General features: G+C 38.5%; 1 protein-coding gene across 1 annotated transcript; it reads left to right on the top strand.

Moving 5' to 3' along the window:
- The first annotated feature begins 22,875 nt into the window (after positions 1-22,875).
- On the top strand, positions 22,876-56,110 carry LOC137260366 (uncharacterized). Its single transcript, XM_067798040.1, has 4 exons — positions 22,876-22,883; positions 23,642-23,709; positions 24,645-24,731; positions 55,692-56,110. Exons 1-4 carry the CDS (start codon positions 22,876-22,878, stop codon positions 56,108-56,110), a joined length of 582 nt encoding a protein of 193 aa, XP_067654141.1.
- Positions 56,111-72,089: the final 15,979 nt, after the last annotated feature.

Genomic DNA, 72,089 nt, shown 5'->3' with positions numbered 1-72,089 from the left:
TCGCCGTACGCTATAGCATTTGGCATTTGTCGACCAACATTTAGAAATCTTTTACAAGCTGTGATATGTACATCTTCAGTTTTCACGAATCTATTCAGTCCCCACACCTCAAAGCCGTATAATAAAATAGGTTCAACCTGTGAGTCAAAATTTAAAAAAAATACAGTGTGGTCAACAGTATTCAGTTTATTCAAGTTGTGGAGGATTTGCATCAGTGCACGTTTACCTCGCACACCTAAGTCAGATGCACATACAGTCATTTCAGAAGTAGAAGAAAAAATAATACCAAGATACCTGTATGTATTAACAGTTGAGGTCATTTCATTTTTATAGAACATTTTTTCACATTTTGCTAAACGACCACCCTTTCTAAATACAACAATCTTAGTTTTATTTACTTAGTCTCCAAGTAGCAGCAAAATTTTCTAAAACATTGAGTTGTTTCTGTAATCTAGAGATGGTATTTCATACTAGAATGACATCACCATCAAATACCAGTAGTAATATTTCAAGCATATCAGGAAATAGTTGAACACCATATTTTCCATTCGAGATAATATCATCTGACAGTTCGTTGATGAAAAAGAAAAAAGGGATTGGACTTAATACACAACCTTGTTTCAGACCAACTGGACAGTCGAAGTAGTTTGTATAACTTTTCTTGCTAAATCGTGCACAAGTTTTAACTGATTTATATATTCCTCGAAGGGCTGCCAGCATTTTACCATAGACGCCTGCACGTCTGAGACATTACCATAATTTAACACGATTGACAGAGTCAAATGCTTTTCTTTAAAATCAACGACTGCAACGTATAATTTCTTTCGTTTTTTTATAGACACTTCTGTATAATTGCATTAAGTGTAAATATATGATCGACAGTGGAATAGCCCTGTGTAAAACCAGCTTGAGTTTCAGCTATCTTGTCCTTTAGATTGGCCCAAATCGTCAGTCTGGTATTTAGCACACTGGTATATATTTTACTAACTACAGACAATAAGGAGATACCTCTGTACTTATCAGGATTGTTTATATTTCCTTGTTTATGGAGAGGGATGATAGTGGCTATTGTCCAGTCTTCAGGAAACGACCCTGTAAGAAGGGCATTATATGTTTTTCACAACATTTCAACATTTCACATATAACAGCATCATTGCCGGGCGATTTACCATTCTTCAAATGATTAAGGCTGTGAGTGTTTCTTTATCCGTGATGGGTGATTCCTTCACGACATTATCAATGTCATCTGCAACCATGTCATGATCATCTTCATTAACCACAATATCATTATCATTAGTTGTACCACTCGCAGTTTTACAGTGAAACATATCACGAAAATGATCAAACCAAGTTTCCTCACTTATATTGTTCGTTACTTCTCGTCTGAGCGAAATGTTTCTGAGAGTTCTCCAGAACATAGCTGAATTTGACAAATTTGCTTTCAGCTTGTTTTTGGTCTGGTTTTGATAATACACTTTGCTGAATTTGCAAATGGACTTATACTGATTTCTTAGTTTACAGTATGCACTTTTGTTCTGATGAGTTCTGCTTTTGCGATAAACTCTTAGACTCTTGCGTGCTGCTTTTTTAGAGTGGATTTCTGTATTAGCCTTCATACGTCTATTTTCAGCTCACACGTGTACACAGTTCTGCATACTGTGTAATACTATATGTTTATCCCAGTCAAAATCTGTTTTGGTTTTATGCAATTTGGTCGGTCTTAATTTTATGACCAGTCTGTTTCAGGTGATTTATCTTCACCTCACTGATCTTCAACCCAATGTCGCCATGTCATGTTGCTACCGGGCAATGGAGTGGACTAGGGGTTAAAGCGGTCACTCGTCTCGCTGAGGACCTGGGTCCGATTGTCCACATGGGTTTAATGTGTGAAGTCCATTTCTGGTGTCCTCCGTCGTGACATCGCTGGCATATTGCTAAAAGCGGCGTAAAACCCAAGTCACTCACTGAGTCATGTTGCTACTGCCTGGTAGATGGAGTTTATATTGCTAAAAGCAGTGTAAAACCCAAGTCACTCACTGAGTCATGTTGCTACTGCCTGGTAGATGGAGTTTATATTGCTAAAAGCAGTGTAAAACCCAAGTCACTCACTGAGTCATGTTGCTACTGCCTGGTAGATGGAGTTTATATTGCTAAAAGCAGTGTAAAACCCAAGTCACTCACTGAGTCATGTTGCTACTGCCTGGTAGATGGAGTTTATATTGCTAAAAGCAGTGTAAAACCCAAGTCACTCACTGAGTCATGTTGCTACTGCCTGGTAGATGGAGTTTATATTGCTAAAAGCGGCGTAAAACCCAAGTCACTCACTGAGTCATGTTGCTACTGCCTGGTAGATGGAGTTTATATTGCTAAAAGCAGTGTAAAACCCAAGTCACTCACTGAGTCATGTTGCTACTGCCTGGTAGATGGAGTTTATATTGCTAAAAGCAGTGTAAAACCCAAGTCACTCACTGAGTCATGTTGCTACTGCCTGGTAGATGGAGTTTATATTGCTAAAAGCAGTGTAAAACCCAAGTCACTCACTGAGTCATGTTGCTACTGCCTGGTAGATGGAGTTTATATTGCTAAAAGCAGTGTAAAACCCAAGTCACTCACTGAGTCATGTTGCTACTGCCTGGTAGATGGAGTTTATATTGCTAAAAGCAGTGTAAAACCCAAGTCACTCACTGAGTCATGTTGCTACTGCCTGGTAGATGGAGTTTATATTGCTAAAAGCAGTGTAAAACCCAAGTCACTCACTGAGTCATGTTGCTACTGCCTGGTAGATGGAGTTTATATTGCTAAAAGCAGTGTAAAACCCAAGTCACTCACTGAGTCATGTTGCTACTGCCTGGTAGATGGAGTTTATATTGCTAAAAGCGACGTAAAACCCAAGTCACTCACTGAGTCATGTTGCTACTGCCTGGTAGATGGAGTTTATATTGCTAAAAGCAGTGTAAAACCCAAGTCACTCACTGAGTCATGTTGCTACTGCCTGGTAGATGGAGTTTATATTGCTAAAAGCAGTGTAAAACCCAAGTCACTCACTGAGTCATGTTGCTACTGCCTGGTAGATGGAGTTTATATTGCTAAAAGCAGTGTAAAACCCAAGTCACTCACTGAGTCATGTTGCTACTGCCTGGTAGATGGAGTTTATATTGCTAAAAGCAGTGTAAAACCCAAGTCACTCACTGAGTCATGTTGCTACTGCCTGGTAGATGGAGTTTATATTGCTAAAAGCAGTGTAAAACCCAAGTCACTCACTGAGTCATGTTGCTACTGCCTGGTAGATGGAGTTTATATTGCTAAAAGCAGTGTAAAACCCAAGTCACTCACTGAGTCATGTTGCTACTGCCTGGTAGAGGAGTTTATATTGCTAAAAGCAGTGTAAAACCCAAGTCACTCACTGAGTCATGTTGCTACTGCCTGGTAGATGGAGTTTATCTAGCATCAATCTGAGTTCCCAGGCCAAGGACCTGCTGTTGCTGTATCATTACTTTGTTCAACTTGGATTTTGTATTTTTCATGTTCTAAGTTAAGATATTTTCACATCAAATTGTATTCAATACATCAATGTCATTTTAGCAGAGATTATCAGTTTTGATCCGTAAATTACATGGACAAATCCACAATGTAAGTAGTGACCTTCCTGAACAGGACATCGTTATATTCTGATATATGTGTACTGCCATTTGCTGCAGTTTTACATCAGAGCATCCCCTGTATCCAGACAGCCCTTATAACATGTGGCACAGCTTCGCTAATAGTGTCGTTATATAGCAAAGGCAGAATCGTGGGTGGACAGATATATCCGTATTTGACTTCTGTCCATGGTGATATGTGCTATATATCCATATTTGACGTCTGTCTAGCTAGAGGAACATTATGAACACACATATTGTCAAGATAGCAAAGTGTGTGTGGTCCATAGTACCACTGATTTCTACAGGCCTGCCTGTCATACGTTTTGTTTTGACAAGATAAAAAATGGTGTCTGACCCATAGTACTACTGTGTTCTACAAGCCTGCCTGTCTGACACACGTTTTGTTTTGACAAGGTAACAAAGTGTGTCTGGTCCAAAGTACTACTGTGTTCTACAAGCCTGTCTGCCTGCCACACGTTTTTTATTGACAAGATAACAAAGTGTGTCTGGCCCAAAGAACTACTGTGTTCTACAAGCCTGCCTGCCACACGTTTTGTTTTGACAAGATAACAAAGTGTGTCTGGCCCAAAGTACTACTGTGTTCTACAAGCCTGTCTGCCACACGTTTTGTTTTGACAAGATAACAAAGTGTGTCTGGCCGAAAGTACTACTGTGTTCTACAAGCATGCCTGCCTGCCACACGTTTTGTTTTGACAAGATAACAAAATGTGTCTGACCCATAGTGCTACTGTGTTCTACAGGCATCCCTGGCACATGTTTTGTATTGACAAGATAAAAAAGTTTGTCTGGCCCATAGCACGACTGTGTTCTACAGGCCTGCCTGAAACGGAAAGGTATGATTTATTTATTTTTTTAAAAAATAAATAATTAAGTCTTAGATAAGTTAGTTTTCTGTATAATTCCACAAATATCAAGACATAGATATTGGCTACCACACTGATTTGCACCCAGCGTCTATTCTTATGTAGAGAGATCAGATGCAAATGAGACCTTTCTTCTCCCACACTGCTAGGGTTAAGTTGATATTCTAGTGGATGCATACAGTAGTTAGGGTTGAATTAGTTCCAACAATGTGCTATTTTGATTTAGAACTTGAACTAAAGCAGCATTGGTAGACTGGTTCACTGGACATTCTGAGCAAGGATGAAAGCAACGGTTCGTTCTTATTGGGTGGAAATGTGTAGTCCCTGATGTGGACGATGTTATTATACGTATGCCTGATCACTCGTGGGAGGTTGAGAAGGTTCTTTTTTCTTTTAAACATATTTATTCCAGAGAATGGATTGGGTACAAGTTATTCCAACTTAGTGAAACCCTCTCCTACATACAATGCTTACATGCATGAAGTGAAACAAACTATGTACAGGAATAGAAAGATATATACAAAAGGAGAATAAGCCATATAAAACAAATAATTATAGTGAATACATCATTTCCTTACATGGGTAACATTATATCCAATCAATGAACCTTTTAGATTTTAATATATATTTTTGAACTTCTTTAAAAATCTGGATATTATCATGGTACGGAAGATCTGCACTGCCATTTAATAATAACTGTAGGTTTGCTGGTACTCTATTGCTACAAATTCTGTTAATGTTGTGAAACAGTTGTTGTCTGATATTAGAATATAAAGTACATTTCATAAAATAATGATGAGGGTTTTCACAGGTAAATTTACACTTACATTCAGAGCACTCTGTAAGACCATTTCTGCAAAGATCATCATTTAATCTACTTTTTGAGTATCTTAGCTGGGTCTGAATTACGTTGAGTTTCCTCTTACCAAATGAGAAATATCCTAGTGCTTTTGACATATGTGAGCTTATATGCGATTTAAAACTTTTAAGTGAGTCTGATTCTTTAACATATAAGGGGAGATTATTCCAAATTTCTGAAGATGATGGAAAAAAACGATTGACTGTAGAGACTTGTGCGGGAATAAGACAGGGAAAGATCACGAATGTTTATAAGATTATAATTTGTCTTAGATTCAACAGTTTGAGGCAAAAGATCATCAAGGTAGACTGGAGCCTTCTTGTTGTAGATGTTATAGAATAAAGACAGTTTTCGAAATGTTCTTCTCTCTTTGAACAATTGCCAACCTGTTTCACGTAACAGAGATTCTCTAGTGGCATACTTTGGTAAACCAGTAACTATCCTCGCGGCCTCAAACTGAACTTTTCCAATTTTATCAGTTAAGTCTACCGAACAACCATCCCACAATTCACAAGCATATTCAAGATGTGGTCTTATAAATCCAACATAAATTTTATTTAGAGTGTCTCTGTTTAACGTGAACTTTAATTTTCTCATTGATGAAACCATCAAAGACGTTTATTTCCTCACAATATTTTCAATATGAGCATTCCATTTACAATCAGAAGAAAGTATTACTCCGAGATGTTTGTGAGAGTTTTCGAATCGAACACATTGATTTTGAAATTCTAAATTCAGAACTGCTTTGTTATTCTTAAGACTGAAAAGTAAAGCTTCTGTTTTGTTGGGATTGTATGTCACAAGCCAACCTTTCGCCCAACACGATACAATTTGTAGATTCCTAGTGAGCGTATCTTGCATAAGTCTGTGATTGATAGATGAAAATCCCATTGATGTATCATCGGCGAACAAGCGTGCAGCACAGTCTAGTTCATCGGCAACATCATTAACGTACACTATAAACAGAAAGGGGCCGAGGACTGATCCCTGGGGTACCCCCGCTGCAAGAGATTCGGGGTTTGATAATGAACCATTTAAAAATACCTTTTGAGTTCTACCACTGATGTAACACTGAATCCACTTAAGTAATTCTTCACATATGCCGTAGCTAATTAATTTATGCAGTAATCCTCTGTGCCATACTCTGTCAAAGGCCTTTGAAACATCACAAAAAACCATGCAATAGTCTTCACGTCTATCTAGAGCTGAACAAATATTGTTGTATAGTTCTATTCACTGATGAGTCGTAGAATGGCCTACTTGGAATCCTGATTGATATTTATATAACAATCTGTTGTCCTGAAAATAATTAGACATATGCTTCATGACAATTCTTTCTAAGATTTTTCCTAAACAACTGATTAATGAAATGGGTCTGTAATTACTACAACTAGATTTATCTCCCTTTTTATAAAGCGGCATGACATGGGCTTCCTTCCATCTACTAGGATAGGTACCAGAACATAACGACTTATTAAATAAAAGGCACAATGGTTTACTAATAGAGTCTGCAATACATTTCAATAGTTTATGACTTATACGATCAAGTCCGCTCGCTTTGTTAACACGTAAGCATTTAATGATATCAGCAATTTCACGTTCATCTACTACAATATAACCCAATTTACTAGTTGTACGCAATTCAAGTAAGGGAAGTGGTTTGTCTTTTTCATCTATTTGCAAATATACATATGGAAATTAATTAAGCAACACCAAATTCAAAGACACATAAAAACTTAACAAAGTTTAACGAAGTAATTTTGATGATTGATTATTCAATTTTGATGTATTGACATACAGCATGAGCTTTTCATGGGTTGATATGACGCGCGTGAAGCTTGCACAGCGCACGTGCATTGCTTTAACCTCAACTTTCGAAAAATGCACTTTTTCCCTGGGGTGTTTACAAGCGCAGGTTGTCGATTGCATTCGGTTTTTCATTCATTTTATTGTCATGGCACGTAGGAAATTATCAGAGGCCACTCGTTGGCAAATAATCGGCATGAGGAATGCTGGTATGTCTCTAAGACAAATCGGGACTCAAATCGGACGACATCATTCCATAATTTCAAAACTTTTGAAAAAATACCGGGCCACTAATGAAGTTAAAGACCTGCCTAGACCAGGAAGACCCAGGAAGACCACAGTCCGGGAGGACAGAGCTTTACTGAGACTTGTACGGCGCAGGTCCTTCGACTCGAGCTCTCGGTTGAGACAGGAGTGGCTTCCAGGGAGACCCATCTCGAACAGGACTGTTCGGAATCGTCTGAAAGCTGCAGGATACCGGGCAAGGAGGCCAATCAAGCGACCCAGACTGTCTCCAGCCCATAAGGCAGCCCGACTGGCCTGGTGTAATGACCGTTTGCACTGGAACATTGCCTCTTGGAGGAAGGTCCATTTCTCAGATGAGAGCCGGTTCTTGCTGCACATGGTGGACGGTCGTACTCGGGTCTGGAGGCAGAGGAACACAGCAATGGCTCCACAGAACATCCAGGAGACTGTGGCCTTTGGGGGAGGTTCCGTTATGGTATGGGGGTGCATTTCCATGAACTGCAAGTTGGATATCATTACCATCCGTGGCAACCTTAACGGTGTTCGTTACCAACAGGAGGTTCTTGACAGGGCTGTGGTACCTCATTTTGAGAACCATCCTCTGGCAACGAGACCCATATTTATGGACGACAATGCTAGACCTCACAGGGCGCATGCTGTAAATGATTTTTTGCGGCAAAATGCAATTGACAGAATTCCATGGCCTGCCATGAGCCCTGACCTCAACCCCATTGAACATTTGTGGGACTTTATTGGCCGTCGTGTGAGGCAGAGAGACCCACCAGTCCATAATCTCAACGAATTGACGGCTGCCCTGCATGAGGAGTGGAACAGGATCCCCCAGAATCAGATCCGGAGACTCATCCAAGGAATGAGGAGGCGTCTGGAATCGGTGGTGCGTGCGCAGGGAGGACACACTAGATATTGATGAAAGTCGGTGTGCAGACTCTCAGATGACTGTTCTTTCTTTCCATGTGACATTTGTGTTAATACACCTGACAACAACGTCTGTGGATGAATAGTAAATTGTGTCCATTTTTTCATGAATTTAAGACAGTTTTAAGAATTTGGATTTCGTTGCAATAAAGCAAAGTCTTGATACTTTTTCCCTTTAAGTTGTTTGTCAGAGATCGTCTGTTGAATAAAAAAGTGTCAAACTATATCAACCCGGCATATTTTGATTGTCAGAACACTTCAAAGTTGCTCCAATAGAAAAAATTGGGGTGTTGCTTGATTAATTTCCAGGTGTATAGATGCAAAGTATGAGTTTAGTGCTTCCGCTTTATCAAAGTCTGAAAATATATCTGGACTCTCGTCGGTATCATTACATCGTAATGGCGGAATAAGGCTTATAGATCCTGATTCTTTAATTAACCTTCTTAATACTTTCCAATATGAAGGATTGTTTTCTCTACTCATTTCAGATATGAATTCATCAAGGTTCGAAAAATACTGTGTCTTTGCATAACACTTCATGTTGTTAACTTTATTTCGTTGTTTACGGTATGCCAATTTATCCTCGCATCTATCAGTTCTTCTTGCGTTTTTCCTCAACCTATTACGTTTTCTTGACTCACGTCGTATTTCCGAATTGTACCAGGGTCTGTCATTTGGTCTAATCGTCACTTTTTTAGATGGAACACATTCCTTAATAAACTTTCCTAGATGATCATAAAATGCATATGTTGCTTCATCTATATCAATATTGTTTGTTATCACACAATTCCAGTCGGTATTAGTTATGCGTCTATTCAATAAGTCATAGTCACCTTTGTTATAACACCATACCTCTCTGGTATAACATAACAACATAGAGGTAGCAGTGTTGATGGCAACCGATGTGCCCCTATGATCACTTACGTCACTACTGAAATCTATCACACCACTGTCAAACACGTCAACATCGTTACTGATTAATACGGGATCTAATAAAGTTCTGCTTGTTCTTGTCACGAGAGTAGGGTCCTCAATAACATTATACAGTGCCTTTCTGTTCAAAATATCTCTCAAATATGAAAATTGTTAGACAAAAGGTCTTCATTTAGCTCACCAACAACTACAAGTTTTGAAGTAAAGTCAAATGAACGTTCTATTGAGTTTCCTAACCTCTCCCAAAAGGTCGCGTTCGTGCCTGGGGGTCTATAGACTGCACAGAGCATGATTGATTTCTGTGGTAAATATATTTCTAACCGAATTGTTTCATCAATGCTGTTTTCCAAATCAAAACGTCTCTTAAAACTCAGGTGAGTTTTCACATAGATCATGACGCCTCCACCAAAAGCATTTCGGTCTTTACGTAATGGTTCGTGAAAATTGTCCCATGCTAAATTTGTGTTAATGATCGAGGTATCTAAGTGCGTCTCAGTGAAACAAACAATTTGGTTTTCAGATAGGCATTCGTTCAAGTGACCTAGCTTGTGACGCACGCTTCTCATATTGAGGTGAACTATTTGTAAAGTCTTGTCTAATGATTGAGTTACATCATGCACAGGGCCAGGATTCAACTCAGTGTCACCAGAAAGCATAAGCAACAATAGAAATACAACCAGCACGTTGATGTTACCTAACGATGCTGTGACAAAACATAGAGCACATAATAGAACCCACGCCTTACACTCTAGGCTAAAGATACACAATGATGACCTGAAAAGGCTTGTAAAATAAGACAATAGCTTAATACGTGATTTTTTAACTTTTGGGCTGGCTCGTTGTATGAGTCCATGAAAAATTCCGATAACAATACTATGTTGGGTTATATCATTACCCATTCTAATGAAACATTGTACGATACTAGTATCTATTCACTGACGTTGCAATAGCTTAACTAACCTTGATGTATAGGTTAGTTTGGGGGTGGGGCTGAAGGTGATGGGATTAGGCAATGCAGAACTTCGTAGTACAAATATTGAAAGAATAGTAAGTTTGGTATAACAGGCTATGTAACTGTCAGATATAGGACAATTAGTATATTAATTCTTAATAGCAAACAATGCAGAAGATGGATATACACAGCTGGTAAAGCAACGAAAAGAGAGGAACTATGACAAGGTATGATACAATGTAGTTAATCTACAACATATATACAACACAACAAGAATATTTACAATACAAGTGGGATACTCTAATTCACAATGGTTATGCAGCAGGGAGGTGGTTATACAGAACGATAGTTCCTTATCATCAAAACCGACTGGTGGTAAATACAGCTTAGTCTACTAAATACTGATACTCTTTAGCTTCAATGAACATAGTGGAGGTTATATAAAATGTCAGGATTGTCCAAAATATATACTTATTTAGTCAGTGCATGAAATCCCAAATAATCCGAATGATAAGTCAACGAATATCACAAACTTATCTGCGATACCTATCCAAGTCACAGTTACTTTTGATCTCACGGATCGTACCCTCTGGCTGTTCTTCCACAAAAATTCTACCGTCTTTTGTCCAAGTGCCAGAGAAACACTTGTTCTTCCACATATCTCTCGACTTCTTGAACAGTACACTTCTAGCCTTGCTTAGGTCCTCATTTATATACACGTTCTTGTATTTCTGTGATAGGCGTCGACGGTGTTTGATCATGTAGTACTTGTTGTAGTGACTCATGAATTTCACTATGATCTGTCGTGTTCTCCCTGGTTTTCTTTTCACCAACTCTGTGGCATCTGTCTATAGCTGAGATAGGTAAACTATCATCAGTGGTATTTAATGGTATTGAGAAGGTTGTCCCATCTTATGTGTTAAATCCTTTCATAAGAGTCGTTGTCACTAGTATTCCGTATGAGAAGGTTGTCCCAACTGATATTTATCGCTTTATCATATTTATTTTGTTACATTATTTCAGCAAACGTTCATGTATCCCATCATCTGATTGATTCATTTGCGGTTAGAGATTTTTACCACATTTGCGAACCACTTAGTACTGTAGTGGTAGTGATTGTAGATTGCCATTGTTAGTGCTTTGATTGTGTTTGTTAACAATAATAAGTCGAGGCATTGTTTTATCCATTCTGTTTATTTCTAGTAGTGGCATCGGTTGTTCACCTTATTAGTCCTGGATGCGAATGAAGTTATCTGATGAAAACCCTAACGACAGAAAACAAACAATATATGGTAGTCTGATTTCACATGAGTTATCTGTTTTGTTGGTTATGTTGATGAAGAGAATTATACACAGAGACTGACACCAACTCATCTCTCTGAAAGTTTTTTTTTTCATCTCTTGTGGTGTCTTGTTGTCTGTCTGCTGCCATTCATGCATCTAATAGCCAGACGCTTAAAGATCTGGGTAGCATTGATATTCTGTAACCCATGCTTGTCATTGGAGACGACTAACAGGACCAGGATCACTGACTTGGTTTACACGTCATTTGCTCAGATCGATGCTCATCCTGTTGATCACTGGACCGTATTTGCTAGACTCGAATATTTACAAACCGCTTGTCACCTTTTATGTCAAGCTTGGGTTACCGAAGTCCAGTTCTAACCCGGGTCATCACGGGTGTAGACATACATGGATTGTTGAAGATCCCAGGTCAACACGGGTTACTTTCGTTTATAATATACCTTTCCATGGAGGGAGTCAACATGATCCCCCTCCAGGATTTCAAAGGTTGTGGATTTATGGGAATTTCTATTCACAAAGGGAAACATGACAGTTCGACTGATCAGTGGAAATATGTCTGTGTTACTGACTGACAAATCTGTGGTGGACCTCATGACAATATGCGTTCCATTTTCAGTGTAAAAGAAGATATCGAGAAAAGGCCATTTTCACGGGTACCGACGGATCTTTTGACTATGACGTGGAAATAATTTCCACCATATGTTTCCTAGGTAACAACTATATTCTGTCTCCAGAGATTTAAAGATCGTTAACATTGAAGACTTGTCCTTTGCTCTAACAAGTATATCCACATCATCGTCCCAAGGAATCATTTCGTGATGTCGGTAGGAGCCCAGTAAAGAGCCACCATGAAGAAAGTACGTTACATTTAGCGATGAATCAGAGAAATGTTTGAGCAATTTTCTGAATATAGTTCTGTCTGAAGTTGATATCCTCTTTGAACACATGGCCTTCTTGTAATCACTTAGACTGTTACTATGGTAACGACCTGTAGACTGAAGCTCATCAAGTTCCTTATTTGGAAATAACTTTCGTAATATTAGCAACATTTCACCATCGACTTCTGACAGCTGTTTCCAGGAGGTGGTCGCCACTGGTGAAAGTTTCGTCAGCGGACAAATGTACAACTTTGAGAAGAAACGACATTCACTGCACGAAGAAGGATAAGTAGACCCCTCATGTCTGATGTATGTATCCCTCGCGCCACACAGGTACGGAAATTTGAGTATGATTGTTTGCGGAGACATTGGAATGTGTTCATATATCGCTGGGTGATCAGTATCGATTCTCAGGTTTCTAAGTTATCGATGTACGTGTATTGATCTTTGCGTGAAAAGACTGATTTTAGTAAGTACAGTATCGTGTGACTAAAGACAATACAACACTATCGTCTGCCTAACACACGTTACAACACTGTCGTGTGGCTAAAGACATTACAGTTCTATCATACAACACAGGCCACACTTTATACAAGTTAAGCGCATGAAGCATGTAATATTTCTGTTTCATTTTGACTCTTTTTGCAATCACAATGCAAGATATTTGTAAAACTGTACATCAGTCCAGGTTGATATCCTCTCAGAAAGCATGGCCCCTAAAATCACAGTCAAAAGTTGTCATAGTTACCACTTTATTCCACTATGTTCATTATGTAAACAATTTTAGAACTGTTCCAAGTGTTTCTGTCCCCGCTTCTGACTCACGTGTGTAGAATGTAGTCTGTTTCCACGACGGCTCCGACATTTCCCGAGGAATACCTCCCAGCTTTGAGTAGATGCCAGAACGTACACTGGAAACCATCCCAGACTATATACAACTAGGTTAACTATATCTGTGATAATGCAAGTAAAATTCCTTGGTTTCGTTTTGTGAGACACAATTGAGATGGTTGGGTATTCCACGATAAGACCGACAATGTCCGCTTTGTGTATCAAACGCTGTTGGAGATGAGTTTCACTATTTGTTCAGATGTGAAACGTTTCTCCTTTGCTCTAACTGCGACAACAGTCTCTGGACACGAAATACCTAGAATTCCAGAATTTGTCAATCTTTATAAAGCTCTTGTCTACGACCAGCATAAGCGACCTTAAAGGCCTTTCTAAATTACTGAATGACATATTTAACGCACTCTTGCTTGACAACAGTATAAGGATCCATACCGAAACGTCGCATCATATGTAATAAAGAAGTTGTTATCCATAAAGAATCGTAATCCCTTATTACTCACCAGCTTCTAATAATGCCAAGCAAACAAAGCATTTAAAAATGAAATATTATCGCTATCTTACATCTTACAACTATGTAAGCTGCTGTCATGTATGTTATGTAAATGTATGTACGTTTATCTCATGTGCCGGGGTTGGCGGTTTCTGGAGAATAAGGAATTCTGAGTTCTGAGAACACACGATAACTAGAACATTCCCTGCCATAAGGAGATCACGCAGATCCCTCGTGCTGTGAGCATCTACCACTCATTCCATGTGCGTGAAATGACAGGTGAGTGAAATGTTACATCACATCGGCAATATTGCAGCAAGTGAACCATGGGAACAAGTGCAATAGATTAAAAGACTGTCCACAAAGAACAGTAGAAACTGAACAAACTAACTTTTTATTGAAAATATTACTTTCTCAGATTATTACTTAGTATAGATAAAAAACTAGCTTATGGACCGCTAGCGAACATAGTTGATCCACCTTTCTGGCAAGCAAGGGGACCTACTTTACTTCTGCAGTATACACGATACCCAGGATTTACATCATCACAATGTATGTTCATCATGATATACCAACGTCACAATACACCATCACCACTATTTGTCACCATCACAGCATACCATCGTCACGACACACCATCATCACTATTTGTCACCATCACAGCATACCATCGTCACGACACACCATCACCACTATTTGTCACCATCACAGCATACCATCGTCACGACACACCATCACCACTATTTGTCACCATCACAGCATACCATCGTCACGACACACCATCATCACTATTTGTCATCAGCACAGCATACCATCGTCACGACACACCATCATCACTATTTGTCATCAGCACAGCATACCATCGTCACAATGTGTGATCATCATGATATACCAACGTCACAACACACAATCATCACTATTTATCATCATCACAGCATACCATCGGCACGATGTATGATCATCACAACATACCATCGTCATAATACACCATCATCACTATTTGTCATCATCACAACATACCATCGTCACAATGTATGATCATCATGATATACCAACGTCACAACACACCATCATCACTATTTGTCACCATCTCAGCATACCATCGTCACGACACACCATCATCACTATTTGTCATCATTACAGCATACCATCGGCACGATGTATGATCATCATGATATACCAACGTCACAATACACAATCATCACAATTTGTCACCATCACAGCATACCATCGTCACGACACACCATCATCACTATTTGTCATCATTACAGCATACCATCGGCACGATGTATGATCATCATGATATACCAACGTCACAATACACAATCATCACAATTTGTCACCATCACAGCATACCATCGTCACGACACACCATCATCACTATTTGTTATCATCGCAACATACCATCGTCACAATGTATGATCATCATGATATACCAACGTCACAATACACAATCATCACTATTTGTCACCATCACAGCATACCATCGTCACGACACACCATCATCACTATTTGTCATCATTACTGCATACCATCGCAACAATGTATGATCATCATGATATACCATCGTCACGACACACCATCAACACTATTTGTCATCATTACTGCATAACATCATCACTATGTATGATCATCACAGCATACCATCGTAACAATGTATGATCATCATGATATACCATCGTCACGACACACCATCATCACTATTTGTCATCATTACTGCATACCATCTTAACAATGTATGATCATCATCATATACCAACGTCACAATACACCATCATCACTATTTGTCATCATTACAGCATACCATCGTCACAATGTATGATCATCATGATATACCAACGTCACAATACACCATCATCACTATTTGTCATCATCACAGCATACCATCGTAACAATGTATGATCATCATGATATACCATCGTCACGAGACACCATCATCACTATTTGTCATCATTACTGCATACCATCGTAACAATGTATGATCATCATGATATACCAACGTCACAATACACCATCATCACTATTTGTCATCATCACAGCATACCATCGTAACAATGTATGATCATCATGATATACCAACGTCACGACACACCATCATCACTATTTGTCATCATTACTGCATGCCATCGTAACAATGTATGATCATCATGATATACCAACGTCACGACACACCATCATCACTATTTGTCATCATTACTGCAAACCATCGTAACAATGTATGATCATCATGATATACCATCGTCACGACACACCATCATCACTATTTGTCATCATTACTGCATACCATCGTAACAATGTATGATCATCATGATATACCAACGTCACAATACACCATCATCACTATTTGTCATCGTCACAGCATACCATCGCAACAATGTATGATCATCATGATATACCATCGTCACGACACACCATCATCACTATTTGTCATCATTACTGCATACCATCGTAACAATGTATGATCATCATGATATACCAACGTCACGACACACCATCATCACTATTTGTCATCATTACTGCATACCATCGTAACAATGTATGATCATCATGATATACCAACGTCACAATACACCATCATCACTATTTGTCACCATCACAGCATACCATCGTCACGACACACCATCATCACTATTTGTCATCATTACTGCATACCATCGTAACAATGTATGATCATCATGATATACCAACGTCACAATACACCATCATCACTATTTGTCATCGTCACAGCATACCATCGTCACAATGTATGATCATCACAGCATACCATCGTAACAATGTATGATCATCATGATATACCATCGTCACGACACACCATCATCACTATTTCTCATCATTACTGCATACCATCGTAACAATGTATGATCATCATGATATACCAACGTCACAATACACCATCATCACTATTTGTCATCGTCACAGCATACCATCGCAACAATGTATGATCATCATGATATACCATCGTCACGAGACACCATCATCACTATTTGTCATCATCACAGCACACCATCGTAACAATGTATGATCATCATGATATACCAACGTCACAATACACCATCATCACTATTTGTCATCATCACAGCATACCATCGTTGCGATATGATGTATGATCATCATGATATACCAACGTCACAATACACCATCATCACTATTTGTCATCATCACAGCACACCATCGTCACGACACACCATCATCACTATTTGTCGTCATTACAGCATACCATCGGCACGATGTATGATCATCATGATATACCAACGTCACAATACACAATCATCACAATTTGTCACCATCACAGCATACCATCGTCACGACACACCATCATCACTATTTGTCATCATTACAGCATACCATCGGCACGATGTATGATCATCATGATATACCAACGTCACAATACACAATCATCACTATTTGTCACCATCACAGCATACCATCGTCACGACACACCATCATCACTATTTGTCATCATCACAACATACCATCGTCACAATGCATGATCATCATGATATACCAACGTCACAATACACAATCATCACTATTTGTCACCATCACAGCAAACCAACGTCACAACACACCATCATCACTATTTGTCACCATCACAGCATACCATCGTCACGACACACCATTATCACTATTTGTCATCATTGCTGCATACCATCGTCACAATGTATGATCATCATGATATACCAACGTCACAATACACCATCATCACTATTTGTCATCATTACAGCATACCATCGTCACTATACACCATCACCACTATTTGTCATCATTACTGCATACCATCGTCACAATGTATGATCATCATGATATACCAACGTCACGACACACCATCATCACTATTTGTCATCATCACAGCATACCATCGGCACGATGTATGATCATCACAACATACCATCGTCACAATACACCATCATCACTATTTGTCATCATTACTGCATACCATCGGCACGATGTATGATCATCACAACATACCATCGTCACAATACACCATCATCACTATTTGTCATCATCACAGCATACCATCATCACGATGTATGATCATCACAACATACCATCGTCACAATACACCATCATCACTATTTGTCATCATTACAGCATACCATCGTCACAATGTATGATCATCATGATATACCAACGTCACAACACACCATCATCACTATTTGTCATCATCACAGCATACCATCATCACGATGTATGATCATCACAACATACCATCGTCACAATACACCATCATCACTATTTGTCATCATTACAGCATACCATCGTCACAATGTATGATCACCATGATATACCATCGTCACAATACACCATCATCACTATTTGTCATCATCACAGCATACCATCGGCACGATGTATGATCATCACAACATACCAACGTCACAATACACCATTATCACTATTTGTCATCATCACAACATACCATCGTCACAATGTATGATCATTAATATGTCTCATCATCACAACATACCAACGTCACAATAAACCATTATCACTATTTGTCATCATCACAACATACCATCGTCACAATGTATGATCATCATGATATACCAACGTCACAATACACCATCATCACTTTTTGTCATCATCACAGCATACCATTGTCACGACACACCATCATCACTCTTTGTCATCATTACAGCATACCATCGTCACAATGTATGATCATCATGATATACCATCGTCACAATACACCACCATCACTATTTGTCATCATCACAACACACCATCATCACTATGTGTCACTATCACAGCATACCATCGTCACAACACACCATCATCACTATTTGTCATCATCACAACATACCATCGTCACAATGTATGATCATCATGATATACCAACGTCACAATACACCATCATCACTATTTGTCATCGTCACAGCATACCATCGTAACAATACACCATCACCACTTTTTGTCATCATCACAGCATACCATCGGCACGATGTATGATCATCACAACATACCAACGTCACAATACACCATTATCACTATTTGTCATCATCACAACATACCATCGTCACAATGTATGATCATCAATATGTCTCATCATCACAACATACCAACGTCACAATACACCATTATCACTATTTGTCATCATCACAACATACCATCGTCACAATGTATGATCATCATGATATACCAACGTCACAATACACCATCATCACTTTTTGTCATCATCACAGCATACCATTGTCACGACACACCATCATCACTATTTGTCATCATTACAGCATACCATCGGCACGATGTATGATCATCATGATATACCAACGTCACAATACACCATCATCACTATTTGTCATCATCACAGCATACCATCGTCACAATGTATGATCATCACAACATACCAACGTCACAATACACCATCATCACTTTTTGTCATCATCACAACATACCATGGTCACGACACACCATCATCACTATTTGTCATCATTACAGCATACCATCGTCACAATGTATGATCATCATGATATACCATCGTCACAATACACCATCATCACTATTTGTCACCATCACAGCATACCATCGGCACGATGTATGATCATCACAACATACCAACGTCACAATAAACCATCATCACTATTTGTCATCATCACAACATACCATCGTCACAATGTATGATCATCACTATGTGTCATCATCACAAGATACCATCATCACATTACACTATCATCACTGTGTTATCATCACAACACATCATCATCACTATGTGTCATCATCACAAGATACCATCATCACATTACACTATCATCACTGTGTTATCATCACAACACATCATCATCACTATGTGTCATCATCACAAGATACCATCATCACAACACACCATCATCACTATCTGTCATCATCACAACATACCATCGTCACGATGCATTATCGTCACTGAAGTCAAACGTAAGATGAATTTCACTTTCAAGAAAATCGGATTAAAGTGAAAATAGGAATGCGAATCCTCATAATTTTACCTTGCCATTAAAATCTCCGAATTTTATTCAACTTGAAATAAAAGTTGTTTTACAATCGATCATAGTTTCAAATTGCTATGATTGGCCATGGGTTATATGATAAGGGGGTATGCACATGCAACAACAGTGCACAGTTCCCTCCCACGAACGAAATTTCAACCAATTGAAAGGGGCGCGCCTCCGCGACATGATGTGAAGTATGCCTGGGTGGGTCACAGTAGAATTCATGTACATTGTAGGGGTAAATTATCTTGTTTACAGGTTTGTCTAAACGTGCAATCGTCACAGTTGCTGTGAAAAAAGAAACCTTTATGTTTTTGCACTCTACTGTCATATAATATTTGCACCTGTTTTGCCCAGCTCCCTACTTGTTTTCAGAAACGATTCTGTCAAAATCACTTGTTCTCATAATGGTTATAAATCGTTATGTTACATGCTGCATAATCCTTGTGGCCGTGATTCATATAAAAACATATTTAACTACGAGTAGGAAAGTAGTTTTAATTTTCTAACCTGAAGAAAACACACCATAATCTAATTGATTCTCAAACTGACTTTAGGTCGTCTAGTCGAACATACGCCAGTCTGAGAATAAATGCTATAATAGGTTTGTTTTCACCAAGTTACAAATTCTAAGCTACTTTCTACTCGCAGTAAAATATGTATTTGACTGATGAACAATAGGATTTTGTGTGACACTGCTTATAACCTAACAGAAAAGCACATGATCTGCTTGTACTTATATTGGATTTACAACATGACTGTAATAACTAAACATTGTATGGATCACAGACAACATGAATCATACCACACATGTAATATTTGTCGTCCATCCTACAGATTCTGCTGAATGCTGCAACAAAATTTAAAACGAAACGGAAATATTAAATTTAAAAGACACACAAGTAGCAAGAATGTCAGGTTATTACCTTGTTCATGAATGTATCCATAATATCCACATCAAAGGACAGTGTGTCTTTCATCTGCAGCTGGTCCTGCTCCATGTCATGTGTCTTTCATCTGCAGCTGGTCCTGCTCCATGTCATGTGTCTTTCAACTGCAGCTGGTTCTGCTCCATGTCATGTGTCTTTCAACTGCAGCTGGTTCTGCTCCATGTCATGTGTCTTTCAACAGTCTAATATGCGACAAAGCGATGCATCGTTTCATTGAAAAGGAGACCCAGGCAGTCTAGAGAATCCGAGGAATTCTAGACTTGCTTCATTTAAGGCAGTGGTCAAAATAATGTGGTTCAGGGACTGTGAGACAGATTATGTGTTATCGGTTAATCCTTTGATCGATGTTTGTTTCTGTAACTCAGCTGACAATTCCTGTTGCTGCACTTCCATGCACATAATACAAAACATGGAATACATTTGCTACACCTATACTACAGGCTTCCACAACGCTCGCTTCGCACTTAAAACAACGCATTTAGCACGAACTGCGGGGTGCAGAGGAAATCTGTGCAAGATGACAGCATAACCCGACCCCTTTGAGCAATTTACGACAACGCAACGGTTCGGCATGTCTTTGTTGACGTCGAGGGATCAGGAAAATGACGAGCTTCTTACACATTTTCTGTACAACAAATTGAAAATAGTTCCTCACATGACATCAATTCGGTCAGGTGTTGTGGCTGATTGGTTTTGTAGGGCGACATGGGACAGTAAAAGTTCTATTTCCTCCCAACACATTGACTTCATTTAAATAACAACCATATGTAACTCCACTGTATTTTCAAAGGAATCGTTTAATTAAAATTAAAGAAACGGCAACAGTATCAATTTTACGTTAGATAGATATAATAGCATATCGAATAACCTCTGCTTAGCGTTACGGATTAGAAACCTTAACCTCTTCCATTTCTGAGAGACGATGTACTTTTCCATTAAAAGCAGTAGGTTCAGATGACAGAAAGTTAAAATGTTTTAAAACTATAGACATACTTCTAGGTCACATCATACTTTCCAGAAGACGAGACAAAATCTAAAACTGCTTGTTGCACAGACCCATACATGATATAGGGGCCCAAAACTGTTTCTAGTGAAAACTCATATCAACAGCATTTCTGAGACTATACCGTATGTTACTGTGCCCGGGGCATGTAATTAGATAATGTTCGATATTTTCAGGCGTCTCCAAATTGCAATGGCCACATTTAGATGAGACCGCCTTGTCTATAATACTCCTGTGAACATTCCTTTTCATTATATATATATATATATGTGTGTGTTTTTACATGAACTTTTCTGCCGTAAGATATGCACATTTCAGTGACTAGATTTTAGTCTACGATACGCAGCCCAGCACAGTTTATGCGCGGCCATAACAGCTTACACCCATTTACTCACTGGCGCGCAAAATTGCATAGCAGTGCCAGGACAAAATTATGGCAAGGGTCAGGGAGGCGATCCACGACGTATTTGTGACGAAATATTACTTGATTTGAGGGGATTTCGTTATCAAACTTTTGAACAGCTGAAAACTTTTGCCACGACTTCACGATTGCTCAAGAATTTGAAAAACTAACCACGACCGTATTACGGATTAATTACGAACTTGACGAATTGATTTTACGTTTCAATTACGAATCCTCAAATTCGTTAAATCGTGACGATTCATGTCATTTGTGGTGTGAGTGGAAGAGGAATAAAGAGCGCTGACAGAAACGGATAATGTACGGCTCTGTTTACATCTTGGCGTTTTTCTTGGACATTTTCCCGGTCGAACATGGAATGCTCACGTGCAATGTTGCAGGTTCCACCTGAGCAATGCCAGCCTCAATGTTATTTATACCCCGGGTCACTGTAACCTTCACAAACTGAACTAACAGTTTTCTTGTAGTTTATCACTGAATGTGTATCAGAACTCAGATTTTTGTGTTGTGGCAATAAACAGGTTTGTCAGAGAGATCACAGCAGTCTGTGGACTTCTTTAAATTAAATACACTTATAAGTTGTTTTGCTTCGAACTAGATGGGGTATTTGATCATAAACAGCAAAACATTTCACACACGTCAATGTCAAACGAGAAATGAATCCACAATGCTGATACAGACGTACACACGCTGCTGCACAACTGAGTATGGTTATTCATTAACCACAATCGATCTTTCTCAACTGAATAGATCCCCGAAATGGTAGGGTATGGATATATTTCATTTATATATACAAGTTAGAAGAGCTGTTTGCACAGAAACAATGGGGATTAGGAAGTCAGACACAATAACAGCACATTTGCTTTGATAAAGGGGTTAACAAACAAACGATGCACTATACACAAAGGGATAATGAGCCCTGCAGTATACGGGATGGGATAGTGAAGCCTGTAGTATACACAAAGGGATAATGAGCCCTGCAGTATACGGGATGGGATAATGAAGCCTGTAGTATACACAAAGGGATAATGAGCCCTGCAGTATGCGGGAAGTGATAGTGAGACCTGCAGTATACACGAAGGGATAGTGAGGCCTGCGATATACCGGAAGGGACTTTGGAGCCTGCAGCATACAGACAAGGAAAGCGAAACCTGCAGTATACGGCAAGGGATAGTGAACCGTGTAGTATACACGAGGAGATAGTAAAGCCTGTAGTATACGGGAACGGATAGTGAAGCCTGTAATATACACGACGCGATAGTGAAGTCTGCAGTATACGGGAAGGGATAGTGAAGCCTGCACAGACACTTGGCCTCGATAAAGAATTGTCTCCATCAACCTGAACGAAATATATTTAAGGCTTCTTCCATAAGATCTGTATTTAGAATTTAATCATAGATAGTACTGAACGCCAAAAAAATTGTCCCTAAAGGAGAAAACTGAGAAAATAGTAAAAATGCCTATGTACTGTATATAGTTTTCTGCATAAGATATTCCCTGTTTGATCCTCCACGACTGACTCAAGTGAGGATCTGACCCCGAACAAGACGATTCCATCAGCGCCAGTGACGACACAAGACTCTGATGCACACGGTAGGTGGGAAAACCCAACAAGCTAGAAGCTCAGTGGTGTCCGACTATGCTTGTCGTGAAAGGCGACTAGTGGGATCGGGTGGTCAGGCTAGCTGACTTGGTTGACATATGTCATCGGTTCCAAATTACGCAGATCTATGCTCATGTTGTTGATCACTGGATTGTCTGGTTCAGACTCGATTATTTAAAGACCGCCGTCATATAGCTGGAATATTGCTGAGTGCGGCGTAAAACTTAATCTCACTCACTCAGTGGTGTCGATCGCACAACTTATTAACATTTTCAGATTCCTATTTTAAAATTAGATTTAGGAAGTGCTCCCTTTTTCACGCCGTCTCAATCAATACGATATATTTGTAATGTCTCTGCTGTAACAGGTGTATATGGACTGTATCCATACGTAATATTGAAAAGAAAAACATTATTAAAGCAAAACCTGGAGCCAGTAATTACATTGCTCGTGTGGTATGTTTAATTTTCTGACTAAGATATTCCCTGTTTCAGCCTCAACTGACCCGAGCCCGAGCAACGCGATTCCACCAGCGTTAGTGACTACACAAGACTCCGATCTACATAGTAGGTGGAAAAACCCAGCATGTAGGAAGGTGAGTTTTTGATTCTCGTGCATGTAACAGACTGTTTATATGTATGCATGTACCTGTGGAAATTCTGACTTGAGGGATGAGTCTCATGTCATTCACATGATTTCAAACTGTTGAAACTAAATTTATTTGTGTTACCTGTTTCCTGCACAGATACGCGGTCTCGATAAAAAACTATCTCAGTCAAACTGAACGAAATGTATTTAAGGACTCCTCCATTTCTATTTAGAATAAATCATGCAGAGTATTGAAAGGCCAAACAAAACTGAGGCCAGTAGTAGCAACGCAAATGCGCTATGATTAGTTTTCTGAACCTCATATTCCCTGTTTCAGCCTCCACGACCGACACAAGTGAGAATCTGACACCGAGCAGCACAGTTCCACAAGCGCCAGTGACGACACAAGACTCTGATGCACACGGTAGGTGGGAAAACCCAACAGGCAGGAAGCTCAGTGATGTCGATCAACGTTCATGTTGTCAATCACAGGATTTCATGAACAAGATATTTATGCTGAGGTTGCCATCAGACAGCTGGAATACTGCAGAGTGTGGCGTTAAACAACAAACAGACTGAGACATAGACTGCTTTATCCCTTATTACCCTAATAAATATCAAACAACAATGATACATAATATATCCAATCGTACACAAGATATTTATGCTGAGGTTGCCATCAGACAGCTGGAATACTGCAGAGTGTGGCGTTAAACAACAAAACGACTGAGACATAGACTGCTTTATCTCTTATGACCCTAATAAATATCAAACAACAATGATACATAATATATCCAATCGTACACAAGATATTTATGCTGAGGTTGCCATCAGACAGCTGGAATACTGCAGAGTGTGGCGTTAAACAACAAAAAGACTGAGACATAGACTGCTTTATCCCTTATTACCCTAATAAATATCAAACAACAATGATACATAATATATCCAATCGTACACAAGATATTTATGCTGAGGTCGCCATCAGACAGCTGGAATACTGCAGAGTGTGGCGTTAAACAACAAAAAGACTGAGACATAGACTGCTTTATCCCTTATTACCCTAATAAATATCAAACAACAATGATACATAATATATCCAATCGTACACAAGATATTTATGCTGAGGTCGCCATCAGACAGCTGGAATACTGCAGAGTGTGGCGTTAAACAACAAAAAGACTGACACATAGACTGGCTAATCCCTTATTACCCTAATAAATATCAAACAACAATGATACATAATATATCCAATCGTACACAAGATATTTATGCTGAGGTTGCCATCAGACAGCTGGAATACTGCAGAGTGTGGCGTTAAACAACAAAAAGACTGAGACATAGACTGGCTTATCCCTTATTACCCTATTAAATATCAAACAACAATGATACATAATATATCCAATCGTACACAAGATATTTATGCTGAGGTTGCCATCAGACAGCTGGAATACTGCAGAGTGTGGCGTTAAACAACAAAACGACTGAGACATAGACTGCTTTATCTCTTATTACCCTAATAAATATCAAACAACAATGATACATAATATATCCAATCGTACACAAGATATTTATGCTGAGGTTGCCATCAGACAGCTGGAATACTGCAGAGTGTGGCGTTAAACAACAAAACGACTGAGACATAGACTGCTTTATCTCTTATTACCCTAATAAATATCAAACAACAATGATACATAATACATCCAATCGTACACAAGATATTTATGCTGAGGTTGCCATCAGACAGCTGGAATACTGCAGAGTGTGGCGTTAAACAACAAAAAGACTGAGACATAGACTGGCTTATCCCTTATTACCCTAATAAATATCAAATAACAATGATACATAATATATCCAATCGTACACAAGATATTTATGCTGAGGTCGCCATCAGACAGCTGGAATACTGCAGAGTGTGGCGTTAAACAACAAAAAGACTGAGACATAGACTGGCTTATCCCTTATTACCCCAATAAATATCAAACAACAATGATACATAATATATCCAATCGTACACAAGACATTTATGCTGAGGTTGCCATCAGACAGCTGGAATACTGCAGAGTGTGGCGTTAAACAACAAAAAGACTGAGACATAGACTGCTTTATCTCTTATTACCCAAAAAAATATCAAACAACAATGATACATAATATATCCAATAGTACACAAGATATTTATGCTGAGGTTGCCATCAGACAGCTGGAATACTGCAGAGTGTGGCGTTAAACAACAAAAAGACTGAGACATAGACTGCTTTATCTCTTATTACCCTAATAAATATCAAACAACAATGATACATAATATATCCAATCGTACACAAGATATTTATGCTGAGGTTGCCATCAGACAGCTGGAATACTGCAGAGTGTGGCGTTAAACAACAAAAAGACTGACACATAGACTGCTTTATCCCTTATTACCCTAATAAATATCAAACAACAATGATACATAATATATCCAATCGTACACAAGATATTTATGCTGAGGTTGCCATCAGACAGCTGGAATACTGCAGAGTGTGGCGTTAAACAACAAAAAGACTGAGACATAGACTGCTTTTTCTCTTATTACCCTAATAAATATCAAACAACAATGATACATAATATATCCAATCGAACACAAGATATTTATGCTGAGGTTGCCATCAGACAGCTGGAATACTGCAGAGTGTGGCGCTAAACAACAAGATGACTGAGACATAGACTGGCAAATCCCTTATTACCCTAATAAATATCAAACAACAATGATACATAATATATCCAATCGTACACAAGATATTTATGCTGAGGTTGCCATCAGACAGCTGGAATACTGCAGAGTGTGGCGTTAAAGAACAAAAAGACTGAGACATAGAGTGCTTTATCTCTTATTACCCTAATAAATATCAAACAACAATGATACATAATATATCCAATCGTACACAAGATATTTATGCTGAGGTTGCCATCAGACAGCTGGAATACTGCAGAGTGTGGCGTTAAATAACAAAAAGACTGAGACATAGACTGCTTTATCTCTTATTACCCTAATAAATATCAAACAACAATGATACATAATATATCCAATCGTACACAAGATATTTATGCTGAGGTTGCCATCAGACAGCTGGAATACTGCAGAGTGTGGCGTTAAACAACAAAAAGACTGAGACATAGACTGCCTTATCCCTTATTACCCTAATAAATATCAAACAACAATGATACATAATATATCCAATCGTACACAAGATATTTATGCTGAGGTTGCCATCAGACAGCTGGAATACTGCAGAGTGTGGCGTTAAACAACAAAAAGACTGAGACATAGACTGGCTTATCCCTTATTACCCTAATAAATATCAAACAACAATGATACATAATGTATCCAATCGTACACAAGATATTTATGCTGAGGTCGCCATCAGACAGCTGGAATACTGCAGAGTGTGGCGTTAAACAACAAAAAGACTGAGACATAGACTGCTTTATCCCTTATTACCCTAATAAATATCAAACAACAATGATACATAATATATCCAATCGTACACAAGATATTTATGCTGAGGTCGCCATCAGACAGCTGGAATACTGCAGAGTGTGGCGTTAAACAACAAAAAGACTGAGACATAGACTGGCTTATCCCTTATTACCCTAATAAATATCAAACAACAATGATACATAATATATCCAATCGTACACAAGATATTTATGCTGAGGTTGCCATCAGACAGCTGGAATACTGCAGAGTGTGGCGTTAAACAACAAAAAGACTGAGACATAGACTGGCTTATCCCTTATTACCCTAATAAATATCAAACAACAATGATACATAATACATCAAATCGTACACAAGATATTTATGCTGAGCTTGCCATCAGACAGCTGGAATACTGCAGAGTGTGGCGTTAAACAACAAAAAGACTGAGACATAGACTGCTTTATCTCTTATTACCCTAATAAATATCAAACAACAATGATACATAATATATCCAATCGTACACAAGATATTTATGCTGAGGTTGCCATCAGACAGCTGGAATACTGCAGAGTGTGGCGTTAAACAACAAAAAGACTGAGACATAGACTGCCTTATCCCTTATTACCCTAATAAATATCAAACAACAATGATACATAATATATCCAATCGTACACAAGATATTTATGCTGAGGTTGCCATCAGACAGCTGGAATACTGCAGAGTGTGGCGTTAAACAACAAAAAGACTGAGACATAGACTGGCTTATCCCTTATTACCCTAATAAATATCAAACAACAATGATACATAATGTATCCAATCGTACACAAGATATTTATGCTGAGGTCGCCATCAGACAGCTGGAATACTGCAGAGTGTGGCGTTAAACAACAAAAAGACTGAGACATAGACTGCTTTATCCCTTATTACCCTAATAAATATCAAACAACAATGATATATAATATATCCAATCGTACACAAGATATTTATGCTGAGGTCGCCATCAGACAGCTGGAATACTGCAGAGTGTGGCGTTAAACAACAAAAAGACTGAGACATAGACTGGCTTATCCCTTATTACCCTAATAAATATCAAACAACAATGATACATAATATATCCAATCGTACACAAGATATTTATGCTGAGGTTGCCATCAGACAGCTGGAATACTGCAGAGTGTGGCGTTAAACAACAAAAAGACTGAGACATAGACTGGCTTATCCCTTATTACCCTAATAAATATCAAACAACAATGATACATAATACATCAAATCGTACACAAGATATTTATGCTGAGCTTGCCATCAGACAGCTGGAATACTGCAGAGTGTGGCGTTAAACAACAAACAGACTGAGACATAGACTGCTTTATCCCTTATTACCCTAATAAATATCAAACAACAATGATACATAATATATCCAATCGTACACAAGATATTTATGCTGAGGTCGCCATCAGACAGCTGGAATACTGCAGAGTGTGGCGTTAAACAACAAAAAGACTGAGACATAGACTGCTTTATCTCTTATTAACCAAAAAAATATCAAACAACAATGATACATAATATATCCAAAAGTACACAAGATATTTATGCTGAGGTTGCCATCAGACAGCTGGAATACTGCAGAGTGTGGCGTTAAACAACAAAAAGACTGAGACATAGACTGGCTTATCCCTTATTACCCTAATAAATATCAAACAACAATGATACATAATACATCAAATCGTACACAAGATATTTATGCTGAGCTTGCCATCAGACAGCTGGAATACTGCAGAGTGTGGCGTTAAACAACAAAAAGACTGAGACATAGACTGCTTTATCTCTTATTACCCTAATAAATATCAAACAACAATGATACATAATATATCCAATCGTACACAAGATATTTATGCTGAGGTCGCCATCAGACAGCTGGAATACTGCAGAGTGTGGCGTTAAACAACAAAAAGACTGAGACATAGACTGCTTTATCTCTTATTAACCAAAAAAATATCAAACAACAATGATACATAATATATCCAAAAGTACACAAGATATTTATGCTGAGGTTGCCATCAGACAGTTGGAATACTGCAGAGTGTGGCGTTAAACAACAAAAAGACTGAGACATAGACTGCTTTATCTCTTATTACCCTAATAAATATCAAACAACAATGATACATAATATATCCAATCGTACACAAGATATTGATGCTGAGGTTGCCATCAGACAGCTGGAATACTGCAGAGTGTGGCGTTAAACAACAAAAAGACTGACACATAGACTGCTTTATCCCTTATTACCCTAATAAATATCAAACAACAATGATACATAATATATCCAATCGTACACAAGATATTTATGCTGAGGTTGCCATCAGACAGCTGGAATACTGCAGAGTGTGGCGTTAAACAACAAAACGACTGAGACATAGACTGCTTTATCTCTTATTACCCTAATAAATATCAAACAACAATGATACATAATATATCCAATCGTACACAAGATATTTATGCTGAGGTTGCCATCAGACAGCTGGAATACTGCAGAGTGTGGCGTTAAACAACAAAACGACTGAGACATAGACTGCTTTATCTCTTATTACCCAAATAAATATCAAACAACAATGATACATAATATGTCCAATCGTACACAAGATATTTATGCTGAGGTTGCCATCAGACAGCTGGAATACTGCAGAGTGTGGCGTTAAACAACAAAACGACTGAGACATAGACTGCTTTATCTCTTATTACCCTAATAAATATCAAACAACAATGATACATAATGGACCCAATCGTACACAAGATATTTATGCTGAGGTCGCCATCAGACAGCTGGAATACTGCAGAGTGTGGAGTTAAACAACAAAAAGACTGAGACATAGACTGGCTTATCCCTTATTACCCTAATAAATATCAAACAACAATGATACATAATATATCCAATCGTACACAAGATATTTATGCTGAGGTTGCCATCAGACAGCTGGAATACTGCAGAGTGTGGCGTTAAACAACAAAACGACTGAGACATAGACTGCTTTATCTCTTATTACCCTAATAAATATCAAACAACAATGATACATAATATATCCAATAGTACACAAGATATTTATGCTGAGGTTGCCATCAGACAGCTGGAATACTGCAGAGTGTGGCGTTAAACAACAAAAAGACTGAGACATAGACTGCTTTATCTCTTATTACCCTAATAAATATCAAACAACAATGATACATAATATATCCAAAAGTACACAAGATATTTATGCTGAGGTTGCCATCAGACAGCTGGAATACTGCAGAGTGTGGCGTTAAACAACAAAAAGACTGAGACATAGACTGGCTTATCCCTTATTACCCCAATAAATATCAAACAACAATGATACATAATATATCCAATCGTACACAAGATATTTATGCTGAGGTTGCCATCAGACAGCTGGAATACTGCAGAGTGTGGCGTTAAACAACAAAAAGACTGAGACATAGACTGGCTTATCCCTTATTACCCTAATAAATATCAAACAACAATGATACATAATATATCCAATCGTACACAAGATATTTATGCTGAGGTTGCCATCAGACAGCTGGAATACTGCAGAGTGTGGCGTTAAACAACAAAACGACTGAGACATAGACTGCTTTATCTCTTATTACCCTAATAAATATCAAACAACAATGATACATAATATATCCAATCGTACACAAGATATTTATGCTGAGGTTGCCATCAGACAGCTGGAATACTGCAGAGTGTGGCGCTAAACTACAAGAAGACTGAGACATAGACTGGCTAATCCCTTATTACCCTAATAAATATCAACAACAATGATACATAATATATCCAATCGTACACAAGATATTTATGCTGAGGTTGCCATCAGACAGCTGGAATACTGCAGAGTGTGGCGTTAAACAACAAAAAGACTGAGACATAGACTGGCTTATCCCTTATTACCCTAATAAATATCAAACAACAATGATACATAATATATCCAATCGTACACAAGATATTTATGCTGAGGTTGCCATCAGACAGCTGGAATACTGCAGAGTGTGGCGTTAAACAACAAAAAGACTGAGACATAGACTGGCAAATCCCTTATTACCCTAATAAATATCAAACAACAATGATACATAATATATCCAATCGTACACAAGATATTTATGCTGAGGTTGCCATCAGACAGCTGGAATACTGCAGAGTGTGGCGTTAAACAACAAAACGACTGAGACATAGACTGCTTTATCTCTTATTACCCTAATAAATATCAAACAACAATGATACATAATATATCCAATCGTACACAAGATATTTATGCTGAGGTTGCCATCAGACAGCTGGAATACTGCAGAGTGTGGCGCTAAACAACAAGAAGACTGAGACATAGACTGGCTAATCCCTTATTACCCTAATAAATATCAAACAACAATGATACATAATATATCCAATCGTACACAAGATATTTATGCTGAGGTTGCCATCAGACAGCTGGAATACTGCAGAGTGTGGCGTTAAATAACAAAAAGACTGAGACATAGACTGCTTTATCTCTTATTACCCTAATAAATATCAAACAACAATGATACATAATATATCCAATCGTACACAAGATATTTATGCTGAGGTTGCCATCAGACAGCTGGAATACTGCAGAGTGTGGCGCTAAACAACAAGAAGACTGAGACATAGACTGGCTAATCCCTTATTACCCTAATAAATATCAAACAACAATGATACATAATATATCCAATCGTACACAAGATATTTATGCTGAGGTTGCCATCAGACAGCTGGAATACTGCAGAGTGTGGCGTTAAACAACAAAAAGACTGAGACATAGACTGGCTTATCCCTTATTACCCTAATAAATATCAAACAACAATGATACATAATATATCCAATCGTACACAAGATATTTATGCTGAGGTTGCCATCAGACAGCTGGAATACTGCAGAGTGTGGCGTTAAACAACAAAAAGACTGAGACATAGACTGCTTTATCTCTTATTACCCTAATAAATATCAAACAACAATGATACATAATATATCCAATCGTACACAAGATATTTATGCTGAGGTTGCCATCAGACAGCTGGAATACTGCAGAGTGTGGCGTTAAATAACAAAAATACTGAGACATAGACTGCTTTATCTCTTATTACCCTAATAAATATCAAACAACAATGATACATAATATATCCAATCGTACACAAGATATTTATGCTGAGGTTGCCATCAGACAGCTGGAATACTGCAGAGTGTGGCGTTAAATAACAAAAAGACTGAGACATAGACTGCTTTATCTCTTATTACCCTAATAAATATCAAACAACAATGATACATAATATATCCAATCGTACACAAGATATTTATGCTGAGGTTGCCATCAGACAGCTGGAATATTGCAGAGTGTGGCGTTAAACAACAAAACGACTGAGACATAGACTGGCTTACCCCTTATTACCCTAATAAATATCAAACAACAATGATACATAATACATCAAATCGTACACAAGATATTTATGCTGAGGTTGCCATCAGACAGCTGGAATTCTGCAGAGTGTGGCGTTAAACAACAAAAAGACTGAGACATAGACTGGCTTATCCCTTATTACCCTAATAAATATCAAACAACAATGATACATAATATATCCAATCGTACACAAGATATTGATGCTGAGGTCGCCATCAGACAGCTGGAATACTGCAGAGTGTGGCGTTAAACAACAAAAAGACTGAGACATAGACTGCTTTATCCCTTATTACCCTAATAAATATCAAACAACAATGATACATAATATATCCAATCGTACACAAGATATTTATGCTGAGGTCGCCATCAGACAGCTGGAATACTGCAGAGTGTGGCGTTAAACAACAAAAAGACTGAGACATAGACTGGCTTATCCCTTATTACCCTAATAAATATCAAACAACAATGATACATAATATATCCAATCGTACACAAGATATTTATGCTGAGGTCGCCATCAGACAGCTGGAATACTGCAGAGTGTGGCGTTAAACAACAAAAAGACTGAGACATAGACTGGCTTATCCCTTATTACCCTAATAAATATCAAACAACAATGATACATAATACATCAAATCGTACACAAGATATTTATGCTGAGGTTGCCATCAGACAGCTGGAATACTGCAAAGTTTGGCGTTAAACAACAAAAAGACTGAGACATAGACTGCTTTATCCCTTATTACCCTAATAAATATCAAACAACAATGATACATAATATATCCAATCGTACACAAGATATTTATGCTGAGGTCGCCATCAGACAGCTGGAATACTGCAGAGTGTGGCGTTAAACAACAAAAAGACTGAGACATAGACTGGCTTATCCCTTATTACCCTAATAAATATCAAACAACAATGATACATAATATATCCAATCGTACACAAGATATTTATGCTGAGGTCGCCATCAGACAGCTGGAATACTGCAAAGTGTGGCGTTAAACAACAAAAAGACTGAGACATAGACTGGCTTATCCCTTATTACCATAATAAATATCAAACAACAATGATACATAATACATCAAATCGTACACAAGATATTTATGCTGAGGTTGCCATCACACAGCTGGAATACTGCAGAGTTTGGCGTTAAACAACAAAAAGACTGAGACATAGACTGCTTTATCCCCTACTACCCTAATAAATATCAGACAACAATGATACATAATATATCCAATCGTACACAAGATATTTAGGCTGAGGTCGCCATCAGACAGCTGGAATACTGCAGAGTGTGGCGTTAAACAACAAAAAGACTGAGACATAGACTGGCTTATCCCTTATTACCCTAATAAATATCAAACAACAATGATACATAATATATCCAATCGTACACAAGATATTTATGCTGAGGTCGCCATCAGACAGCTGGAATACTGCAGAGTGTGGCGTTAAACAACAAAAAGACTGAGACATAGACTGCTTTATCTCTTATTACCCAAAAAAATATCAAACAACAATGATACATAATATATCCAAAAGTACACAAGATATTGATGCTGAGGTTGCCATCAGACAGTTGGAATACTGCAGAGTGTGGCGTTAAACAACAAAAAGACTGAGACATAGACTGCTTTATCTCTTATTACCCTAATAAATATCAAACAACAATGATACATAATATATCCAATCGTACACAAGATATTTATGCTGAGGTCGCCATCAGACAGCTGGAATACTGCAGAGTGTGGCGTTAAACAACAAAAAGACTGAGACATAGACTGGCTTATCCCTTATTACCCTAATAAATATCAAACAACAATGATACATAATACATCAAATCGTACACAAGATATTTATGCTGAGGTTGCCATCAGACAGCTGGAATACTGCAAAGTTTGGCGTTAAACAACAAAAAGACTGAGACATAGACTGCTTTATCCCTTATTACCCTAATAAATATCAAACAACAATGATACATAATATATCCAATCGTACACAAGATATTTATGCTGAGGTCGCCATCAGACAGCTGGAATACTGCAGAGTGTGGCGTTAAACAACAAAAAGACTGAGACATAGACTGCTTTATCCCTTATTACCCTAATAAATATCAAACAACAATGATACATAATATATCCAATCGTACACAAGATATTTATGCTGAGGTCGCCATCAGACAGCTGGAATACTGCAGAGTGTGGCGTTAAACAACAAAAAGACTGAGACATAGACTGGCTTATCCCTTATTACCCTAATAAATATCAAACAACAATGATACATAATACATCAAATCGTACACAAGATATTTATGCTGAGGTTGCCATCACACAGCTGGAATACTGCAGAGTTTGGCGTTAAACAACAAAAAGACTGAGACATAGACTGCTTTATCCCCTACTACCCTAATAAATATCAGACAACAATGATACATAATATATCCAATCGTACACAAGATATTTAGGCTGAGGTCGCCATCAGACAGCTGGAATACTGCAGAGTGTGGCGTTAAACAACAAAAAGACTGAGACATAGACTGGCTTATCCCTTATTACCCTAATAAATATCAAACAACAATGATACATAATATATCCAATCGTACACAAGATATTTATGCTGAGGTCGCCATCAGACAGCTGGAATACTGCAGAGTGTGGCGTTAAACAACAAAAAGACTGAGACATAGACTGCTTTATCTCTTATTACCCAAAAAAATATCAAACAACAATGATACATAATATATCCAAAAGTACACAAGATATTGATGCTGAGGTTGCCATCAGACAATTGGAATACTGCAGAGTGTGGCGTTAAACAACAAAAAGACTGAGACATAGACTGCTTTATCTCTTATTACCCTAATAAATATCAAACAACAATGATACATAATATATCCAATCGTACACAAGATATTTATGCTGAGGTTGCCATCAGACAGCTGGAATACTGCAGAGTGTGGCGTTAAACAACAAAAAGACTGACACATAGACTGCTTTATCCCTTATTACCCTAATAAACATCAAACAACAATGATACATAATATATCCAATCGTACACAAGATATTTATGCTGAGGTTGCCATCAGACAGCTGGAATACTGCAGAGTGTGGCGTTAAACAACAAAACGACTGAGACATAGACTGCTTTATCCCTTATTACCCTAATAAATATCAAACAACAATGATACATAATATATCCAATCGTACACAAGATATTTATGCTGAGGTTGCCATCAGACAGCTGGAATACTGCAGAGTGTGGCGTTAAACAACAAAACGACTGAGACATAGACTGCTTTATCTCTTATTACCCTAATAAATATCAAACAACAATGATACATAATATGTCCAATCGTACACAAGATATTTATGCTGAGGTTGCCATCAGACAGCTGGAATACTGCAGAGTGTGGCGTTAAACAACAAAACCGACTGAGACATAGACTGCTTTATCTCTTATTACCCTAATAAATATCAAACAACAATGATACATAATGGACCCAATCGTACACAAGATATTTATGCTGAGGTCGCCATCAGACAGCTGGAATACTGCAGAGTGTGGCGTTAAACAACAAAAAGACTGAGACATAGACTGCTTTATCTCTTATTACCCTAATAAATATCAAACAACAATGATACATAATATATCCAATCGTACACAAGATATTTATGCTGAGGTCGCCATCAGACAGCTGGAATACTGCAGAGTGTGGCGTTAAACAACAAAAAGACTGAGACATAGACTGCTTTATCTCTTATTACCCTAATAAATATCAAACAACAATGATACATAATATATCCAATCGTACACAAGATATTTATGCTGAGGTCGCCATCAGACAGCTGGAATACTGCAGAGTGTGGCGTTAAACAACAAAAAGACTGAGACATAGACTGGCTTATCCCTTATTACCCTAATAAATATCAAACAACAATGATACATAATATATCCAATCGTACACAAGATATTTATGCTGAGGTTGCCATCAGACAGCTGGAATACTGCAGAGTGTGGCGTTAAACAACAAAACGACTGAGACATAGACTGCTTTATCTCTTATTACCCTAATAAATATCAAACAACAATGATACATAATATATCCAATCGTACACAAGATATTTATGCTGAGGTTGCCATCAGACAGCTGGAACACTGCAGGGTGTGGCGCTAAACAACAAGAAGACTGAGACATAGACTGGCTAATCCCTTATTACCCTAATAAATATCAAACAACAATGATACATAATATATCCAATCGTACACAAGATATTTATGCTGAGGTTGCCATCAGACAGCTGGAATACTGCAGAGTGTGGCGTTAAACAACAAAAAGACTGAGACATAGACTGGCTTATCCCTTATTACCCTAATAAATATCAAACAACAATGATACATAATATATCCAATCGTACACAAGATATTTATGCTGAGGTTGCCATCAGACAGCTGGAATACTGCAGAGTGTGGCGTTAAACAACAAAAAGACTGAGACATAGACTGCTTTATCCCTTATTACCCTAATAAATATCAAACAACAATGATACATAATATATCCAATCGTACACAAGATATTTATGCTGAGGTCGCCATCAGACAGCTGGAATACTGCAGAGTGTGGCGTTAAACAACAAAAAGACTGAGACATAGACTGGCTTATCCCTTATTACCCTAATAAATATCAAACAACAATGATACATAATATATCCAATCGTACACAAGATATTTATGCTGAGGTCGCCATCAGACAGCTGGAATACTGCAGAGTGTGGCGTTAAACAACAAAAAGACTGAGACATAGACTGGCTTATCCCTTATTACCCTAATAAATATCAAACAACAATGATACATAATACATCAAATCGTACACAAGATATTTATGCTGAGGTTGCCATCAGACAGCTGGAATACTGCAGAGTTTGGCGTTAAACAACAAAAAGACTGAGACATAGACTGCTTTATCCCTTATTACCCTAATAAATATCAAACAACAATGATACATAATATATCCAATCGTACACAAGATATTTATGCTGAGGTCGCCATCAGACAGCTGGAATACTGCAGAGTTTGGCGTTAAACAACAAAAAGACTGAGACATAGACTGCTTTATCCCTTATTACCCTAATAAATATCAAACAACAATGATACATAATATATCCAATCGTACACAAGATATTTATGCTGAGGTCGCCATCAGACAGCTGGAATACTGCAGAGTGTGGCGTTAAACAACAAAAAGACTGAGACATAGACTGGCTTATCCCTTATTACCCTAATAAATATCAAACAACAATGATACATAATATATCCAATCGTACACAAGATATTTATGCTGAGGTCGCCATCAGACAGCTGGAATACTGCAGAGTGTGGCGTTAAACAACAAAAAGACTGAGACATAGACTGGCTTATCCCTTATTACCCTAATAAATATCAAACAACAATGATACATAATACATCAAATCGTACACAAGATATTTATGCTGAGGTTGCCATCAGACAGCTGGAATACTGCAGAGTTTGGCGTTAAACAACAAAAAGACTGAGACATAGACTGCTTTATCCCTTATTACCCTAATAAATATCAAACAACAATGATACATAATATATCCAATCGTACACAAGATATTTATGCTGAGGTCGCCATCAGACAGCTGGAATACTGCAGAGTGTGGCGTTAAGCAACAAAAAGACTGAGACATAGACTGGCTTATCCCTTATTACCCTAATAAATATCAAACAACAATGATACATAATACATCAAATCGTACACAAGATATTTATGCTGAGGTTGCCATCAGACTGCTGGAATACTGCAGAGTGTGGCGTTAAACAACAAAAAGACTGAGACATAGACTGACTTATCCCTTATTACCCTAATAAATATCAAACAACAATGATACATAATATATCCAATCGTACACAAGATATTTATGCTGAGGTCGCCATCAGACAGCTGGAATACTGCAGAGTGTGGCGTTAAACAACAAAAAGACTGAGACATAGACTGCTTTATCCCTTATTACCCTAATAAATATCAAACAACAATGATACATAATATATCCAATCGTACACAAGATATTTATGCTGAGGTCGCCATCAGACAGCTGGAATACTGCAGAGTGTGGCGTTAAACAACAAAAAGACTGAGACATGGACTGGCTTATCCCTTATTACCCTAATAAATATCAAACAACAATGATACATAACTTATCCAATCGTACACAAGATATTTATGCTGAGGTCGCCATCAGACAGCTGGAATACTGCAGAGTGTGGCGTTAAACAACAAAAAGACTGAGACATAGACTGGCTTATCCCTTATTACCCTAATAAATATCAAACAACAATGATACATAATACATCAAATCGTACACAAGATATTTATGCTGAGGTTGCCATCAGACAGCTGGAATACTGCAGAGTTTGGCGTTAAACAACAAAAAGACTGAGACATAGACTGCTTTATCCCTTATTACCCTAATAAATATCAAACAACAATGATACATAATATATCCAATCGTACACAAGATATTTATGCTGAGGTCGCCATCAGACAGCTGGAATACTGCAGAGTGTGGCGTTAAACAACAAAAAGACTGAGACATAGACTGGCTTATCCCTTATTACCCTAATAAATATCAAACAACAATGATACATAATATATCCAATCGTACACAAGATATTTATGCTGAGGTCGCCATCAGACAGCTGGAATACTGCAGAGTGTGGCGTTAAACAACAAAAAGACTGAGACATAGACTGGCTTATCCCTTATTACCCTAATAAATATCAAACAACAATGATACATAATACATCAAATCGTACACAAGATATTTATGCTGAGGTTGCCATCAGACAGCTGGAATACTGCAGAGTTTGGCGTTAAACAACAAAAAGACTGAGACATAGACTGCTTTATCCCTTATTACCCTAATAAATATCAAACAACAATGATACATAATATATCCAATCGTACACAAGATATTTATGCTGAGGTCGCCATCAGACAGCTGGAATACTGCAGAGTGTGGCGTTAAACAACAAAAAGACTGAGACATAGACTGGCTTATCCCTTATTACCCTAATAAATATCAAACAACAATGATACATAATATATCCAATCGTACACAAAATATTTATGCTGAGGTCGCCATCAGACAGCTGGAATACTGCAGAGTGTGGCGTTAAATAACAAAAAGACTGAGACATAGACTGCTTTATCTCTTATTACCCTAATAAATATCAAACAACAATGATACATAATATATCCAATCGTACACAAGATATTTATGCTGAGGTTGCCATCAGACAGCTGGAATACTGCAGAGTGTGGCGTTAAACAACAAAAAGACTGAGACATAGACTGGCTTACCCCTTATTACCCTAATAAAAATCAAACAACAATGATACATAATACATCAAATCGTACACAAGATATTTATGCTGAGGTTGCCATCAGACAGCTGGAATACTGCAGAGTGTGGCGTTAAACAACAAAAAGACTGAGACATAGACTGACTTATCCCTTATTACCCTAATAAATATCAAACAACAATGATACATAATATATCCAATCGTACACAAGATATTTATGCTGAGGTCGCCATCAGACAGCTGGAATACTGCAGAGTGTGGCGTTAAACAACAAAAAGACTGAGACATAGACTGCTTTATCCCTTATTACCCTAATAAATATCAAACAACAATGATACATAATATATCCAATCGTACACAAGATATTTATGCTGAGGTCGCCATCAGACAGCTGGAATACTGCAGAGTTTGGCGTTAAACAACAAAAAGACTGAGACATAGACTGCTTTATCCCTTATTACCCTAATAAATATCAAACAACAATGATACATAATATATCCAATCGTACACAAGATATTTATGCTGAGGTCGCCATCAGACAGCTGGAATACTGCAGAGTGTGGCGTTAAACAACAAAAAGACTGAGACATAGACTGGCTTATCCCTTATTACCCTAATAAATATCAAACAACAATGATACATAATATATCCAATCGTACACAAGATATTTATGCTGAGGTCGCCATCAGACAGCTGGAATACTGCAGAGTGTGGCGTTAAACAACAAAAAGACTGAGACATAGATTGGCTTATCCCTTATTACCCTAATAAATATCAAACAACAATGATACATAATACATCAAATCGTACACAAGATATTTATGCTGAGGTTGCCATCAGACAGCTGGAATACTGCAGAGTTTGGCGTTAAACAACAAAAAGACTGAGACATAGACTGCTTTATCCCTTATTACCCTAATAAATATCAAACAACAATGATACATAATATATCCAATCGTACACAAGATATTTATGCTGAGGTCGCCATCAGACAGCTGGAATACTGCAGAGTGTGGCGTTAAGCAACAAAAAGACTGAGACATAGACTGGCTTATCCCTTATTACCCTAATAAATATCAAACAACAATGATACATAATATATCCAATCGTACACAAGATATTTATGCTGAGGTCGCCATCAGACAGCTGGAATACTGCAGAGTGTGGCGTTAAATAACAAAAAGACTGAGACATAGACTGCTTTATCTCTTATTACCCTAATAAATATCAAACAACAATGATACATAATATATCCAATCGTACACAAGATATTTATGCTGAGGTTGCCATCAGACAGCTGGAATACTGCAGAGTGTGGCGTTAAACAACAAAAAGACTGAGACATAGACTGGCTTACCCCTTATTACCCTAATAAATATCAAACAACAATGATACATAATACATCAAATCGTACACAAGATATTTATGCTGAGGCTGCCATCAGACTGCTGGAATACTGCAGAGTGTGGCGTTAAACAACAAAAAGACTGAGACATAGACTGACTTATCCCTTATTACCCTAATAAATATCAAACAACAATGATACATAATATATCCAATCGTACACAAGATATTTATGCTGAGGTCGCCATCAGACAGCTGGAATACTGCAGAGTGTGGCGTTAAACAACAAAAAGACTGAGACATAGACTGCTTTATCCCTTATTACCCTAATAAATATCAAACAACAATGATACATAATATATCCAATCGTACACAAGATATTTATGCTGAGGTCGCCATCAGACAGCTGGAATACTGCAGAGTGTGGCGTTAAACAACAAAAAGACTGAGACATAGACTGGCTTATCCCTTATTACCCTAATAAATATCAAACAACAATGATACATAATATATCCAATCGTACACAAGATATTTATGCTGAGGTCGCCATCAGACAGCTGGAATACTGCAGAGTGTGGCGTTAAACAACAAAAAGACTGAGACATAGACTGGCTTATCCCTTATTACCCTAATAAATATCAAACAACAATGATACATAATACATCAAATCGTACACAAGATATTTATGCTGAGGTTGCCATCAGACAGCTGGAATACTGCAGAGTTTGGCGTTAAACAACAAAAAGACTGAGACATAGACTGCTTTATCCCTTATTACCCTAATAAATATCAAACAACAATGATACATAATATATCCAATCGTACACAAGATATTTATGCTGAGGTCGCCATCAGACAGCTGGAATACTGCAGAGTGTGGCGTTAAACAACAAAAAGACTGAGACATAGACTGGCTTATCCCTTATTACCCTAATAAATATCAAACAACAATGATACATAATACATCAAATCGTACACAAGATATTTATGCTGAGGTTGCCATCAGACAGCTGGAATACTGCAGAGTTTGGCGTTAAACAACAAAAAGACTGAGACATAGACTGCTTTATCCCTTATTACCCTAATAAATATCAAACAACAATGATACATAATATATCCAATCGTACACAAGATATTTATGCTGAGGTCGCCATCAGACAGCTGGAATACTGCAGAGTGTGGCGTTAAACAACAAAAAGACTGAGACATAGACTGGCTTATCCCTTATTACCCTAATAAATATCAAACAACAATGATACATAATATATCCAATCGTACACAAGATATTTATGCTGAGGTCGCCATCAGACAGCTGGAATACTGCAGAGTGTGGCGTTAAATAACAAAAAGACTGAGACATAGACTGCTTTATCTCTTATTACCCTAATAAATATCAAACAACAATGATACATAATATATCCAATCGTACACAAGATATTTATGCTGAGGTTGCCATCAGACAGCTGGAATACTGCAGAGTGTGGCGTTAAACAACAAAAAGACTGAGACATAGACTGGCTTTCCCCTTGTTACCCTAATAAATATCAAACAACAATGATACATAATACATCAAATCGTACACAAGATATTTATGCTGAGGTTGCCATCAGACAGCTGGAATACTGCAGAGTGTGGCGTTAAACAACAAAAAGACTGAGACATAGACTGACTTATCCCTTATTACCCTAATAAATATCAAACAACAATGATACATAATATATCCAATCGTACACAAGATATTTATGCTGAGGTCGCCATCAGACAGCTGGAATACTGCAGAGTGTGGCGTTAAACAACAAAAAGACTGAGACATAGACTGCTTTATCCCTTATTACCCTAATAAATATCAAACAACAATGATACATAATATATCCAATCGTACACAAGATATTTATGCTGAGGTCGCCATCAGACAGCTGGAATACTGCAGAGTGTGGCGTTAAACAACAAAAAGACTGAGACATAGACTGGCTTATCCCTTATTACCCTAATAAATATCAAACAACAATGATACATAATATATCCAATCGTACACAAGATATTTATGCTGAGGTCGCCATCAGACAGCTGGAATACTGCAGAGTGTGGCGTTAAACAACAAAAAGACTGAGACATAGACTGGCTTATCCCTTATTACCCTAATAAATATCAAACAACAATGATACATAATACATCAAATCGTACACAAGATATTTATGCTGAGGTTGCCATCAGACAGCTGGAATACTGCAGAGTTTGGCGTTAAACAACAAAAAGACTGAGACATAGACTGCTTTATCCCTTATTACCCTAATAAATATCAAACAACAATGATACATAATATGTCCAATCGTACACAAGATATTTATGCTGAGGTCGCCATCAGACAGCTGGAATACTGCAGAGTGTGGCGTTAAACAACAAAAAGACTGAGACATAGACTGGCTTATCCCTTATTACCCTAATAAATATCAAACAACAATGATACATAATACATCAAATCGTACACAAGATATTTATGCTGAGGTTGCCATCAGACAGCTGGAATACTGCAGAGTTTGGCGTTAAACAACAAAAAGACTGAGACATAGACTGCTTTATCCCTTATTACCCTAATAAATATCAAACAACAATGATACATAACTTATCCAATCGTACACAAGATATTTATGCTGAGGTCGCCATCAGACAGCTGGAATACTGCAGAGTGTGGCGTTAAACAACAAAAAGACTGAGACATAGACTGGCTTATCCCTTATTACCCTAATAAATATCAAACAACAATGATACATAATATATCCAATCGTACACAAGATATTTATGCTGAGGTCGCCATCAGACAGCTGGAATACTGCAGAGTGTGGCGTTAAATAACAAAAAGACTGAGACATAGACTGCTTTATCTCTTATTACCCTAATAAATATCAAACAACAATGATACATAATATATCCAATCGTACACAAGATATTTATGCTGAGGTTGCCATCAGACAGCTGGAATACTGCAGAGTGTGGCGTTAAACAACAAAAAGACTGAGACATAGACTGGCTTATCCCTTATTACCCTAATAAATATCAAACAACAATGATACATAATACATCAAATCGTACACAAGATATTTATGCTGAGGTTGCCATCAGACAGCTGGAATACTGCAGAGTGTGGCGTTAAACAACAAAAAGACTGAGACATAGACTGACTTATCCCTTATTACCCTAATAAATATCAAACAACAATGATACATAATATATCCAATCGTACACAAGATATTTATGCTGAGGTCGCCATCAGACAGCTGGAATACTGCAGAGTGTGGCGTTAAACAACAAAAAGACTGAGACATAGACTGCTTTATCCCTTATTACCCTAATAAATATCAAACAACAATGATACATAATATATCCAATCGTACACAAGATATTTATGCTGAGGTCGCCATCAGACAGCTGGAATACTGCAGAGTGTGGCGTTAAACAACAAAAAGACTGAGACATAGACTGGCTTATCCCTTATTACCCTAATAAATATCAAACAACAATGATACATAATATATCCAATCGTACACAAGATATTTATGCTGAGGTCGCCATCAGACAGCTGGAATACTGCAGAGTGTGGCGTTAAACAACAAAAAGACTGAGACATAGACTGGCTTATCCCTTATTACCCTAATAAATATCAAACAACAATGATACATAATACATCAAATCGTACACAAGATATTTATGCTGAGGTTGCCATCAGACAGCTGGAATACTGCAGAGTTTGGCGTTAAACAACAAAAAGACTGAGACATAGACTGCTTTATCCCTTATTACCCTAATAAATATCAAACAACAATGATACATAATATATCCAATCGTACACAAGATATTTATGCTGAGGTTGCCATCAGACAGCTGGAATACTGCAGAGTGTGGCGTTAAACAACAAAAAGACTGAGACATAGACTGGCTTATCCCTTATTACCCTAATAAATATCAAACAACAATGATACATAATATATCCAATCGTACACAAGATATTTATGCTGAGGTTGCCATCAGACAGCTGGAATACTACAGAGTGTGGCGTTAAACAACAAAAAGACTGAGACATAGACTGGCTTGTCCCTTATTACCCTAATAAATATCAAACAACAATGATACATAATATATCCAATCGTACACAAGATATTTATGCTGAGGTTGCCATCAGACAGCTGGAATACTGCAGAGTGTGGCGTTAAACAACAAAAAGACTGAGACATAGACTGCTTTATCTCTTATTACCCAAAAAAATATCAAACAACAATGATACATAATATATCCAATCGTACACAAGATATTTATGCTGAGGTTGCCATCAGACAGTTGGAATACTGCAGAGTGTGGCGTTAAACAACAAAAAGACTGACACATAGACTGCTTTATCCCTTACTACCCTAATAAACATCAAACAACAATGATACATAATGTATCCAATCGTACACAAGATTTTTATGCTGAGGTTGCCATCAGACAGCTGGAATACTGCAGAGTGTGGCGTTAAACAACAAAAAGACTGAGACATAGACTGCTTTATCTCTTATTACCCTAATAAATATCAAACAACAATGATACATAATATATCCAATCGTACACAAGATATTTATGCTGAGGTTGCCATCAGACAGCTGGAATACTGCAGAGTGTGGCGTTAAACAACAAAACGACTGAGACATAGACTGCTTTATCTCTTATTACCCTAATAAATATCAAACAACAATGATACATAATATGTCCAATCGTACACAAGATATTTATGCTGAGGTCGCCATCAGACAGCTGGAATACTGCAGAGTGTGGCGTTAAATAACAAAAAGACTGAGACATAGACTGCTTTATCTCTTATTACCCTAATAAATATCAAACAACAATGATACATAATATATCCAATCGTACACAAGATATTTATGCTGAGGTTGCCATCAGACAGCTGGAATACTGCAGAGTGTGGCGTTAAACAACAAAAAGACTGAGACATAGACTGGCTTACCCCTTATTACCCTAATAAATATCAAACAACAATGATACATAATACATCAAATCGTACACAAGATATTTATGCTGAGGTTGCCATCAGACAGCTGGAATACTGCAGAGTGTGGCGTTAAACAACAAAAAGACTGAGACATAGACTGACTTATCCCTTATTACCCTAATAAATATCAAACAACAATGATACATAATATATCCAATCGTACACAAGATATTTATGCTGAGGTCGCCATCAGACAGCTGGAATACTGCAGAGTTTGGCGTTAAACAACAAAAAGACTGAGACATAGACTGCTTTATCCCTTATTACCCTAATAAATATCAAACAACAATGATACATAATATATCCAATCGTACACAAGATATTTATGCTGAGGTCGCCATCAGACAGCTGGAATACTGCAGAGTGTGGCGTTAAACAACAAAAAGACTGAGACATAGACTGGCTTATCCCTTATTACCCTAATAAATATCAAACAACAATGATACATAATATATCCAATCGTACACAAGATATTTATGCTGAGGTTGCCATCAGACAGTTGGAATACTGCAGAGTGTGGCGTTAAACAACAAAAAGACTGAGACATAGACTGCTTTATCTCTTATTACCCTAATAAATATCAAACAACAATGATACATAATATATCCAATCGTACACAAGATATTTATGCTGAGGTTGCCATCAGACAGCTGGAATACTGCAGAGTGTGGCGTTAAACAACAAAACGACTGAGACATAGACTGCTTTATCTCTTATTACCCTAATAAATATCAAACAACAATGATACATAATATGTCCAATCGTACACAAGATATTTATGCTGAGGTCGCCATCAGACAGCTGGAATACTGCAGAGTGTGGCGTTAAATAACAAAAAGACTGAGACATAGACTGCTTTATCTCTTATTACCCTAATAAATATCAAACAACAATGATACATAATATATCCAATCGTACACAAGATATTTATGCTGAGGTTGCCATCAGACAGCTGGAATACTGCAGAGTGTGGCGTTAAACAACAAAAAGACTGAGACATAGACTGGCTTACCCCTTATTACCCTAATAAATATCAAACAACAATGATACATAATACATCAAATCGTACACAAGATATTTATGTTGAGGTTGCCATCAGACAGCTGGAATACTGCAGAGTGTGGCGTTAAACAACAAAAAGACTGAGACATAGACTGACTTATCCCTTATTACCCTAATAAATATCAAACAACAATGATACATAATATATCCAATCGTACACAAGATATTTATGCTGAGGTCGCCATCAGACAGCTGGAATACTGCAGAGTGTGGCGTTAAACAACAAAAAGACTGAGACATAGACTGCTTTATCCCTTATTACCCTAATAAATATCAAACAACAATGATACATAATATATCCAATCGTACACAAGATATTTATGCTGAGGTCGCCATCAGACAGCTGGAATACTGCAGAGTTTGGCGTTAAACAACAAAAAGACTGAGACATAGACTGGCTTATCCCTTATTACCCTAATAAATATCAAACAACAATGATACATAATATATCCAATCGTACACAAGATATTTATGCTGAGGTCGCCATCAGACAGCTGGAATACTGCAGAGTGTGGCGTTAAACAACAAAAAGACTGAGACATAGACTGGCTTATCCCTTATTACCCTAATAAATATCAAACAACAATGATACATAATACATCAAATCGTACACAAGATATTTATGCTGAGGTTGCCATCAGACAGCTGGAATACTGCAGAGTTTGGCGTTAAACAACAAAAAGACTGAGACATAGACTGGCTTATCCCTTATTACCCTAATAAATATCAAACAACAATGATACATAATATATCGAATCGGACACAAGATATTTATGCTGAGGTCGCCATCAGACAGCTGGAATACTGCAGAGTGTGGCGTTAAACAACAAAAAGACTGAGACATAGACTGGCTTATCCCTTATTACCCTAATAAATATCAAACAACAATGATACATAATATATCCAATCGTACACAAGATATTTATGCTGAGGTCGCCATCAGACAGCTGGAATACTGCAGAGTGTGGCGTTAAACAACAAAAAGACTGAGACATAGACTGGCTTATCCCTTATTACCCTAATAAATATCAAACAACAATGATACATAATACATCAAATCGTACACAAGATATTTATGCTGAGGTTGCCATCAGACAGCTGGAATACTGCAGAGTTTGGCGTTAAACAACAAAAAGACTGAGACATAGACTGCTTTATCCCTTATTACCCTAATAAATATCAAACAACAATGATACATAACTTATCCAATCGTACACAAGATATTTATGCTGAGGTCGCCATCAGACAGCTGGAATACTGCAGAGTGTGGCGTTAAACAACAAAAAGACTGAGACATAGACTGGCTTATCCCTTATTACCCTAATAAATATCAAACAACAATGATACATAATATATCCAATCGTACACAAGATATTTATGCTGAGGTCGCCATCAGACAGCTGGAATACTGCAGAGTGTGGCGTTAAATAACAAAAAGACTGAGACATAGACTGCTTTATCTCTTATTACCCTAATAAATATCAAACAACAATGATACATAATATATCCAATCGTACACAAGATATTTATGCTGAGGTTGCCATCAGACAGCTGGAATACTGCAGAGTGTGGCGTTAAACAACAAAAAGACTGAGACATAGACTGGCTTACCCCTTATTACCCTAATAAATATCAAACAACAATGATACATAATACATCAAATCGTACACAAGATATTTATGCTGAGGTTGCCATCAGACAGCTGGAATACTGCAGAGTGTGGCGTTAAACAACAAAAAGACTGAGACATAGACTGACTTATCCCTTATTACCCTAATAAATATCAAACAACAATGATACATAATATATCCAATCGTACACAAGATATTTATGCTGAGGTCGCCATCAGACAGCTGGAATACTGCAGAGTGTGGCGTTAAACAACAAAAAGACTGAGACATAGACTGCTTTATCCCTTATTACCCTAATAAATATCAAACAACAATGATACATAATATATCCAATCGTACACAAGATATTTATGCTGAGGTCGCCATCAGACAGCTGGAATACTGCAGAGTGTGGCGTTAAACAACAAAAAGACTGAGACATAGACTGGCTTATCCCTTATTACCCTAATAAATATCAAACAACAATGATACATAATATATCCAATCGTACACAAGATATTTATGCTGAGGTCGCCATCAGACAGCTGGAATACTGCAGAGTGTGGCGTTAAACAACAAAAAGACTGAGACATAGACTGGCTTATCCCTTATTACCCTAATAAATATCAAACAACAATGATACATAATACATCAAATCGTACACAAGATATTTATGCTGAGGTTGCCATCAGACAGCTGGAATACTGCAGAGTTTGGCGTTAAACAACAAAAAGACTGAGACATAGACTGCTTTATCCCTTATTACCCTAATAAATATCAAACAACAATGATACATAATATATCCAATCGTACACAAGATATTTATGCTGAGGTCGCCATCAGACAGCTGGAATACTGCAGAGTGTGGCGTTAAACAACAAAAAGACTGAGACATAGACTGGCTTATCCCTTATTACCCTAATAAATATCAAACAACAATGATACATAATATATCCAATCGTACACAAGATATTTATGCTGAGGTTGCCATCAGACAGCTGGAATACTACAGAGTGTGGCGTTAAACAACAAACAGACTGAGACATAGACTGGCTTGTCCCTTATTACCCTAATAAATATCAAACAACAATGATACATAATATATCCAATCGTACACAAGATATTTATGCTGAGGTTGCCATCAGACAGCTGGAATACTGCAGAGTGTGGCGTTAAACAACAAAAAGACTGAGACATAGACTGCTTTATCTCTTATTACCCAAAAAAATATCAAACAACAATGATACATAATATATCCAATCGTACACAAGATATTTATGCTGAGGTTGCCATCAGACAGTTGGAATACTGCAGAGTGTGGCGTTAAACAACAAAAAGACTGAGACATAGACTGCTTTCTCTCTTATTACCCTAATAAATATCAAACAACAATGATACATAATATATCCAATCGTACACAAGATATTTATGCTGAGGTTGCCATCAGACAGCTGGAATACTGCAGAGTGTGGCGTTAAACAACAAAAAGACTGACACATAGACTGCTTTATCCCTTATTACCCTAATAAACATCAAACAACAATGATACATAATGTATCCAATCGTACACAAGATTTTTATGCTGAGGTTGCCATCAGACAGCTGGAATACTGCAGAGTGTGGCGTTAAACAACAAAAAGACTGAGACATAGACTGCTTTATCTCTTATTACCCTAATAAATATCAAACAACAATGATACATAATATATCCAATCGTACACAAGATATTTATGCTGAGGTTGCCATCAGACAGCTGGAATACTGCAGAGTGTGGCGTTAAACAACAAAACGACTGAGACATAGACTGCTTTATCTCTTATTACCCTAATAAATATCAAACAACAATGATACATAATATGTCCAATCGTACACAAGATATTTATGCTGAGGTTGCCATCAGACAGCTGGAATACTGCAGAGTGTGGCGTTAAACAACAAAACGACTGAGACATAGACTGCTTTATCTCTTATTACCCTAATAAATATCAAACAACAATGATACATAATGGACCCAATCGTACACAAGATATTTATGCTGAGGTCGCCATCAGACAGCTGGAATACTGCAGAGTGTGGCGTTAAACAACAAAAAGACTGAGACATAGACTGCTTTATCTCTTATTACCCTAATAAATATCAAACAACAATGATACATAATATATCCAATCGTACACAAGATATTTAGGCTGAGGTTGCCATCAGACAGCTGGAATACTGCAGAGTGTGGCGTTAAACAACAAAAAGACTGAGACATAGACTGCTTTATCTCTTATTACCCTAATAAATATCAAACAACAATGATACATAATATGTCCAATCGTACACAAGATATTTATGCTGAGGTCGCCATCAGACAGCTGGAATACTGCAGAGTGTGGCGTTAAACAACAAAAAGACTGAGACATAGACTGGCTTATCCCTTATTACCCTAATAAATATCAAACAACAATGATACATAATATATCCAATCGTACACAAGATATTTATGCTGAGGTCGCCATCAGACAGCTGGAATACTGCAGAGTGTGGCGTTAAACAACAAACAGACTGAGACATAGACTGCTTTATCCCTTATTACCCTAATAAATATCAAACAACAATGATACATAATGTATCCAATCGTACACAAGATATTTATGCTGAGGTTGCCATCAGACAGCTGGAATACTGCAGAGTGTGGCGTTAAACAACAAAACGACTGAGACATAGACTGCTTTATCTCTTATTACCCTAATAAATATCAAACAACAATGATACATAATATGTCCAATCGTACACAAGATATTTATGCTGAGGTTGCCATCAGACAGCTGGAATACTGCAGAGTGTGGCGTTAAACAACAAAACGACTGAGACATAGACTGCTTTATCTCTTATTACCCTAATAAATATCAAACAACAATGATACATAATATATCCAATCGTACACAAGATATTTATGCTGAGGTCGCCATCAGACAGCTGGAATACTGCAGAGTGTGGCGTTAAACAACAAAAAGACTGACACATAGACTGGCTTATCCCTTATTACCCTAATAAATATCAAACAACAATGATACATAATATATCCAATCGTACACAAGATATTTATGCTGAGGTCGCCATCAGACAGCTGGAATACTGCAGAGTGTGGCGTTAAACAACAAACAGACTGAGACATAGACTGCTTTATCCCTTATTACCCTAATAAATATCAAACAACAATGATACATAATGTATCCAATCGTACACAAGATATTTATGCTGAGGTTACCATCAGACAGCTGGAATACTGCAGAGTGTGGCGTTAAACAACAAAACGACTGAGACATAGACTGCTTTATCTCTTATTACCCTAATAAATATCAAACAACAATGATACATAATATGTCCAATCGTACACAAGATATTTATGCTGAGGTTGCCATCAGACAGCTGGAATACTGCAGAGTGTGGCGTTAAACAACAAAAAGACTGAGACATAGACTGCTTTATCTCTTATTACCCTAATAAATATCAAACAACAATGATACATAATGGACCCAATCGTACACAAGATATTTATGCTGAGGTCGCCATCAGACAGCTGGAATACTGCAGAGTGTGGCGTTAAACAACAAAAAGACTGAGACATAGACTGCTTTATCTCTTATTACCCTAATAAATATCAAACAACAATGATACATAATATATCCAATCGTACACAAGATATTTATGCTGAGGTCGCCATCAGACAGCTGGAATACTGCAGAGTTTGGCGTTAAACAACAAAAAGACTGAGACATAGACTGCTTTATCTCTTATTACCCTAATAAATATCAAACAACAATGATACATAATATATCCAATCGTACACAAGATATTTATGGTGAGGTCGCCATCAGACAGCTGGAATACTGCAGAGTGTGGCGTTAAACAACAAAAAGACTGAGACATAGACTGCTTTATCTCTTATTACCCTAATAAATATCAAACAACAATGATACATAATATATCCAATCGTACACAAGATATTTATGCTGAGGTCGCCATCAGACAGCTGGAATACTGCAGAGTGTGGCGTTAAACAACAAAAAGACTGAGACATAGACTGGCTTATCCCTTATTACCCTAATAAATATCAAACAACAATGATACATAATATATCCAATCGTACACAAGATATTTATGCTGAGGTTGCCATCAGACAGCTGGAATACTGCAGAGTGTGGCGTTAAACAACAAACAGACTGAGACATAGACTGCTTTATCTCTTATTACCCTAATAAATATCAAACAACAATGATACATAATATATCCAATCGTACACAAGATATTTATGCTGAGGTCGCCATCAGACAGCTGGAATACTGCAGAGTGTGGCGTTAAACAACAAAAAGACTGAGACATAGACTGGCTTATCCCTTATTACCCTAATAAATATCAAACAACAATGATACATAATATATCCAATCGTACACAAGATATTTATGCTGAGGTCGCCATCAGACAGCTGGAATACTGCAGAGTGTGGCGTTAAACAACAAACAGACTGAGACATAGACTGCTTTATCCCTTATTACCCTAATAAATATCAAACAACAATGATACATAATGTATCCAATCGTACACAAGATATTTATGCTGAGGTTGCCATCAGACAGCTGGAATACTGCAGAGTGTGGCGTTAAACAACAAACAGACTGAGACATAGACTGGCTTATCCCCTATTACCCTAATAAATATCAAACAACAATGATACATAATGTATCCAATCGTACACAAGATATTTATGCTGAGGTTGCCATCAGACAGCTGGAATACTGCAGAGTGTGGCGTTAAACAACAAAAAGACTGAGACATAGACTGCTTGTCCCTTATTACCCTAATAAATATCAAACAACAATGATACATAATGTATACAATCGTACACAAAATATTTATGCTGAGGTCGCCATCAGACAGCTGGAATACTGCAGAGTGTGGCGTTAAACAACAAAAAGACTGAGACATAGACTGCTTTATCCCTTATTACCCTACTAAATATCAAAGAACAAGGATACATAATATGTCCAATCGTACACAAGATATTTATGCTGAGGTCGCCATCAGACAGCTGGAATACTGCAGAGTGTGGCGTTAAACAACAAAAAGACTGAGACATAGACTGCTTTATCCCTTATTACCCTAATAAATATCAAACAACAATGATACATAATGTATTCAATCGTACACAAGATATTTATGCTGAGGTCGCCATCAGACAGCTGGAATACTGCAGAGTGTGGCGTTAAACAACAAAAAGACTGAGACATAGACTGCTTTATCCCTTATTACCCTAATAATAAATATCAAACAACAATGATACATAATGTATCCAATCGTACACAAGATATTTATGCTGAGGTTGCCATCAGACAGCTGGAATACTGCAGAGTGTGGCGTTAAACAACAAACAGACTGAGACATAGACTGCTTTATCCCTTATTACCCTAATAAATATCAAACAACAATGATGCATAACTTATCCAATCGTACACAAGATATTTATGCTGAGGTTGCCATCAGACAGCTGGAATACTGCAGAGTGTGGCGTTAAACAACAAAAAGAGTGAGACATAGACTGGCTTATCCCTTATTACCCTAATAAATATCAAACAACAATGATACATAATATATCCAATCGTACACAAGATATTTATGCTGAGGTCGCCATCAGACAGCTGGAATACTGCAGAGTGTGGCGTTAAACAACAAACAGACTGAGACATAGACTGCTTTATCTCTTATTACCCTAATAAATATCAAACAACAATGATACATAATATATCCAATCGTACACAAGATATTGCTGCAACTTCAGGTTCTAACAGAAAGTTACTTATTAAACACGCTATCGTTAATTCCAGAAAACACATGTTGACATTCCCGTCATGTTGGATTGTTGTCAGCCATGATGGAATTGTTTAAATATTGTAGCAATGTCCGAGTCACGTATCAACATGATGACAACATTGTAGATATGACACAAAGATGTCTGGTGTACATTGTTTACTTTGTGTTGTAGCGACTCCATCACCAACAGCAGGCCACGACCTCTACAACGCCAGCAGACACGGTGACCTGGAGAGTGTGAAGCGGATCCTGGCAGCAGGGCACGTGGTGGACATCAACACTAGAAGTGAAGAATGGAGCTGGACACCGGTGATGGCGGCAGCTTTCTATGGACACAGGGATGTGGTGGAGTTCCTGGTGGGTAGACGGGCTGATGAGTCACTGTTGGACAGTGAGGGTGACAACGTCCTTCACCTTGCTTATATCAAAGGACACTTGGAGACAGTGAAGCTGATCCTATCATTGAACGTTGACATCAACGTCGGGAACAACTTCGGGAACAGCAGCCGACTTGGCGAGAGCCTGTGGACGTCAGCAAGTGTTGGATCTCCTGGTGTCACGTGGTACTCTCTGAAGTCAGTGTTGGTGTAGACAGAGAGGAAACACATGCCGTTACTGTCACCGACGTGTTGTGTTCAGCTGATTCCCTTTTTATTTCTGAATATAAGGAAACTTGTTAAATGTATCTTTACACTTTTGTCACTTGCTGTGTTTGGAATATAGCATGATCAAGCAAGAAAACTGTAAAGTGAATGTAAACATAAACGGTCAGTGATTGTACATAAATATCGTCCGTCTTACCATAATTCTGTGTGAATTTTGTTCTGAGAAACAGACAACAACAAACAGTTTGTTTACATGTCGCTGCACTCTGTGACCTCAGACTGTGCCCAGGTTCACCCAGCTGACTTGACCACATTTGTACAATGACAGTGACGTCAAACGGCTGGTGACGTCACAAATATACTCCGAGGTGCCCGGCCGTCTTCTCAGCCCGATAGTACATGCAGCGACGCAATGCCGGCTTCATGTCATGCAACGCAAACAGTATTTTTTAAATGCCATATGGTCGGTATTCTTTCAAAAGTTGGATAGTGTGGTGCTTCACGTTAGCTGGTCATGAGATGCCTATTACATCAGACACGTTTGACACTCAGCTGCTACACTCACCTCCCTGAATACCTCAGGTATTTCACAATCAAATGACTTAAGGCCTTTTGTCACCAATTCAGGCAGTGTTGATGATATAAACCCCTGGGCGCAGTGTTGTCTTTCCTGGCAAACATTATGCGAGTATTGTGCTAGGACGGCCCTAGATCTAGCCAATTCTGTAAAGTTAGACAGAAAAGGAAATATGAAATGCTCTATGTCATGGTGGAAATTTAGATACTACCTGTATATACTAAGACGAGTGTATAACAGACTCCGCTACGTGCTATCCAAAATGTTATTATGCGTTAAAAAACTCAATGTCTCTGCTTTTTTGTCGTCTACAAATAAATACTAACACCATGCGACCATATGTTTGTCCACCTGTACAAAAAGCGTGAGCAAACAAAATGCTGTCTGGTATCAGGAGAGTATGAGTATATACATCAACTGGATGTGAATTTCATAAAATATACCACTCACCAAATATAACCATCTACATCTGCCAACTGTTGTAAACTATACTTTGTAAAATATTCCACACTGTATGGTGCTGTTTACACATGATCTGAAGTAGTGTAAACATATTCAAAATATTGAAAATATCATTGTCCTGAGTATACCAAATGATGCAAATCAGCGGAAATTGCGAATTCTTAACAACACTTTACACGAAAACGCAGCTGTTTACACGGAGTATATTTTTGCTTAGGGTTTCCAGCAATTTGATGAACGCTCCTCATTCAATTCATCTGCGTGAGGTTTGCAGTTGGTTCAGCCAAGTTAGTGGAGAAATTCAGAGAGAGAGAGAGTCTAAACTCTTGATGGGGCGTATACTTATATCAATTATTTGCTTAAATAAATATAGTCAATTTTGCCTATAAGGTTGAAATTATGGCACTGTTCGTAAACATGCATGTTTATTTGAAGTAACAGTATTGAACTTTGAAAAAGGTAAAATGTTGATGGTGAAAATCGACTCATGAACACTATAATATCAGTTTTTCTGCTTTACAATACTGTAACTGTTTTCGACAGCATCTATATGGAGATCCTGTTAACTCTTAGTCAACCGACCTTCACCTCAGAGATACTGCCAAACATGAAGTATAATTAATCTCTACATATGTAGAACAACGCTGTCGCATAATATCACTACCAATGACCTACTTTTTGCAAACTGTGGCGTTCCCATGGCTACGCAGGATTTTGAAACCGGCATCCACATGATTCTGGGAATGTTTGTCTAGAAATATGTGACGTAAATAATCAAAATGCCTTTGACTATCAGCGCATTGTATTTGTTATAAATGCTTTCATTGTAAGTTAGAATGAAGTCTGAAGTGCCAATAATTACCTTTGCCGTTCTTGGTGAATCTTGGTCAGTCATGGCATCACGTTGAACTGAAACTTTCACAACTTGGTAAGAATAAGAAATTATCAATATATATGTATTATTGTTATTGTATTATATATGTATATGTTACATATTTCTTAATTTATCCCCTATTCCTTGCTACGATATCATCTCAATGCAAATTCTAAGCATGTTGAGTAAATGCATACAACCAATAGACGCTTGGATGTCGGAAAATTTGAGAAAATGCTACGTACTTAATATTTTGTAATAATAATTTGTTTCGTTTGATTTTATACATACACACTTGGATTTGGTGACAGAGACCATTTGTTATTTGATTCTAAAAAGTATATGGAATTCAGTCTTACATTTGTCACACCTAGATGTGCATAATGCAGAAGGCGTCAAATAACACTCCTACGAGAAACGTGATTTTGTAAACATTGTCCAGAATAAACCGGAAAGCTTTCATATCTTTTGTATTTTTTTCTGAAAACACCCCAACCGTTTCTGGGTTTACTGGCAACGTTTCAGAATTGTCGTTGGTATTTCATGGTGGGCAAGATCAGGATTATCCAAGTACTTGCTACACAGCATTAGTGCGCTGTTTCATCCTTCAGACCGCCGAGTAGAGTCTTGATAGGCATGTAGAAGTTGAAAGGTGATATATCTATGTATGGCATGGATGTACAATTTCCTTATCATTTACAACATAAGCCTCATCAGAAAAGCCATCAGAAATCCCGGCCATGCTATCATTTGGGATGATACTGACATCGTGACCGACTGGCGGAAAAGAAAATTGACTAAGGCCATCTTGGTCCCCCAAACTAAACCATAAATTAACAGAGATCAGTTTTCTTCCGAACGCTTGGCCGTGGTATAATAACAAAGAAGTTGTAAATCCATACCATACGTTGTTATGTGCGAACACTATTGAGAACAACACAAGTCCAGTTTACGTAACTGAAATAGTTCCTCAAAATGTAGGCTCGAGGAGTCAATACAGTGTAGGGCAATATATAACTTCGGACATTATTTCCTTGTCAAAAACATGGATAAAAATATAACATTAATCCAATACATTATTAAAATTCAAATCGAGCATAAAAACGGCCAGTAACTGATCTCCACCATACTTGCCTCACGGTATCGGAACATTTTATGGTGAAATACAGTAAAGATTATGCACTGGTTAATCATTTATAAAATATATTAAAACAAGAAAAAATCCTGAAATGGCAAAAATAATGTACAATTAAACAAGGTAAACCTGCTTTTGAATAAAAATAGCTGTCTTGGTGAAAGGATGCAATTAGACCGATAGAGATTAATATCTGGGGATAACTATGTTCTCACTATCTGTCAGGATGCCATGCTGTGCCTCTTAATGGCCACTGTGTGTCAAGATGTAATGCTGTGCCTATTTAAGCCCCTCTATGTGTGAGGATGCCATGCTGTGCCCAATTAAAGGCCCACTGTGTGTCGAGATGCCATGATTTGCCCATTCAGGCACTATCGTGTTCAAGGTGCCATGTTGTCCCTATTGAAGCCCCGTTGTGTGTGAAAGATGCCATGCTGTGCCTATTAAAGCCCCTCTATGGGTCAGGATGCCATGCTGTGCCTACTGAAGCCCCACTGTGTGTCAAGATGCCATGCTGTGCTTCCTGAAGCCACTTTATATGTCAAGATGCCATGCTGTGCCTACTGAAGTCCCACTGTGTGTCAAGATGCCATGCTGTGCCTACTGAAGCCCCACTGTGTGTCGAGATGCCATGCTGTGCCTACTGAAGCCCCTCTATATGTCAAGATGCAATACTGTGCCTACTGAAGCCCCACTGTGTGTCAAGATGCCATGCTGTGCCTACTGAAGCCCCTCTATATGTCAAGATGCCATGCTGTGCCGATGAGCTGATCTATACCGACGAAGTTGTTGACGGTGAAGTTGCTGTGGTCACTGGACCGCGACGAGCCTTCATTCATTTCTGTAGCACACCCTGCTATATCGTTCGCCCTGTTTAATGCACACAACATCACCACAACCTGCAGCCTAAGATCAAACCATTACTGTCGTCATTGTAAGTTAATTCCATGTATGCTAGTTCACTGAAGCACACACAGCTGCCCCAAATCTCACCTACTCGTTTCAGATATAACTCTCTCGTTCTATGAAAGAAGACCGCATGACCATACGATACAGGATCTCAATGGTTGTGGCTCTTTGGAACTTTATTTTCACAAATGGAAACATATAAACATGGCCATGACAACACACACACACACACACACACACACACACACACACACACACAATCACACAATCACACAATCACACAATCACACAATCACACACACACAATCACGCACACACACACATGATGAAGGAACCTTTCTCACTTACGGTCGTAGGCGTTGGTGCAGCAGATGCTGGTGTGGTAGAACACGACCAGGGAACTGGGTGTATTCTTCGGTGCAGGTAGCATCATGTTAGTGCAAGGTCGACCGATCTGTGAAATGAACATGTATACTGATTTAGTTTGTGTGACGATGTGTGTTCGATTTCCAGAATGTAATACGATATCCAGAAAAAGACAATTTCACGGGTATCGACTGTTAACTTGGAAATAATTTCAACTGCGCGTCTCCAAGACAATAGATCGGACATGGAGATTGTAGGCTACATTTGATTGCAAAGATTCAGAAAAGGACATTTGAACAATTTTGTAAATTTTGAACACTTTTGTAAATACCATTCCATTAGAAGCTGCTATCGTCTCAGATGACAAGACCGTTTTGTCTTCAATTAGTCTGTTGTTATGGTAACCAACTTCAGATCCAGCCTCGCTACGTTCTTGAAATCACTTCATGATGTTTTCAACATCCTTCATCTACCTCAGACACTGGGTTGAAGATTGTGATCTTCATTGGTACACCTTTCGTCGAGGAATAAAGCTGCAGCTTTCAGTAGATGCCAAAAGCTACAGTGACAAAAAGATTGACAACTAGTTCCCTCGTGTCACTGATGTGTCTGTCACTCTTCCAACACACGGGGAGGTTTGATAGCTCAGTGGTTAAAACGTTCTCTCGACACACTGATGACCCCACATGGATACAGTGCTTCAAACCCATTTACACAGATTGCGTGTGCATAGATTATGATTATTATTTATTTATTTATTGTATTTTCTGGGTGATAGAGTGCGAATATTTTCCTCAAACTTAACAAAACATTATTTCTACACGGTATTTACTTACCTTTACACATATCTGCAACTTTCACTGGGACTATTTCATCGGCAGGGCAACATGTGTGTTTTAACATTCTTAATCAACGTCTACATGTGATGTAACAACACGAGAAACAGATACTGTATTTGTGTGTCCCAAAGGAATACACAAACAAAGCAGGCTAATAAGTAAGACAAAATTCAGTAACATTCATGTCAGCTGTGCATTGGTACACTACTCGTAATATGAATGGTTCGAAATATTAGCTATGGCATACAGTGAATAAAGTCCCGATGTATATATATATATCAACCATATATATAAATCAACCTATATATATGTCACGTGACAACCAGAGATCAACTGACCCCACGCATTACAAGGAGGGATAGGTCTGCCGACATGCCAACCGGCGAAGGCGACCTCAAAAGCACCAAACTGAACGAACGAACCAGAAATCTGGCATTCAGTTACATATCATTCCCCGGGCTGACTGTGTTTTCACCTTGTCTTCACAAAGACCAAATACGACAGAGACTACTGCACAGAAATGTAACGTCAAGGTATTTCTGCTGTGGGTGAAAAACTACTAGACCCCTACGTTACCTGCCAAGTCTTGTATTATCACAGGCAATGCAGGACCTCGCCTCGAGCAGAATCCGGAGAAGAAAGTGGTATGACTAACGTCATGCAAACACACTCAGTGAGGTGAAAGGGAGGTGGAGGGGAGAGAGAAAGTCTAATGACTGCACAGTTGCATTATGTTCCATGCAGCGGATACGGAGACCTGGAACATGTCCAAGAAAGAAAGCGAGATTGCAAACAAAGCAGTAAATCAACCATTTTTTAACCTCTCATAGCTGTATGTGTCAGTTCGATTACTTTCTTTTATGACGTTTGGGTGCATGTAGGTGGCTTGCTCAACCCTGCACAGTACTGAGAATTTAATCCCAACTGTATCACTCGCTATTACTGTATACCTTTCCCTACCCTACAGGGAACACAACAGCTCTAACGCAACGGCACAATCATGATGGTATGTGGTGATGAATGCGTTGATGAGTGAGTGGGTTTAGTTTCACGCCACACTCAGCAATACTCAACAATATTCCATCTATATGGCGGGGTCTGTAAATAATCGGGCCTAGACCAGACAATCCAGAGATCAACAACATGAGCACCGATCTGCGCAAAAGAAATCCGATGACATGTGTCAGTCAATTCAGCGATACCGGGGTATTGACTTGCGTTAAATTTATCCACGGTTAATCAAGAACTGGAACTGGCTTTTAGCCACGCTGTTATAACATGTCCGTGACGGGACAGATGATTCCCTGGCACACTAAATAGAGGGCTAGAGTTTGAACCACGGTGTTATTTCACATCTGTGAGGGGACAGATGATTCCCCGCCACACTAAATACAGGGCTAGGGTTTGAACCACGGTGTTATTACAGATCTGTGAGGGAACAGATGATTCCCAAGCACATTTGACACAGTTTTGATTGAAAAACGCTGTTACTAGAAATCTCTAAGGAACACGTGATTCCCAGGTACACTCTGACACAGCTAGGATTGAACCACGCTGTTATTACATGTGTGAGGGGACAGATGATTCCCAGGCACACTCGGACACGGTTAGGATTGAGAAACGCTGTTACTAGAAATCTCTAAGGGACAGATGATTCCCCGGCACACTCGCACACGGCTGGGATGGAACCGCACTGTTATTACATGTGTGTTTGCACAGATGACTCCCCGGCACACACGTACACGGCTGGGATGGAACTACGCTATTATTACACACCTGTGAGGGGACAATTGGTTCGAGTCCACACTCGGACACGGACACGCTCCACAGTAGTTTACTAGTTGCCCTTCTTACAGCTTCGTGAACTGATTATGTTTAAAAGAACGTAATATTTTATCAGCAATCTACACGGGAAAACAAACACACCCTGTCGTGGACGCGGCAGGTGAACAGCAGGACCTATACATCACCTAACGAGTACGTTAGTAAATTACATTTGTCGTGACAAAGGTATAAGAAATCCCATCAGAACCAGCAAAATACAGCACTGACAAGTCTGAATTTCAGCAATATGTATTGAGCAAAAAGAAAGGCAAGATACAAAAGATTCACAATAGAGATTTCATGTACAATGCAAATGAGTCAAATCTAAAGTAATAGACCACAAACGTAATGTCAACTCACCGAAGTCTGAGAGTGAGAAATAGTTTTACTGAATGTAAGACAGCGAGCGGTCAGGCATCGGTTATGCTGGTCAAGCGTTGACGGAGGCAGGCCGATAATGTACTCCAGTGACACAGGGTAGTGACCCACTGACTCAGTGACCCAGTGAAGGTCCCGGTGTAAAATAGGCCTTCAGAAACCCATGTTTGTAAGATGTGACTAATGAGATCGGGTGGTCAGGCTCGCTGACATGGTTGACCATTGTCTTCTGTTCCCAGTTCGACGCTCATGCTGTTGGTCACTGGATTGTCTGGTTCGGACTCGATTATTTACAGACCGCCGCCATTTAGCTGCAATATTGCTGTGTGCGGCGTAAAACTAAACTCACTCACCCATTATGTACTCCAGTTAATGTATGTGTGTCCGTCCTCAACACAACCAGCCTTTACATACAAAGTCACCGATTCTTGAATGTTCGAGCACATACGACCATCGCCATTAACGTAGAATTCTCTCGTAGTCTCCCGGAAGTACGCTCTACTAATCAAAACACAAACTCAAAGGGACATAACTCTAAAGCGCTACTTTCAAGCCTTCTGCCAAAGTACGAAATGCATGGAACATTTATGATACGAAATGTGACCCATAATAATTATTCGTTAATAATATAACGTTTTCCAGAAAATATACTCTCGTAACAACATGTATTGGACCGTCACCAGTTAAACCTCACCAGTTCCAGCACGTACATGGTTAAATGTGTTCTTCTCTGTAAGGAGAGATGAGTGTATGACTGTGGCTATATCAAGAGCATGACGAGTGTGTGACTGTGGCTATATAACGAGCATGACGAGTGTCTGACTGTGGCCATATCATGAGCATGACGAGTGTATGACTGTGGCTATATCACGAGCATGACGAGTGTCTGACTGTGGCCATATCACGAGCATGACGAGTGTGGGACTGTGGCTATATAACGAGCATGACGGGTGTCTGACTGTGGCCATATCATGAGCATGACGAGTGTATGACTGTGGCCATATCACGAGCATGGCGAGTGTATGACTGTGGTCATATCACGAGCATGACGAGTGTGTGACTGAGGCCATAGCACGAGTGAGTGCGTGAGTTAATATTTTACGTCACATCGGCATTATCTCAGCCATATCGTGACGAGACCATTTAAATGAAATATATGCATATGGTAAAATCTGTCAACGAAGGACAGTAAAACAACTAGAATATCACAATTTCAATTAAAACCAGCACGGAAAGTTAAAACTAATAGCACTATTTAGACAATACAATATAAAGACAGACTATAGATCGCCAACAACAGAAGGTAGATTACCACACTAGGGACCATGGGGACTTACAGTACCTTTACCTTTGGACCCTAGTTGGATTTACACCATCCCTTCAGCTGCTGGATTGTACGAAAATTTAGCCAAAATTGAAAGAACATGAATACTACGATTAAAAATCTGTTAGACTTAAATTTACTGTGAATGTTTGTGGACTTACGTACCCTCTCAGGAGGACAATAATTTTACAATACTTCAACCCCCTTTGAGGGTACAGCCACTAGCAAGTTACTAATTCAAACTACCAATCATTAAAATCCATCTATTTACAGAAACACACTATTCAAAATTCAACCAAAAAATCAATTTCTTTTTAAAAAACTAGAATTAAATGAGAATTCACGCTGGTAAAAAGATCCTTCATTGTTTTAACTGTAAAATACTTATCGCTTGTGATGGAGAATTCCACACAGTCAAGCAGAATATGCATGACTGTAACTCTCTCATCACAGGGGATACAAAATGGAGGATCCTCACCTTTTAACAGGTATGCATGGATATATCTAGTGTGGCCAATACGACATCTTCGTAAAATGACCTCTTCAAATCTGGACTGACAACCCAAGTGGGTATAACAATTGTAAGGTTTTATCTCATGTAACTTGTTGATACCCACTTTGGCGTCCCACTTCTTCTGCATCAGATCACGGATATAAGATCTAATGGTGGCTTTGTAATCACTATAAGGAGTAAGAAGTGGTGTCACAGATTTGTTGAGTGCTGCTTTAGCAACAAGGTCAGCCAATGTGTTACCAGAGATTCCTACATGGCTGGGTAACCAACAGAACACGACGTCGTATTGGCCAATGGCAAGATCATTATACAGTTCAATAATTTCTATTAAAAGCGGATGTTTGCAAGAAATATTTTTAATAGCCTGAAGGCAAGAAAGTGAATCGGAATAGATTATATATTGTTTACGTTTAGGGTGTCTTTGAATATATTTGAGAGCTGTTAATATGGCGTTAGCTTCTGCTGTAAAAATAGAACTATTATCGGGTAATCTAGAAGATATTGTTCTGGATCCAATGACAGTGGAACAAGCCACTGCGCCACCGTCCTTGGACCCATCTGTAAATAAGGGTTTATAATTGCTATATTTATGCTTCAATTGATTATATTCTTGTTTATACAGTAATTCATTCGTTTCTGATTTTTTAAATGTACTTAATGTTACCTGTGGCCTAACCAATTGCCAAGGAGGAGAGGAAAGAAGACGGAAAGGAGCTATACTGTCCAGCTCAATACCAGCAGCAGCAATAAACGGCTTTATTCTGAGCCCAAGAGGTGGAACAAGAGAAGACTTCTTGCTATACAAATCCTCATAAAGAGGATTGAAGACAAAGTTATAGGCAGGGTTAGATTCGTTAGAGTACAGTTTTGTGATATATTGTAAAGATAATTTGATACGGCGTTGTGCAAGAGATGGTTCATCGGCCTCGACGTAAAAGACTGTCAATAGGTGAAGTTCGGAAAGATGCAAGACAAAGTCTTAAACGTTGGTGGTGTACAGAATCAAGAAGTTTAAGGGTGCTTTTGCAAGCTCCACCATATACGATGGAGCCATAATCAAGTTTAGAACGTACGAGTGATCGATATAGATGGAGAAGGGTAGCTTGATCCCCTCCCCATTTAGAATTTGACACCACTTTCAACAAATCAAGTGCTTTCAGGCATTTAGCTTTAAGTGATTTAATATGTGGTAAAACCGTTAAGTGTGAATCAAAGATTAGACCCAAGAGCTTGGCTTCCTTCACAACTTTAATCGGCGTGCCATCTAGAGACAGTTCAGGGTCTTTATGTTGTTTGTATTTACGACAAAAATGTATGCAGTTAGTTTTTGATTTAGAAAATTTTAAGCCGTTTTCAAGACACCATTTATTTATTTTGTTTAAACACAACTGCAATTGCCGTTCAGTGGTATGCATATTTTTACCACGCTAAGAAATATTAAAATCATCCACAAATAACGATCCATCAATTGAATCGTTTAAAGCTTCAGATAAACTGTTGATCTTGATGCTAAAAAGAGTGACAGACAAAATACTGCCTTGTTTAACACCCTGATCCTGATTGTAATGATCAGACAGGGTAGAACCCACACGGACCTGGAATTGTCTGTGATTTAAACATTTGTCTATAAATTGAGGCAAACGACCTCGCAACCCGAAGTCATGTAAATCTCTCAGAATGCCATATTTCAAGGTTGTGTCAAATGCTTTCTCAAGATCATAAAAGATAGACACAGCATGTTGTTTATTAATCAGTGCGTTTTTCACAAATGATTCTAAACGCACTAAGTGATCGACAGTACTTATGTTTTGCCGGAAAACCTCATAGTATATCTGTTATGAGCTTATTTGTTTCCAAGTACCAAACAAGTCGATTATTTATCATGCGTTCCATGGTCTTGCAAACACAGCTAGTTAATGAAATCGGACGATAATTAGATGGATCCGTATGGTCACGTCCAGGTTTAGGTATTGGTACTACTAAGGCATCACGCCTTGAAGATGGAAATTTCCCGGAAGTCCAAATATCATCAAATAGTGATAAGAGCGTCTCTAAACAGGATTCTGGTAAGTGCTTCAGGAGTTGATGATGTATGTTATCAGCTCCTGTAGCAGTGTCATGAGCCTGATCAAGAGCAGTATGGAGTTCATGAATAGAAAACGTTTCATAATAATCTTCCCCATTATCAGAATTGAAATTAATAGTTTTCTTTTCTTGTTGTTTTTGATACTGCTGGAATTTAGGTAAACAATGAGAGGAGGAAGAGTGTTTAGCGAGGGTTTCGCCCAGTTTATTTGCGATATCTGATTTATCCGTAAGTAACTGATCTCCATGTTTAAGATGATGGACAGTAGATTTAGTACCTTTACCTTTAAGTTTTTGGACCATGTTCCATACCTTGGACATGGGTGTCCGAGAATTTATTTTAGATACATAATTTTGCCAAGATTGGCGTTTGTTCTGTTTAAAAGTACACCGCGCTTTAGCATTTAAAATTTATTTAAATTATGCAACATAGGATGGCGACGGAAATATTGTTCTGCTTTTGTCCTTGCCTTCCTAGCTTGTTTGCAGTCATTGTTGAACCATGGTTTTCGAATATGTGGAACTGCAGAGGACTTTGGTATACACTCATCAGCTGTGGAGTTCAATTCATCAGAAAAGCATTTAATAGCACCAGGAACGTCAATAAAAAGTTCAGGTTTAAGTTTTTCAGAACACAGTGTTTCATATAAAGCCCAGTTAGCCTTTATAAAATTTCGCCTTGATGATGGAGGAACATCAGATGGAGTTACAGCTTTTAATGTAGTAGGAAAATGGTCACTTCCACAGAGGTCATCGTGGACTGACCATTCGAATTCATTAAGTAGTTCTGAATTTGTCAATGACAAGTCGAGAGCAGAATAAGTCTCTGTACCAGGATGTAAATATGTGCTGGAACCATCATGATAAATACACAAATCATTGTCAGAACAACAGTCCTCCAACAATTTACCTTTAGTGTTTCTATTTACACTACCCCGGAGTGGGTTGTGCCCATTTAAATCTCCCATTATAATACAGAGCTTCGGGCGCTGATCATATAGTGCTTGAAGATCGGTTTTGGCAAACGCCGAAGACGGTGAAATATAAAGAGAGCATAGCGTAAACGCTGCATGTAAAGTAATTCTTACTGCAACAGTCTGCATATTAGTAATAAGTGAAACAGGGCTTTGAATAACATTTTGTTTGACTAGAATGGATGATCCGCCAGTGGCCCGATCATCCGGAGGTGAAAAACAATGAAGGTCAAATATATCTGTTTGTGTTAAATATGTCTCTTGGACACACATCGCTGAAGGTGTAAAATCTTGGACTAATAGCTGTAATTCATTTAAATTAGTCCTCAATCCTCTGCAGGTCCACTGTACAATATTATTGGAATAAACTACCTTTTGGGGGATTTATTTGGGGATCTACCCCGCACTCTTTTGGAGGGCGACAAGCTATGTGCCCTAGAATGGACGTTTTCAGAAACGTCCATGTCTTCAAGAGACCCGTATTTATTAAACAACTGAATTTTATTTTGTGACCCTTTAGAAGCTCTACCACTTTGTTGTTTTGAAGCATCAGACTTAGGCTTCGGTTTACCTTTCACAGTTTGTTGACTATCAGCTGCCGATTGAGACTTTGAATTTGACTGAGATGATGATGATTTGTGATCGGAAGAAGACTTTGATGTACTAGGAAGTGATTCCTCAGTCTGTGATGATATAGCAGGGTAAAAAAGCTGTGGAGATTCGCAATTGATCCAAGTCAAGGTAGTCTGGCATCCTGTGGATGATTTTGTTATTTTAGAGGTAGACTCCGATGATGTTTTTGCTACTGTAGCATAACTTTCTGGAAGATCAGACCTCTTTACCAGTTTTTTTGCCTCGGAAAAGGAGATATTTTGAGTAAATTTATTCTGTTTATCTCCATGTGTTCTTTCCAAATAGGACACTGTTTCGAAGAAGATGAATGGTCGCCTGAACAGTTGGTGCATTTTTTTAAAATCACTGTCACAATCTTCTGTTGAGTGTGTTTTCTCACCACAATGAGCACACACAACAGACAATGTGCACGTATTCACGCTATGTCCATATTTCTGGCATTTAAAACACCTGAGCGGGTTGGGGGCGTAGCTATCAACTTCTATGTTACAATAGCCTGCCTTCACTGATTTAGGAGGGTTGAAAATAGCTTCACATACAGCACACCTTGATCTTTCATTTCACATGCTATATCAAGTTCGGCCATGTCAGCAAACAATCGATCACGATCTCTGATGATACCTTTACTAGTGTTCAAGGTCTTGCGAGCAGAGACCGTGACCGGAATGCCCACAAAAGATTCAATACTCATCAGATTGGATGCTTGCTGTTTCTTGCTGCACTCAACTAGTACCGCACCCGAACGTAAGTGCCGAATGTTCTTAACATCCCCAGCAATACCTTGAATGCCTTTAGATACTGCGAAAGGGTTCAGCTTTAATGGTGTCTTGTCCGGAGTCTCAATAACAAGGAAACGTGGCCAATACTCAATCCATAGAGACGGTCTGTGGTCAGTATGAACAAGATCAATTTCAAGTGGACGCTTTGTTTTTTTTTGTGGGGTACTTCATAAGCCATGGTTGGTGTCATATTGTTCATCATCCGAGCTCCCCACCCACCACGGAGTATCACAAGGACAATGATAAAGCAAGCGGGCCTCCAGCTTGCAGGACCAAGGATACCGGGATGATTTACTCCAGTAGAAGAATTATAAATAATTAAACTACCAGATTGGCCCATGAGCCATCGCCTTCTGGCATAAGACTCTAGGCAAGGTTCATATTAGAATTCACAATAAAAATACTTAGATCACAAGTTGTGCCAAAGCCGAAATTCAAAACAATTCCAAATCAAATCTGTACAATGACACATATACAGTCCATGCACAGGGCTTAGAATGACCAGCCGATTGGTTGAATCGGGCCCATTCAACCACCCGTCTAGGTGAAGTAAGGGCCGAAGTGATGTGTTGGGCAAATGAAACGCAGTTAAAAGCCCATCTGCCCTCAACCACCAGGATCCCGTCCTCCACCGACACGGGACGCAACCCACGACAAACAGGTTGCCCAATTTAGTCGCCTCTTACGACAAGCAGTGGGGTGCTGTGAACACATTCTGTCCCGGGTCCACACGGGAGAAGAGCACTTAGCGCTACCCAGCACCCACCACGAGGAGGTGGCTCTTCATGGGTGCTCCATATCACGAGCATCACGAGTGTATGACTGTGGCCATATCATGAGCATCACGAGTGTATGACAGTGGCTATATCATGAGCATCACGAGTGTATCATTGTGGCCATATCACGAGCATGACGCGTGTATGACTGTGACTATATCATGAGCATGACGAGTGTGTGACTGTGACTATATCATGAGCATGACGACTGTGTGACTGTGGCTATATCATGAGCATGACGGGTGTGTGACTGTGGCTATATCATGAGCATGACGGGTGTATGACTGTGGCTATATCATGAGCATGACGAGTGTATGACTGTGGCTATGTCATGAGCATGACGGGTGTGTGACTGTGGCCATATCATGAGCATGACGGGTGTGTGACTGTGGCCATATCATGAGCATGACGAGTGTGTCACTGTGGCTATATCATGAGCATGACTGGTGTGTGACTGTGGCTATATCATGAGCATGACGGGTGTATGACTGTGGCTATATCATGAGCATGACGGGTGTGTGACTGTGGCTATATCATGAGCATGACGAGTGTGTGACTGTGGCTATATCATGAGCATGACGGGTGTTTGACTGTGGCTATATCATGAGCATGACGAGTGTCTGACTGTGGCTATATCATGAGCATGACGAGTGTGTCACTGTGGCTATGTCATGAGCATGACGAGTGTATGACTGTGGTTATATCATGAACATGAGGAGTGTTTGACTGTGACTATATCATGAGAACGAGGAGTGTGTGACTGTGGCTATATCATGAGGATGACGGGTGTGTGACTGTGGCTATATCATGAGCATGACGAGTGTATGACTGTGGCTATATCATGAGCATGACGGGTGTATAACTGTTACTATATCATGAACACGAGGAGTGTGTGACTGTGGCTATATCATGAGCATGACGAGTGTGTGACTGTGGCTATATCATGAGCATGACGAGTGTATGACTGTGACTATATCATGAGCACGAGGAGTGTGTGACTGTGGCTATATCATGAGCATGACGAGTGTGTGACTGTGACTATATCATGAGCATGACGGGTGTGTGACTGTGGCTATATCATTAGCATGACGAGTGTGTGACTGTGGCTATATCATGAGCACGAGGAGTGTGTGACTGTGGCTATATCATGAGCATGACGAGTGTGTGACTGTGGCTATATCATGAGCATGACGAGTGTGTGACTGTGACTATATCATGAACACGAGGAGTGTGTCACTGTGGCTATATCATGAGCATAACGAGTGTATGACTGTGACTATATCATGAGCACGAGGAGTGTGTGACTGTGGCTATATCATGAGCATGACGAGTGTGTGACTGTGACTATATGATGAGCATGACGGGTGTGTGACTGTGGCTATATCATGAGCATGACGGGTGTGTGACTGTGACTATATCATGAGCATGACGAGTGTATGACTGTGGCTATATCACGAGCATGACGAGCGTCTGACTGTGGCCATATCACGAGCATGACGAGTGTGTGACTGTGGCT

Source organism: Haliotis asinina, chromosome 13, assembly GCF_037392515.1.
Source record: "Haliotis asinina isolate JCU_RB_2024 chromosome 13, JCU_Hal_asi_v2, whole genome shotgun sequence".
NCBI lineage: Eukaryota > Metazoa > Mollusca > Gastropoda > Lepetellida > Haliotidae > Haliotis > Haliotis asinina.
Note: the sequence above shows the minus strand (reverse complement) of the source record. Positions and strands in the feature narration are given on the sequence as shown.

Excerpts from the sequence above, each read along its gene's own strand:
- LOC137260366 (XM_067798040.1), top strand. Across the intron at positions 23,710-24,644 it reads ACAAGACTCTGATGCACACG|CCTCCACGACCGACACAAGT; the intron begins GTAGGTGGGAAA and ends TCCCTGTTTCAG. Across the intron at positions 24,732-55,691 it reads ACAAGACTCTGATGCACACG|CGACTCCATCACCAACAGCA; the intron begins GTAGGTGGGAAA and ends TTTGTGTTGTAG.